The sequence below is a fragment of the Poecilia reticulata genome, unplaced genomic scaffold (assembly GCF_904066995.2).
Source record: "Poecilia reticulata unplaced genomic scaffold, P_reticulata-male-v2 Scaffold_78, whole genome shotgun sequence".
In the NCBI taxonomy this organism is placed as follows: Eukaryota; Metazoa; Chordata; class Actinopteri; order Cyprinodontiformes; family Poeciliidae; genus Poecilia; species Poecilia reticulata.
This window is the reverse complement of record NW_027675176.1, coordinates 1-65,090: the sequence shown is the minus strand read 5'-3', so window position 1 is coordinate 65,090 and position 65,090 is coordinate 1. Positions and strand designations below refer to the sequence as shown.

General features: G+C 37.3%; 1 protein-coding gene and 2 long non-coding RNA genes across 3 annotated transcripts; all 3 read left to right on the top strand.

The window, feature by feature from the left end:
• Window positions 1–14,104: 14,104 nt before the first annotated feature.
• Window positions 14,105–19,505, top strand: LOC145550541 (uncharacterized). Its single transcript, XR_014086429.1, has 3 exons — window positions 14,105–14,753; window positions 17,430–17,655; window positions 18,965–19,505. It is a non-coding gene; the product is annotated as an uncharacterized LOC145550541 (long non-coding RNA).
• Window positions 19,506–23,023: 3,518 nt separating this feature from the next.
• On the top strand, window positions 23,024–25,641 carry LOC145550539 (uncharacterized). Its single transcript, XM_081604433.1, has 9 exons — window positions 23,024–23,776; window positions 23,896–23,999; window positions 24,077–24,349; window positions 24,542–24,635; window positions 24,746–24,813; window positions 24,902–25,123; window positions 25,219–25,281; window positions 25,360–25,491; window positions 25,576–25,641. The coding sequence occupies exons 1-9, from the start codon at window positions 23,665–23,667 to the stop codon at window positions 25,639–25,641; spliced, it is 1,134 nt and encodes a 377-aa protein (XP_081460559.1). The 5' UTR covers window positions 23,024–23,664.
• Window positions 25,642–25,808: 167 nt separating this feature from the next.
• Window positions 25,809–41,650, top strand: LOC145550540 (uncharacterized). The gene is made up of 3 exons (XR_014086428.1): window positions 25,809–25,908; window positions 26,994–27,039; window positions 41,611–41,650. It is a non-coding gene; the product is annotated as an uncharacterized LOC145550540 (long non-coding RNA).
• The last annotated feature ends 23,440 nt before the right edge of the window (window positions 41,651–65,090 follow it).

Genomic DNA, 65,090 nt, shown 5'->3' with positions numbered 1-65,090 from the left:
TGCAACATCTTCATGCAGATTGGCAATGTATAGAGGAGATACAGCTATTTCATTAACCAAAAGGTGCAGTGGAGTCAGTTATAATCTAATCTTTAGAGGTCCACCAAAGTCAATCATAAAAATCTGGTGGAAATCACATGAAGCCTGGTTGATTTAGAGACGATTGTAGACATGGCTGGCATTGCCATTTGCTAATAAGGCACGCCCACATGCTTCAGCTAGCAGCCAACATACACAGAGTTCATCATCATGTCATTTTATATCAATTTGCACAGCATAGAACCCATTTGAGTCAGAGTAAAAGAAAGACTTCCGGCAGACAAAAACAGGTGACTTCCTGTTGGAGGGGGGCGTGGCTAAGGTGATGTCATCATTTGACCTTGTGAATGTGATCAAGGCTGTCCAATAATGAGACATGGAAAGTCTGATGAAGTTGTCACTTTTCCTGTAGAAGTTATTGCATTTTAGTATTTCATGGCACAAAGCCAAAGTTTGACACTTAGCCACGCCCACATGCTTTGATGTACGAGAATTCTTTGATAACTTTTCATCTTCAATGTCTTAAGTGTGGCTGAGCGAGTTTGAAGTCTGTATCTCCAAAGCTGTAGGAGGAGTTCGATCAGATGCGACGTCTATGAAAAACCGGAAATGGCGGCTTTGATCCAAAATGGCCGACCACCTGTTGGGTTTGGACCATGGCTCCAAGAGACTTTTTTGTACATCCTGACATGATACACATGTGTACCAAGTTTCATAATTCTAGGTTAAAGCATGGCTTGGGGCTGATGATTTAAACTCTTCTAGGGGGCGCTGTTGAGACATTAGGCCACGCCCACCAAATATTGCACTGGATTACTGTCCGGTGTTGGATAAAGATCGATCTCAGCGAGTTTGGTGCAGCTGGACTCACAATTGTGGAATTAACAGCCAAACATATGGACACGGCGTTACAGGTACACTTGCCACGCCGCCACGCCCACTTGCTTCCTCCAAAACAAACAGCGTTGGAAACCATAAGACACCAACCTGTCTTCTGTCTGTGGACACAGTTTCATGTTGATTAGGTTAAAGAGGTCAGGTAGGGACCGATCACAATAAAACATGAAACTTCCTGTTCTAAGGGGCGTGGCTTATGTGATCTCAAAATTTCACAATTGGGTCTTGTAGGGCATGCAAAGGTGATCACACACAGAAAGTTTGGTGGCTCTGTGAGTTTCTTTGTAGGAGATATAATTGTTTATTATTTATGGTGAGTCAGTGAACTTTGACCCCTGGTATCACCCCTTCAGCATGCACGAAAACTCACCGTTTTGATAACTTTTAATCGGGCATGCCTTCTGAACCAACTGACCAAGTTTGAAGCAATCCATCAAAAGCCCTAGGAGGAGTTCGATCAAATGCGACGTGTGTAAACAGCCAAAATGGGGTCAAAATCGGAACTTCAATCCAAAATGGCCGACTTCCTGTTTGACATGCACTATAAGAACAATAATAAATTCTGAGTGCCTTGGGGAGTTCTACAAGTGTACCAAATTTCACGTCTCTAAATAAAGTAAGTGAATAGGAAAGGGTCTTTTGAAATTTTCTAGGGGGCGCCGTTGAGCCATTTTTTTTGCGATTTTTGCGCGGACCTTAAATACGTAAATTTTTCACAGTCTCTATGGGCCTACCAATTTTGGTGAGTTTTTGAATATGTTAAAGCCCCCAAAAAGGCAATTCATTTGACAGAAGAAAAATAAAAAAAAAAAAAATAAACATTCGAAAAACAATAGGCCTTCGCAGCGCTTAGCTGCTCGGGCCTAATTAAAGCTCCGCGGAGCATCGAGCGGCCCGAGCAGCCAAGCGCCGCTCGGCCTATAGCCACCGCGTGGTCCCAGCACCGCCTTCCCAGAGCCACCGCTGATGCTCTGACGGAGCAGCCGAACCGACCCTCCTTGAATTACTCAGTGTGTCATGTTTGGCATTGCTCACAGACAATGCACAAAAATATGTTGCAGATTGGCTGCAGCAAGTAGATCAGGGGTCACCAACCTTTTTGAAACTGAGAGCTACTTCATGGGTACTGAGTCATATAAAGACTACCAGTTTGCCACTCTCTTCTGAAATAACAAATTTACTCAGTTTGCCGTTAGTTATATATTATCAATAATGATTAATGATACTTATCCATGAGAATACTCATCCATGAGAAGACACTGATCACGTTAATTATCTCACAATAATTAGCAATGAAAACAAGGTGGGAAACAAATATCAATATTCAGCACTTTATCTCTTTTAATCTCAGTAATTGGGTGATTCTTTTTTTGCGGCAAAATTTCGGCCTCAGTATTTTTGAAAAAAAAAGTATTTTAAGTTGTGAATATTTTGTTACAACACTGACATGTTTAACAATAAGAAATTAATAATGGGCAAGCACAGGATTGGATAAATTAATTATTACATGTGGGGTTTTTTCACCATTGTCTCTGAATGTGTTCCACCCTTTTATGAACATTTACATATGGACCACAAATAGTTAAACATTTAAATTGAAAAAATAATGAATTTTTCTTAGAAAGAGTGTGTCCCTTTTACTATATAATATGTTTTTTTATTGAAATTGTCACACATCATGAAGTTACAAATCATTTATGACTGTATTGTAAAGAAAACCCTGTTTTTTTACTCATTATTACTGACATCATAGAATATATTGGTAATTTCAAAAACTTAGACCAATATTTGCAATTATTGGTCTTCAACTCCCAACATGGCTCAGAAAAATCCACAGTACTTTATGTTTCTGTAACAATATTTAATAAAAACATGTGTGGAATGGAACATAACATGGTGGATTGTCCCATAACAGGGTGGAAAATAAAAGTATTTGATTCTAAAATCTGATGATTTTCATTATTAGTTGAAGGATTCCTAACAGGGTGGAACTTTAAGCTTTACATATACAGGTTTAACATATTTAAGATAAGAAAAAGTACAGAGACGGTGATTGTTGAAGCTCACTTTGTTTTCCATGGTTGAACTCATCAAAACCAATTGATGTCACTTACATTAAATGGTTTTTAAGGAATTTTAGACTTTTTGAATGCAGAAATGAAACATCCTAACAGGGTGGAAAGTTAGTACTGGCACATGTATAAGATGAAGAAAATATCAAATGAGAAAATGGTTTCAGTAGATTAAATTGCATATTAAAATAAGGTGTACTCCAGTCAATCAACTTATTGAAGAAAAACATAAATATAAAAATATATTTTATAGTTTAAATGTCATGAGGAAGTCTATTACGCTGCACTGGTCAAACATGAAATTGAACATGTTCGTCAACAAAAGGTGTGTAAAGAACAAAATATTTGAAAGGCATTTCGTTTATATTTGAATAATGACAAACATCTAAATGTATAATTAAAATACTTTGTTGTAAATATTTGGCACATTTTACAAAAATTAATAGTAAGCAAAACATGGGGACATGGAATGTTGCCGCAAAACAATCACCCAACTGTTACATTTTTAGATAACCACTTACATCTCTACATTTCATAGGAAAAATATCCAATTTTCACTAGCCACTCAAACAATTTTTTCAACAAATCATGAACTATGTTGCACCATGCTTCAAAAAGTTATCAATTATGTAATGTTAAAGAAAAATCAACTTACATATTTAAAAAAAAATCTTGTCACATTTTGAACTCATGACCAAATCTGCTGCATTTTTAATAAAATTGTAACTGTTATATGTCATGAACGCACTTTTAAATTGAACACAAGCTAGCTAACCTTCACAAGAATAACAAACCTTTAATGACTAAATCTAACATTATGCTTTTTAAATTTTACTGAATAAACATTTTTCACAATCTTTCCTAACAATCTTTCCACTGTCCAACGGCGCAACAAGTAACCAAGCAGAAGGAGCATCGTGACTGTTTTTATCCTCCCTCCCACTGCAATGTTTGCCATTATATAGGAGACGAAATCAATTAGCAATGAGCATGCTATGTGTTCATACGTTCAACTTTTACTTATTCAGCGATTAAATAAATGTGTGTGTATATATATATATATATATATACACACACACACACATTTATTTAATATCTGATATATATATCAGATATTATATATCAGATATTATATATCTGATATATATATATATATATATATATATATATATATATATATATATATATATATATATATAAACAAATAAGGGCTCTAAGTGAGGCTTCAGTCCTTAGGAATTAGTAAAGATCCGTCCAGAAGAATCAGATCGTTCCTGAATGTTATATCACTATATTGCAGACTTTGGTCACAGCGTTGTCCCATATATGCGACACCTCAGTCAACACCGTATAATTCAGCGCATAGTGACAACTTTTTTTCATCAGATGCAACATTTGTCTCTGTACAGCTAGCTTAGCTAGCATCACGTCCACAGATATTACCTTTCTTTAAGCTATCCTTCCAAGTGACGCTAAAAGTTGGACGAAGTCCCCGCCGTCTGTGAAAGCGAAGCGCTGCTGATTTTACATGTCGCCATATATTTTGATTTATGCAGCGCATTTATATTACTGATGATTAGGCAGCTTCACCCGCTCAGAGGAAACCACTGCGCATGTCTTGGAGCTCCGCGTGCGAGTAAAGGTGGAGCCGATGGGTGACAACAGACACTACGTCACGTTATTGCTGGGATTTTACGGCGCCACCTTAAATCCCTGAACTTCACATTTTAACGGAAGAAAAGAGCAACGCGACTTGGATGTAACAGTAACGCTGCAGTTTTGTAGAAATGTAGTGAAGTAGAAAGTACAGATACTTACTGTAAAATGTAGTGGAGTAAAAGTAGAAAGAACCCATTATTAAATCTGCTTAAGTACAGAAACACGAAAACTACTTAAGTACAGTACTTCCCACCACTGTTTACAGCAGCGCTCCCTGCTGCAGCCCGCAACATCTCATGCAGATTAGCCAATGTAGAGAGGAGATATAGCTATTTGATTAACCGAAGGGGGGAAGTGGAGTCAAGTTCTAATCTAATGCTGGGGTCTTTAGAGGTTCACTGAAGTCAGCCATAAATATCTGGTGGAAATCACATGAAGTCTGGTTGATTTAGAGACGATCATTGACATGGCTGGTATTGCTATTTGCTAATAAGGCACGCCCACATGCTTCAGCTAGCAGCCGAAGCATGTGGCTTCGGCTGCTAGCTGAAGCCACATGCTTCAGCTGAAGCACACTTGAAATCAGCAGTTGGAAACGGGGGGGTGACATCACCATTAGAGATGGGGTTTTTTTTTTACTGAGTAAAAAACTCAGTAAAAAACTGAGTTTTTTACTCAGTTTTTTACTCAATAAAAAACTGAGTCTTTTACACAGACTCAGTTTGTGTTTTACACAAAATGAGTCTGTGTAAAACACAGACTCAAAACTGTGTCTGTGTAAAACTCAGTTATACACAGAGTTGATCATCATGTCATTTTATATCAATTAGCACAGCATTGAACCCATTTGAGTCAGAGTAAATGTAAGACTACAGAGATGGTGACAGTTGAAGCTCACTTTGTTTTCCATGGTTGAATTCACATCAAAACCAATTGATGTCACTTACATTAAATGGTTTTTGTGGAATTTTAGACTTTTTGAAGGCAGAAATGAAACATCATAACAGGGTTTAAAGTTAGTACTGGGACATGTATAATATGAAGAAAATATCAAATGTGAAAATGGTTTCAGTAGATTAAATTACATATTAAAATAAGGTGTAGTCCAGTCAATCAACTTATTGAAGAAAAACATATATATATATATATATATATATATATATATATAATATATATATATATATATATATATATATAGTTTAAAAGTGATTAAAAAGTCTATTACACTGCACTGGGGACACATGAAAATGAACATGTCAGTCAACAAAAAGATGTGTAAAGAACAAAATAATATTTAAAAGGCATTGTGTTTATATTTGAATAATGGTAAACATCTAATTCCATCCATTTTCCTGCACCCTTGTCCCTTAGTGGGGTTGGGAGGGCTGCTGGTGCCCATCTCCAGCTAAATGTGTAATTAAAATACTTTGTTGTTCAGTTGTTTCAGTGGCTACCTGTATTAGCTGTTTGCAAGTTTTCCTGCCGGGGTTGCCCGTACTGGACTGTGTTTGAGCTTCTCTTTATTAATTTATAATAAACATCATCATCATCACCTGGGTCTCAGTGTTCATTCTCACCACCAACAACCACAAATCATGACAGTTTAAGTTTTGGGAGAATGTATGTGCATCTGAACAGCTTCATTGATACTTTATCTTGTCACTTGTGTTGACATTAGCTACATTGTGTTTACAGCAGCGCTCTCTGGTGCAGCCCACAACATCTCATGCAGTTTGGCCAATGTAGAGAGGAGATACAGCTGTTTGATTAACCTAGGGAGTGCAGTGGAGTCAAGTTATAATCTAATGCTATTGGATCCTTTAGAGAATCACTGAAGTCAGCCATAAATATCTGGTGGAAATCACATGAAGCCTGGTTGATTTAGAGACGATTGTAGACATGGCTGGCATTGCTATTTGCTAATAAGGCATGCCCACATGCTTCAGCTAGCAGCCAACATACACAGAGTTCATCATCAAGTCATTTTATATCAATTTGCACAGCATTGAACCCATTTGAGTCAGAGTAAAAGAAAGACTTCCAGCAGACAAAAACAGGTGACTTCCTGTTGGAGGGGGCGTGGCTAAGGTGATGTCATCATATGACCTTGTGAATGTGATCAAGGCTGGCCAATAATGAGACATGGAAAGTCTGATGAAGTTGTCACTTTTCCTGTAGAAGTTATTGCATTTTAGTATTTCATGGCACAAAGCCAAAGTTTGACACTTAGCCACGCCCACATGCTTTGATGTACGAGAATTCTTTTGATAACTTTTCACCTTCAATGTCTTAAGTGTGTGCTGAGCGAGTTTGAAGTCTGTATCTCAAAAGCTGTAGGAGGAGTTCGATCAGATGCGACGTCTATAAAAAACCGGAAATGGCGGCTTTGATCCAAAATGGCCGACTTCCTGTTGGGTTTGGACCATGGCTCCAAGAGACTTTTTTGTACATCCTGACAACGTACACATGTGTAACAAGTTTCATAATTCTAGGTTAAAGCATGGCTTGGGGCTGATGATTTAAACTCTTCTAGGGGCGCTGTTTAGACATTAGGCCACGCCCACCAAATATTGCACTGGATTACTGTCCGGAGTTGGATAAGGATCCATCTCAGTGAGTTTGGTGCAGCTGGACTCAAAATTGTGGAATACAGAGCCAAACGTATGGACACGTTGTTACAGGTATATTCGCCACGCCGCCACGCCCACCTGCTGCCTCCAAAACAAACAGCGTTGGAAACCATAACACACCAACATGTCTTCTGTTTGTGGACACAGTTTCATGTTGATTAGGTTAAAGAGGTCAGGTAGGGACCGATCACAATAAAACATGACACTTCCTGTTCTAAGGGGGCGTGGCTTATGTGATCTCAAGATTTCACAATTGGGTCTTGTAGGGCATCCAAAGGTGATCACACACAGAAAGTTTGGTGGCTCTGTGACCTTTTTAGGAGATATAACTGTTTATTATTTTATGGTGAGTCAGTGAACTTTGACCCCTAGTATCACCCCTTCAGCATGCACGAAAACTCACCGTTTTGATAACTTTTAATCGGGCATGCCTTCTGAACCAACTGACCAAGTTTGAAGCCGATCCATCGAAAGCCCTAGGAGGAGTTCGATCAAATGCGAAGGCTATAAACGGCCAAAATGGGGTGAAATTTGCAAATTCAATCCAAAATGGCCGACTTCCTGTTTGACATACACTATGAGAACAATTATAAATTCTAAGAGGCTTGGGGAGTTCTACAAGTGTACCAAATTTCAAGTCTCTACAATAAAGTAAGTGAATAGGAAAGGGTCTTTTGAAATTTTCTAGGGGGCGCCGTTGAGCCATTTTTTTTGCGATTTTTGCGCGGACCTTAAAATACGTAAATTTTTCACAGTCTCTATGGGCCTACCAATTTTGGTGAGTTTTTGAATATGTTAAAGCCCCCAAAAAGGCAATTCATTTGACAGAAGAAAAATAAAAAAAAAAAAAAAAAAAAAAAAATAATAAACATTTGAAAAACAATAGGCCTTCGCAGCGCTTAGCTGCTCGGGCCTAATAAAATAAACATTTGAAAAACAATAGGCCTTCGCAGCGCTTAGCTGCTCGGGCCTAATAATAAACATTTGAAAAACAATAGGCCTTCGCAGCGCTTAGCTGCTCGGGCCTAATAAACATTTGAAAAACAATAGGCCTTCGCAGCGCTTAGCTGCTCGGGCCTAATAATAATTACAGCACGAAAACAATAGGCCTTCGCAGCGCTTAGCTGCTCGGGCCTAATAAACAGCACGATTACAATAGGCCTTCGCAGCGCTTAGCTGCTCGGGCCTAATAATTAAAGCTCCGCGGAGCATCGAGCGGCCCGAGCAGCCAAGCGCCGCTCGGCCTATAGCCACCGCGTGGTCCCAGCACCGCCTTCCCCCAGCCACCGCTGATGCTCTGACGGAGCAGCCAACCCCGCCCTCCTTGAATTACTCAGTGTGTCATGTTTGGCTTTGCTCACAGAAAAAGTACAAAAATCTGTTAAGGATTGGCTGCAGCATGTAGATCAGGGGTCACCAACCTTTTTGAAACTGAGAGCTACTTCGAGGCTACCGAGTCATATAAAGACTACCAGTTTTACACGCTCTTCTGAAATAACAAATTAACTCAGTTTACCTTAGACATTATCATTAATGATTAATGATTCTCATCTATGGGTAGAAACCAATCACGTTAATGATTTCTCACAATAATTAGCATTGAAAACTCGGTGGGAAACAGATATCAATATTCAGCACTTTATCTCTTAATCTCAGTAATTGGGTGATTCTATTTTTGCGGCAACATTTCGGCCTCAGGATTTTTGAAAAAAAAGTATTCTTTTAAGTTTTGAATATTTTGTTACAACACTGACATGTTTAACAATAAGAAATTAATAATGGGCAAGCTCAGGATTGGATAAATTAATAATTACATGTGTTTTTTTTCACCATTGTCTCTCAATGTGTTCCATCCTGTTATGAACATTTACATATGGACCACAAATAGTTAAACATTTAAATTGAAAAAATAATGACTTTTTCTTAGAATGAGTGTGTCCCTTTTACTATATATGTTTTATTCTTGAAATTGTAACACATCATGAAGTTACGAATTATTTATGACTGTATTTTTTAGAAAACCCTGTTTTTTTATTCATTATTACCTACAGCATTGAAAATATTGGAAATTTTAAAAACGTATACCAATATTTGCATTTATTGGTCTTCAACTCGGGCTGAAAAGTGGCGCAGTTTGTAGAGTTGTTTCCTTGCAGCAAGAAGGTTCTGGGTTCGAGTCCCGGCCCCGATCTCTCTGCATGGAATTTGCATGTTCTCCCTGTACATGCGTTGGTTTTCTCCGGGTATTCTGGTTTCCTCCGACAGTATAAAAACATGACTGTCAGGTTAATTGTTCTGTCTAAATTGCCCCTAGGTGTGAGTGTGTGTGTGCATGCATGGTTGTTTTTCCTGTGTTAACCTGTGACAGACTGGCGACCTGTCCAGGGTGTACCCCGCCTCTTGCCCGGCACACCAGCTGGAAATGGGCACCAGCAACCCTCCCGACCCACTGAGGGTCAAGGGTGAAAGGAGATAGATGGATGGTCTTCAACTCTCAACATTGCTCAGAAAAATCCACAGTACTTAATGTTTCTGTAACAATATTTAATAAAAACATGTGTGGAATGGAACATAACAATGTGGATTGTCTTATAACAGGGTGGAAAAATCAAAGTCTTTGATTCTAAAATCTGATGATTTTCATTATTAGTTGCAGGATTCGCTCTTTCAAGTCAAAGTATAGGTAGATTATTTTTCCTGGCTCTATTTGGCAAGAACACGTGATATCCCTGTAGTAGAATTTTCCAGGAGAGGTACTCATTTTTCCCTTCACAAGAGTCAATGGGGGGTAACTAGTGAAATGAAAACAGACAAATGGCAAAGACATCTGATAATACCTCAGACTATTCTGCAATTCTATTCCATCTTCTCAAAATTTTTTATTTGACTTAAAATTATTTCTTTTCACCCTAATTTCTACCTTATTTTGTTCATGAACATACCAGGGTGGAACATAAGAGGGTGGAACTTTTGTAACTAATTTACCTGTAGTTCTTTATGTGGTCAACATTTAGCTAGCTAACATTCAACCGAATAACAAACTTTTAGTGACTAAATCTAACATTATATTTTTTAAATTCTACTGAATAACCATTTTTCACAATCTTTCCTAACAGGGTGGAACATAACAGGGTGGAACTTTCTAACTAATCTACCTGTAGCTCTATATGTTGTTAACATTTAGCTAGCTAACCTGTAAAAGAATTACAAACCTTTAATGACTAAATCTAACATTATGTTTTTTAAATTCTACTGAATAAACATTTTTCACAATCTTTCCTAACATGGTGGAACATAACAGGGAGGAACAGGTGATCACACACAGAAAGTTTGGTGGCTCTGTGAGTTTCTTTGTAGGAGATATAACTTTACTATTTTATGGTAGTCAGTGAACTTTTACCCTTTGCATTACCCCTTCAGCTTCTATGAAAACTCACCAGGCCATATGCTTTGATGCGTTCGGCAGCCCTCCCAGGCGATGCCCCAAAAATCTGGAGCATATTGGGACATGTAGCAAAGATATCCAGCTGTTTTTTTAACGTAGGGGGTGCACTGGAGTCAAATTACAATTAAACCGTATTTGGATGTTGGGATTATGTATTTTTGAATAAGAGACGATCATAAGCATATGGCGAGGGATTTCCATTTTTCCACGTCCACATGGTCAGTAGTCATTCACTGAGAGTTCATCATCATGTCATTTTATCTCAGTTAGCAGAGGATTAAACACATATGAATTAGACAGTAAAAGTAAGGCATAAAGCAGAAAAAAACATGGGAATTCCTTTTGGAAGTTGGCAGGGCTAGGGTGATTTCAGAAGTGAGACATAGGAAGTCTGATGCAGCTGTGACCTTTTATGTGGAAGTTATTTCACTAATGTTTTATGGCGAATAGTCAAAGTTTGGGACACCTATATTTTTTGATATACCGACATTTCTGTTATAACTTTTTACCTTTAATGTTTCAACTTTCTGCTTACTGAGTTTGAAGGTTTTATTTCAAAAGCTGAAGGAGTTCGATCAGATGCGACACTGTTTGAGACACAATTTAACTGCTGACTAATTTTATCCCTCACCCAGCAGTGCATGAAGCCAGGTTTCTCAACAAACATCACAAAAGGCATTGCTCGTTGAACTTGCATTTTACTAATTTGCATCCAAATACACTCTATGTGTTACTGGGTGTGACTTTGTGTTGGGGGTGGGAGTTGCTTAATGTCCGGCCCCCTGCTAATTGGAACCTTTCAGACTTACATACAAACAGGCAGGTTTCCTCACTCAGAGGTCAAACATTCTTGGTGATATTTGGAAGGAGTTTTTCAGACAGAAAATCTTCTCAACAAGATGAGGTAAGTGTTCAATGTAAACACTTTTTATTGTATGAAAAGGTATATGCTGACAAAGTGTCCTACTTCCTAATTTTTTTATCTTTTTTTTAGCAAAGTCAAGTCAGTTGTTCATGTTGTAGTTCCTAAACAACAACAACAAGTACCATTTAGGAGAACATTCACACAGCTGAAGAAAGGTATGTTTTTGGACAATATTTTTAATAAGTTGCATACTGAAAAGAAAATAAGAGTTCCAGTAGTTTAAGAGTGGTTGCTAGTTTAAAATATAACATGCAGTTTCTTTTTTTAAGTTTAGTTTACATTTTTTTATGTATATTTTTTATGTATGATGATGAGAAATGAAACACTGGAACCATCACACATTAGTTTTCATATAAATTATACAAGTATTTATGTTACTTTCTTTTTTATCAACACCCAACTCAGTCTGGATTCTTGGTGACAGTTATATCCGACGAAGTAATCACCGTGCAAGGGATACTATTGGGAGCAACCTTGGACTAACCGCCCATGTTGAGTGGTTTGGTCGAGGGGGCATGTGTTGGAACTCCCTACTTGACGTTTTCCACCAGTGCCTTGAAGGAAGAACTGTTGCAGATGTACTGGTAATTCATTGTGGTGGCAATGACTTGGGCAAGGTGAAAAGTGTGCTGCTTGTCAAAGCAATGAAGAGGGATCTGGAGTACCTTCAGAAAAACTTTCCACAGATGAAGATTGTGTTTTCTTTAATAAACCAAAGACGTCATTGGAGATACGGACCTCCTGGGAAGATGGAAAAAGCAAGAAAATTTGTTAATAGTGTCATGCATGCTTTTGTTTTGGCTTCTAATGGAATATCTGTACGTCATTCAAATATAGTTTTTGACAAGCCAGGGCTATTTTTGGAAGACAATGTTCACTTAACTGATGAGGGGCATGATGTGTTTTTAAGTGGTATTGTTAAGGGTCTGAAAGACCATGGTCTTTGAAGTGTGTTAGATGTTATTTTGTATGCCTTTGGTTTTACAACAGACGTGTGACCTTTCCAGGGGCACCCCGCCTCTTGCCCGGAGTGTTAGTTGAAGATGGGCACTAGCACATCCCGACCCCAGTAAGGGACAAGGGTGTATAGAAAATGGATGGATGTACTTTTTTTCAGGTTTTTCAGATGTAATCTCAGCTGGAATAATTGTCTAGGTTTTTGTGATGTTTGTTAACATGTATTATAATTGATTTTGGATTACATGAAGCAATACTTTATTAAACAAAGCAAACTTCTCTAATTTTGTCTTTTCTGCACTCTAAAAAGAAAAAGTTGAACCAACTTAATGGAATTGTTTCTATGGGTAATAATCAATTGAATTAAGTTTATCCAACTTAATTTATTAAGTTTAACCAATTCAATATATTATAATCATCCAACTCAATTTGTTAATTTTAAAACAAATGTATTAAGATTGAAATAACTAATTTAAGGCAGTTACTTCACATTAGAGTCACATTCATACAGCAATATCCATATTGGCAGGAGGGAGCTGGAATTGAACCTAGAACCTTCTGATTATGAGACAACTGCTCTACCCACAGAGCCACAGTCACTGGGGAATGTTTCCTTTGTAAGTTTGAGTCATGGTCAGAGGTGGGATGCAAATATTTAACTTAAGTATTTAAAGTAAAGTCAAAGCAAAAAGGTCCTTTAAGGAAAAGATTTGTAACTTTTAAATGATTCTCTAAAAAGTGGTTTTTGAGCTGAAGTTCATCTTATGCACTTAATTACATTAATTTATCTTAATTCTTTTACTATGCTAACTAACTTTTTTCAGGTCATGTAACACAAAACTTACACTAAATAGTTGAACCAACTTAATAGAATTGCTTCGATAGGTAACAAGCAGTTGAATGAAGTTTATCAAACTTAATTTGTTAAGTTTAACCAATTCAATATATTCTAATTCTCCAAGTCAATTAGTTAATTTTATTTAACAAATTTATTAAGTATGTTTAAGATAACAGATTTAAGTCGCTCTTACTCAAATCATTTATTTTCTTCTAATAAACATTCAAAATATTTTTGTCTTGATTCTACAGAACGTCAACTCAAACTTTTAAGTAGTTCCAAACTAAATATTCTAAAAACTCATTTTACAGTTTCCTGTATTCTAATGTAAAAGTTACAAATCTTTTCCTTAACGGATGTTTTTATTTTTACTTTATTTGAAATACTGTCGTCTTGTAATGGAAAGGTTCTAGGTTCAATTCCAGCTCACTTCTGCCATGTATCGATATGGATAGTGGTGTGTGAATGTGCCTGTAATGTGAAGTGCTTTGAGTAGTCAAAGTTATTGGAAAAGTTTTGTGTAAGTTCAATGATTTGAGTAAGACTGAGTTTAATATTTTATCTTAAACATACTTAATACATTTTATTAAAATACTTAGTTGGATGATTAGAATATATTGAATTGGTTAAACTTAATAAATTAAGTAGGATAAACTTAATTGAATTGCTTGTTATCCATAGAAGTAATTCATTTAAGTTGGTTCAACTTTTTCTTTTTAGAGTGTGTTTTAGAAATGTGTTGCATTTAAGGAAATCGGAAAAATGGATTTCATATTTCATTCAAGCATTTACTGGTGACAAAACATTTACGGAATGAGCTGCAAATGCGCACAAACTTATAGCAAAACTCATGGGTTACATTTTGTGCTTTATATAGAAGTAAACCAATATGAAAATAGTGCTTTTATAAAGTTTTGAAGTCAGTGCTGTACAACAAAATTGAAGTGAACACTCGGCATGTTGTCAGTGTTTTCACAGAAGCCTTTTAAATGCATCACACGTTTCCCTGATCCACACCTGGACTACTTAGGGTAATCAGTACATGTGCCATCTAACATTTTTAGTTGGAGTTCCGTTGAGTTTAGTTGCAGAGGACACGTAGAGGTGAGCGTGTTTAATTATTTTTTTGTTATTTGAAAATAAGTGTTCAGTCTGTTCTTTTTTCTTTGTCACTTTTATTTACTTCTAATCTTTTCTTTTCTAGAAGATGGCTCACTGTTCCCCTGCAAAGTTTGCAGTGTTCTCCAATCCTGAACTTCACTGTTTGAAGCAAGAGGCTCAGGTCGCTTGCGTATGTATTTGAGATGTGCCAAGTATTTTTTCGAAAGGATTGTTATCAGGTCATGTATTTGATGCTCATTTTAGATGGAATTATCTTAGTAATTGTTGGACATAAATCATTTTTAAAATGTGTTTTCAAGAAAATAGGTGAGGGGTTCTGGTGAGGGGATAGAAGCTGTTATTGTTGAAATGTCTCCCAGTTTAGTTGGTGGGGAGGAGATTTTACCGTTTGAGTATTCCTGCTTAGATGGGTAAAATGTCATAGGTTTTTTAACAATACTTTAGATTTTCTATGTTTGTAATGTATATTTATTACATTAATTTTATGTTTTCTTATAATATAAAGATGTAAGAATAACATGTACATGATAGTTGTAGGAGTACAGGTGGTATCTAGATCTCTTTTATAAACTAAAATTACATTCATTATTAAAACAGTATTTATCTCTAAATATTTTATTTTAGGTAGAAGAGTAAGAAATGGTAATGGTTTTAATGGAATAAAATAGGTTTTAAAAGAATTAGTAAGTAGTATAATAATTTTTTGGAGAGGAATTAAGCATATAGACAAATAGTTAATGTTATTTGAAATATTTAATATAATTGTATTAGAGGTTTTATATATTTGTGTATTTAAGATTATATAGGTTGTTTTTAGAAGAATTGCTGGCAATCTTCAAATGGATAACCAAGCACTTATTTCTGTTTATTTGTACAGTCATGGCCAAAGGTTTTCAGAATGACAAATATTATATTTTCACATGATCTGCTGTCCTCTTGTTTTAATGTGTGTATTTAAGATGTTTTCATCACATACAGAAATACAATTGCACTCATGAGTAACAAAAGCTTTTATTGACAGGTAGAATGAGTTAATGCACCAAGTCAGTATTTGCAGTGTTGACCCCTCTTCTTCAGGACCTTTGCAATTCTCCCTGGCATGCTCTCAATCAACTTCTGGACCAAATCCTCACTGATGGCAGTCCATTCTTGCACAATCAATGCTTGCATTTTGTCAGAATTTCTAGGTTTTTGTTTGTCCACCCGTCTCTTGATGATTGACTACAAGTTTTCAATGGTATTAAGATCTGGGGGGTTTTTAGGCCATGGACCCAAAATTTCTGTTTTGTTCCCTGAGCCAGTTAGTTATCACCTTTGCTTTATGGCCAGGTGCTCCATCATGCTGGAAAAGGCTTTGCTCATCACCAAACTGCTCTTGGGCGGTTGGGAGAAGTTGCTCTCGGAGGACATTCTGGTACCATTTTTTATTCATGGCTGTGTTGTTAGGCAAGACTGTGAGAGAGCCGACTCCCTGGGCTGAGAAGCAACCCCACACATGAATGGTTTCAGGATGCTTTACAGTTGGCATGAGACAAGACTGGTTTTCTTCTCCCAACAAGCTTTTTTCCAGATGTCCCAAACAATCGGAAAGGGGATTCATCAGAGAAAATGACTTTCCCCCAGTCCTCAGCAGTCCACTCCCTGTACCTTTTGCAGAACATCAGTCTGTCCCTGATGTTTTTCTTGGAGAGAAGTGGCTTCTTTGCTGCCCTTCTTGAGACCAGGCCTTGCTCCAAGAGTCTCCGCCTCACAGTGCATGCAGATGCACTCACACCTGCCTGCTGCCATTCCTGAGCAAGCTCTGCACTGCTGGTAGTCCGATCCCGCAGTTGAAACAGTTTTAAGAGACGGTCCTGGCGCTTGCTGGTCTTTCTTGGGCGCCCTGGAGCCTTTTTGGCAACAATGGAACCTCTCTCCTTGAAGTTCTTGATGATGCGATAGATTGTTGACTGAGGTGCAATCTTTCTAGCTGTTGTACTCTTTCCTGTTCGGCTATTTTTCTGCAGTGCAATGATTACTGCACGTTTTACTTTAGAGATAACCATGGTTCACAGAAGAGAATTACCAGTCTCTTTTTAAAGTGTCCAGTTGTGTCATTCTTTCTTAATCGTGATAGATTGATTTCCATTTCTTTCCTCAAACACCACACCTTTGTTAATGGAGCGAAGACTGAAACAATGTTAGCTGGTGCTTTTTAGGGAGGGCTGCAATGAATTTTAAATGTGTTTTGGGGGATACAGTACATTTTCTAGGCAAATATTGACTTTACAATTAATTGCTGTTAAGCTGATCACTTTGTATAACATTCTGGAGTTTATGCAAAGTCTCGTTAGACTTTGTAAATATTAACTTGTGAATTGTTCTGAAAACTTTTGGCCATGACTATATTTATGCAATTCTTTAATTATCATTATTTAAATGTTTTAATCATGGAATAGATATTGGAGAGTACTTTATGCTTTTTTGATATATGTTCCTTGTTAATTCAAGTGGATTGCAGTGTTTCAATAGTACAGTGTCAATGTATTATCTGCAAGTCTAGTTGTGTGGAAGTTTTTCAGCTTCTGTTATGTTTATAAGTTTTCTTCAATAATTCATAATGACAGGTACACTTATTAGGTTTTTTTGCAAATGTTTATATTATTTGTTTATACTCTTGTATTTTCTTACTATTTTTCATAATCAATTTAAGTACATTTCATATACAGCCGTTAGAGTTATGGAGTATAGCCTATGCCAGTCATTTCATTTCTATATTTTTTATCATTGTGATGATTTGTTCAACATTAGTGTTTTAAAGTCGAAATATGTTAAATATTTACATATATATTGTTTTTATTTTCAGTATCTTGTGAATGATGGTGTCAGTACCAGAGAAGACGTCTTCAAAAATGTGTGTCATGTCTTTGACAAGACATTTACTGCCTTGTCTCAAAGGGAGAGGAAGTGCAAGGCGTTAGAAAAGAAGGTGGAATTTCTTAAGGAACAGTTGGAGAAAGCTGAAAGGCAATATTCAAATGCTCAAAAGGATTTGGACATTTTGCATGCGTGTGCGGCATTTTTTGATGACGGTAGGCATTTAAATAATTTTTAATGTTTATGAAAGGTATCATTTTAGCATGTAGAAGAAACAAATTTATTTATAAGATATCAATTTATAAGGGTCATTCACAGATTAGTTCTTTTTGTGAATGAAAAATTGGGTAATTGAATGGGATCTTTGGTATTTGCAGTGCTTATGAAAAATATTTTTCTTAGATTCTTTCTGTTTCTTCATGTAAAAAATAATTTCTTATGAAAGAGTTTAATCATAAGAATTATAAAAATTTGAAAATATAGAAGTGAAAGTTTATCTACAAAATAACAATTGCATATATTTAGTACTTTTATAATAATGATAGTGTAAGTCGGACAGTTTTGTCTTTATAGTAGACTAGGATTCTTTTCATATATCTTAATTAGATAGAGATTATTTTTCCAAAAGGTCAAATGCTTGAATATATTTAGGTGTATTATATGTTTTTGTGAAATGAATTAAAAAAATTAACATTTTGCAATGTTATTTGTGTTCACTTCACAAAAAAGTACTCAAGGATAAGGTGCATAACCTCCGAAGATCAGGAGAATTTCATGTTTAACTAAAATAATATGCGTAATTTCCAGGGATTAAAATATTGTAATTGCCTTACTTTATACCAAATTTTTTATTGTAAAAAATTTAGAAATACATGTGAGAAAGTTGCTGTTTGTACATATGAATTATTTATTTGTTTTGGATATTAATTTAGAAATAGTTGCGTTTGTTTGAAGATACAACATATTTGTAAGAAAGTAGTTCTTTAATTTTGGTCAATTGTTTTTGTATAGTTTGTGCTATATTTGATCCAATGTAGCCCATAATAATGTTATAGTTTATATAATATCTGTGTGAATTTTATTATTGTTATGAATATGTCTTTTAAAACAACAAGCAAATAGTCAAGTGTTAGTCATTTATGAAAGGTTTAAAAATTACAGCAGGTGCATTTTTACATAGGTCATAAAAAATCAACTGATCAGCAGGTTTAAAGCAACTTTGCTATGTTTTGGATGTGGTTTTTGTGAGTAGTAAATCATGTATTTTTTTTTTAGAATTCAAATTATTTTGGAAATATATGCATTAGTTTTCAAATAAATTAAACATTATGTAATACTTTTTGTAAAGTTAATGTTAGAAAGCAAGAACATTGTAAGACATGCACATATGTTGATAAGGAATAAATTTTTCTTGCTTAGTACTTCCTATTTTTTCATGTTGTTGAGTGTTGGAATATGTTTGTGTAGTATATTCAATACAGCATTTAATCTGTCTTTAATTTTTTTAATGTTAATATTTTGCAGAAAAAAAGGATTTCTTCACTCAGACTGAAGATTTTTCTGTGGATGATGTTGTTGAAGGCTTGATGGAAGCAGAGGCAACGTGTGATCAAGATAATTAACGTAGTGACATTTTTTTCTGTAAATAGTTTTGGTGTGAATTTGTTTTTTGGTGTGTTTTTACTATTATAACTTAAGTATTTATAATAAAAGTGGTTTGGTGTGGAGTTGTCTGTTTAGTAATTTTTGTTTTTAAAATATTTGTGTAATATTATAAAAGAACATCGTCTTTCAAGGTTGGAAACAACAGTTTTTAAGGCAAGCATTTTAGTTTCAGGGACGGATAAAGTGAGATATTTCTAGATTAGTGAGTTTTTCATAAATGGTGAGAGATTAACTGTTTGAAGAGTTTTTTTATGTAGGATTGGCCATTTTTTGTGAATGTTAAGTATGTAGTGCATATGAATAGCTGTTCATAATCTTGTGGATATTTCTAATTTCATTGTGGAACAGGATATAGTTCAGGACATTTTCTAGGTGGTTTCTTTGTTGACTGGGGATCTATTTTTTGAGTTGTGTAAAGAAGTTTTTACGAAGGATTAGTAGATCACAACAGGTAATGGAACAAATTCATTAGTAATTTTCACAATGTTTTACAATCCTTTCTAAAATAATTGTAATATTAGAAACATTATTCATAAACCATTTTTAAGAGGGTTAAAATCTAGCTGGTACATTCTTATTAGGTGGTAGGTTTTGTAATGCACTTTAAAGGTACCGTAATGTTTTATGGAAAATGGGTTAGATCAACCAACAAAGAAGAATACGTATTTTATTATCTTGCTATTTTTTTTGTCTTGATTTGTAATGTTCATTTTTGAATATTAAGTAATAGTTTGCATTGTTCAATATAATTAAGTTATTGGGTTAGATCAACAAAGAATACTTTAAATTGTTATAGTGTACAAGGTGTTTTTTTACACAATACAAAAATTATTTGTAAGGAGTAAATAGTTTTCATTTGCTAAGATAGTGAAGGATTTTGTTTGGTGAGTAATAAAATATCACACATTATTTGAGAATATTCTATAACACTTTCAAAATAAAACATTTCACTTTTTAAATATGGGCTCACTTCATAAAATCTGCTTTATTCATTCAATGTAAAATGTATAATAAGTTGAGGGTGAAGTACATGAATGTGATTAGGATACAGTGATACAATTAAAATGCAGTAATAAAACAATTTTGTTTTATTTTCTTCAAACGTCTTATGTCATATGTATTTATGCTAATTCTGATGTTTTATCCATCTTATTAGTTTCTCCTATGCTGCTTTACGTGAATGATGTGCGCGATTTATGTGTCAAGCCTGAACGCCTATTTTTTTTACGTTACCCTAACGCTGTTCCGATTTTGCCATCCCCAATCACTAGACTTTAAATCGTTTTGCAGAGCTCCCTGGCAATGCACAAAATATCTGGTGCAGATAGGGCCATGTACTGAGATACAGCTGTTTGATTAACCTAGTGGGTACAAGTGTGGACCCTTTTTTATAAGGCAAATTAAAGACAAAATGAATTCTGATAATCATAGATCGAGAAAAGTACATTATAGTGGATGTTAAGTAGTCATAGTTTAAAAAGTAGTCATTATTTCATATGCATGTCCAACAGGGACTGGTTTATATGCCATAATATATTTCACAAAGAAATTGTTATTCAGTAATGGAAACATGAGTCAAAGTTATTAGAGCCAAAAGATCACATAGAAACTCCCGGTTTACTTATTTTATAGCAGTCTTTCCTCCCGTTTTAAAAAAATCATCAATAATATTTCCACTAAAGTAACATACTCCTAAAGATCTATCATTTATAATATTATTATGGAAATTTAAAATACAAAGGTTGATATTTTTAATCGTCTGATTCATGAGATCATTTTCCTACTTTGATATTTAATTATCTAAATAAGCAATTCTCCATTATGAGATGCATAGTAAGGAGCCTAATGAAAGAAAATAAAGGTTAGATAAAACTTTGAGACCAAAGGTTGTAACAAGTTTTTAATGCATGTGATATTAAAAACATGCAGAATAATCTAACATATCAGATTATTCTGCATATAATCTGATATATTATTTTCCAGAAGCTCTTAGCATGACTGTTCCAGAAAGGAAGGTTAATAGCTGGAAAAATCACAGTATTACTAGATACATAATTTTATTAAACATGAAACAAACTTTTATTATTAGTATATAAAAATAGCTAGTTAATTTAATAAAACAAGTATGACTTGTATAAAATAAATGTACATAAATAATGAGGAAAAATAAAGGTAATTATTATCAGAATCATATAAATAATTTTTTAAATTGTTTAGAAGTTTTTTGTGTTTTTCATGATTCTATAAACAGAAATTTCTTTGGAGATTTCTGAAGTAGCATTGCAAAGCACAAACGCATTTCTTTACAATATATGGCATATTTCAAAGGCCTTTTTAGTCTTTTAAAGTTACTAACAATTTTGTGCATGTAATCTGTAATTCTTCAGGCAATTGAATGTTTTAATGATAGTCATATGAAATGGAATGTATGTTACAACAGCTTTCCAGAGAACCTAAAATTTTGCAGGTTACTCTTTATAGATTGCTTAATGGCATTATAGAGGCTCACAAGGAATTTAAGAGATATTGAATTCTTAGTCTTACTAGTCAACGCATATATCGTAAATGTTCATTCTAGATAGTCAAAATGTTGCTTTTTAAAGTGAAAATGCTTTGTAAGATACCTAGAATGTTACACATGAAACGAATGTATATAAAACTGCTTACCATAGCCGTTGCTATGCTGTTGCCTTCAAATATGGTTGCAGCGAATGAGGAACGTGTATAGTCCGGTGACGTCATGCACAGTTTGCTCTATTGGTTGAAGTAGAGTTATGCTGTTATGTCATTGGTTGTTTTTTTTAAACAATCGGTTGAGTGGCCATTTTTACGGTCTTCCTTGAGAAATGAGTCAGTCTTGTACAGACACGCTCTGAGTTAGCTTCGTGTGAGCTTCGAGTTAGCAAACTTTCAAACACCAGACGGAACTTTACTGAATAGCTTTAAGCATATTTTGTTGGTTCATCAATTCTTCGAGGATATTTTCGTCGAGGTAAGTCTTGCATGTGTTTGTTAAAGATGTTATGACTGACGTTTGTTTCGTTTGAAAATAAGTGTAGAGCTTTATTCATTTGCATTAACTTAAAGGCTGGTGGCGGCTAGCTACTTGAATGTAGTCGGCTCGTAGCCGCTAGTTACTTCGATGGAGTCGGCTTGTAGCGGCTAGCTACTTTGATGTAGTCGGCTTGTAGCCGCTAGTAGCCGCTAGTTACTTGGATGGAGTTGGCTTGTAGCGGCTAGCTACTTGGATGTTTTCGGCTTGTAGCCGCTAGTTACTTGGATGGCTTGTAGCGGCTAGCTACTTGGATGTTCGGCTTGTAGCGTGTTTGTGGGCTTGTAGCGGCTAGCTACTTGGATGGTTGGCTTGTAGCGGCTAGTACTTGGATGTTCGCTGTAGCGCTAGTACTTGGATGGATGGCTGTGCGCTATGTAGCGGCTAGTACTTGGATGAGTTGGCTCGTAGCCGTTAGCTACTTGGATGGAGTCGGCTTGTAGTGGCTAGCTACTTGGATGTAGTTGGTGTCCAGTGTAGTTGTATCTATTTCTACTATAATATAGAAGTTAATTCAGAATATTGTACACCAAGCACCTTTTGTAGTGTGGATTTCAGAGTACAGTAAATCTTTATCCTTATGCTTAGGGTTCGAGTGGATTAAATGGAAGAAAAGTTTCTTCAGAGCTACCGTAGACTTCCATATTACTGGGTTGCAGACAAGTGTTATTTACCAGGCGGAGAATTCAGATGTTGCTCAGGAAGAGGATTTATGCAGTTTAAAAAAATGTTTGCTAATAACATTAGCATTCTGGGATCATCCAAGTTGGGATGTATAATTGTTGGCATTCAGGCCATTGAAAATGTTCATTAGTCTTCTTGTATAAGATGAAGTTTGTAGCACAAATGGTTATTTATAATTTATTTAATGCTGGGTAAATCCCCAATATTATATCAAGTCATTTTTGCCAAAACAATATGGATCATATGTTAAATTGACATCTTTACTTTTGAAATTTTTTAACTACACCGACCCATTTAGGGCTTAAGCACATAGCTATGATGCATTTTGCTCCGTTTTTAACTGGAAAAAACCAGTTACTGATTACCATCTGCATTTTGTTTCATTCAGGTTGTGTATCTGTAGTCGATATTTTTAATTAGTATAATACGTGATATTCATGAGAAACATGGTAGTATCCTCATTCAAATTTGAGACTTGATGGGTATTTTTTGGATTTAATTCATTTTTAAGGAAAATTAGGGGTTTTAAGCTGTGAAAGCTGCATTTTGAGGTTGCTTTTTTGTTTGCTTTTTAGAATTAACTATTTTAGTTGGTACATTTTCTACTGCTGGATTTCTTTTAGTGATTTTCATTTTTACATAATGTAAATTATGAAAGCTATTATTTAAAAAAAAATAAATTTTATTTTTTATAAAAGCAATGGCAAAAATCTTTACATTTTTGTGCAGTGATGTTTAATATTTTTTGTTTTTAATACATTTTTCAATTATATTGCTGTAATCATCTATAAATCTGTATGCCACTGAATCCTTTAATGTTTAAATGCAGATGCCTAGAGGAAAATCTTATCGAAGATCTCTGGCTGCTCTCCGACGAATGGAAACAGCTCGAGTCCGAGTAGGAATCCCAGTGACTTCCAGTGATTTTGTTTCACGTTGGTGTTTATTTTAATTACATTTTTTAAATGTGATGTATTTGTATCATGAAATATTCAGAGTACCTATTTAACTTGTTTTAAAATACTTATTTCTATTTTTGCTTGTTCTTCAATAGGGAGTGGAACCGGCTGGCGACATCGAGTTAAAGACTGGCCCTCCAGTTCATTTACCAATCATTGTCACAAGCTTGTAATTCCGGAGGAGCGCTCTGATGGAAAAGTAAATGTAATTAGAATTCATTTCAAATGGAATGTTTACATATTTCTCATCTTTCTATGTTTTTCTCTGTTTTAAAGTTTGTGCTGCTGATTGGCGCGTCTCATCTGCGATCGTTTGCTGATGGGATTGTTAAGATTTCGGATGGGTGCATTGATTTTGGAGTGATGTGCACTCCTGGTGCGTCTGCAGCTGACTTGCGCATTGAGGCCTACCACGCTGTTGTTCCCCGTCAGCCTGATGCTGTCTGTGTAACGGCTCCTTCAAATAATCTTACTGCATCCCTTAATCCAGAGGAAGCGGGAGAGGAATTTGAAAAGTACCTTTTGACCGTCTTGTATCGTTGGCCTAAGGTATGTACTGTGTTTTCAGCAAGAATGTAAAGCAGTGTTCATTAATTTTAGTTTGCAGAGACCACTGTCTAGCATGTTTTAGGTATTTCCCTTTTGCTAGACATATGTAAAATGCAGAGCAATGGTCACTGAGGTGTGGAATTGAGAAACGGTGATATAAGCATAAATGTCTAAATGGGTTGTTTTTCTTAGGTTTTTTGTACTGGCTTCCCCCTGCGCTTGACTGAATCCCTAGAGAAGCAGAACTTGTTTCAGCAAGAATTTCATCGCAGGGCAGCAAAGCTTGGTAGGTATTTAATACGTTTCTCTTTGGTAAAATGTATTATAGGTCTTTGTATGTTGTGTTTGATGAACGGAATGTATGATTTTTTTTTATTTTTATTCTGGTCTTTTCAGGTATCCCCTATTTTCCTGTAGCTGACTACTTTCCTCTGAAGCGTCTCAATCTGTGGAGCCCTGATGGCGTGAGTACATAGTCATTTTCAAAATAGGAAGGTAAAATTGTGCATTTCTATGGAATGTTAATTTTATCTCTCATTGTAATGTGTGCAGATCCACCTCAGCGATGACCACGGCATGCCCATTCTCCAGAAACTCATGTGGATGTTTGCTTATCGATATCTCGAAATGTCAACTCCAAAGCCACCGGTACAGAGTCAGGCAGCTACTGGTTACAAGCCAAGATTTGTTCCTCGCATTGTCGTGAAAGGGGAGGAAAGAAGAGTCCCATCTTTGCCATCTTCAGAGTGGACTCTTGTGAGATCTGGCAGAAAGGTATCGATATATTTGCAGTTTCCTTGCAGTAGAAGAAAGATGTTTCTTTAACTGTTAAATATCTTAAACAACTCATATGTGCTCTATCTTTACAGAGGAACCACTCAGGGGAATTGGAATCTTCTGATTCACTGAAGACAAGGGTGGTTCATCACAAGGTATTTGAGGCTTGTAGCGATTTATAAGATCTAATTGTAAATGTTACTGGTATCTTAATTAAAATTTTTATTTTGCAGATTGATGGGACTCCAGTATCGTTAAGAAAGTGTTCCGTTCTGTTGAATCCTTCCCGTTTTTCACCTGATATCTTGGTTGCCATGGAAACGGTCTCTCCATCAGACCTTTCAGATGTTCACACAGGCAATGAGGTAATTTGCAGAAGACTGGAAGTACCATTTACCATCTTAGTATTTTCTTTTATAAAGAATCCAAACCTGAACTGTTTTTTACAGACAAAGTCTGTGGAACATCAAAAGAAGTCAGCTGGGAGACAGCAGGTTTGTGAAAGCATAAGTTAATAATTTGTTATTGTAGAATAAAAGTATTTTGCAAATTAAGGTTTAATGTATAACAAATATTGAGTTGTGTTTTAACTGAAAACACGTTATATTGAATCTTTGTTGACTTTTTGCAAAGCAAGTTTAATATTTTGCTTTGGTCTCATTTGGTTTTAGGTTGAGGCGAAAGCTAAAGCAGCCAAGATGTCTGTCTGCAATGTGCTGCCTTGTGAATCTCAAGAGATGTTGAACTGTCTTGGTCTGTCGGCGAGTCCTCCCAGCCAGTTGGTATGTATTGTGATGTTTATCGTTCTGTGTAATAAGAAAAATATTTTCTAATTGTCATAAAATCTAATTTATTTGGAATAATACAGTATAACTTATTTGTTTAATGTGTTATGCATAATGTTGGATATGTTTCATTCCATAAGATTGAAACGTTACATGTAAATATTTTGCAGGGACAGATTATCTGTACAAAAAGTAACAAAGTGTAAGCAATTAATCAGAATCCCCTCAATGAATTACTGAAATATCAATTAACTATTTAAGATAATGCAAAAGTTATTTCTTTGGATTGTAACAATGTTTCAGATGTAGTGTTAGCTTGAGTAGATGTAGAATTTCTAAAATAAAGAGGAAATCTTAGTATATATTTTAGGCCAAAAATGCTCAAGAGATCATGCTTATTTTGATTTGAACATAAATGCAGCAGAAAAGGGTGAGGTTTTCAATTGTGTTGGAAGTGCTTGTACATTTTTATTTTTTTGGATGTAGCAGTTGTGCATGTCTACTTTCTTAAATACGTTTGAAGGTAATATGCTAAATGATGTCATAGTTTACTGGAAATGCGTCATTTGTTTGGAGCTTAATGGTGACTGCTGTGTTGGCACAAATATTTATATAAAAAGTAATGGTACATGTGGTATACTATGTACAAAATGAAATATAGATGGGTATCATGTTTAATGTTATCTGATTTGTCTTTTGGAGAAAAAAGTAATGCAAGCTTGCTTTCTAACATATTTTAGATGAGAGTTAGACTGTAGGGAATGTTTTGTGTCCTCTGACATTTATAACCAATTAACAGAATGCAAAGAAAAACACTGATTGCAGGACCACTGTAATACATATTTTAGCTGGAACCTCTCTACAATAATCTTTAATTGCTTGTACATGTTAGTTATTTATGTTGTAAGAAATGCTAAAATGAAACATTCAAATTATGTGTATATATTTTACAATTATTTGAGATTATTGAATAACTTAAGTAATTGTTTTGTGCAGTTCCGCTAAGCATTTTTCATTTAAGGAAAAAGACTTAATAAAGTGAAAATATAGAAGTCTTAACGTTTTTAAAATTTCCATTCTAGACGCTTGAGAGGAATGATTGCCAGTGCACGCCGACGTCATCCAAAGGTAAGACTGATCTTTTATGTAGGTGTTCGGAGGGGTTGCAGTCGGCTCTTGTCCCAGGGACATTTTTGGTAGTAGGGTACATCTGGGACCCTCATGTCATGCAGTATTGTAGCCGCAATAAAACATCACATTTCTCCCATTTGTACCTGGAAGACGTCAGATGTAGATGAAGTCTCTGTGCAAGGTCGCAAGTTGGCGGAATATATTGCTCGAGAAAGACCCAGCATAGGCTCAAAGCCAGAGTTGTCCAAGTTGGTTCAAGATCAGACTATTTTCGGTGGAAAGTGGAATGTAGGAATTTGTGACATGGTGACATGTGATTTTGACCAGGAGGGGGAACTCTTTGAACTATTACAAATGTATTTGATGAGAAATGGAATGTGTATCTTTTCTCTTCATGATGCAACTACCTTGGTAATCCAGCATGGAGAGTACTTTGCTGTTGTAGACTTTGGAACACGGAATTCGGAGGGCTTAGCATCAGAATCTGGTACGCCTGTAGTGGTGTTTAACACATGCTTACTTGATTTAATGGTTCATTTGAACAAACTTGGGGAATCCTTATATGCAACCGAATATGCAATCTATGCCATTTCTGTAAAAGAGATGTGCAATAATATGGAAACATGCACAGCACTGACTGAAGACACACACTCTACAGATGCATGCCATGCTTCCAGTAGCCATGTTGCATCATTCAGTGGGTCATTTCATCAGGGTGATGATCGCTTTACATATGGTGGACTTCAGTGTGCAGCCATTAGTCTTGTTGCTTTAACAAAGCACACACTGACAAGCGTTTTTTCGTGGAATATTGAGATATTGGACGATGTACTGACTGTAGGTGATAAGCTGTACACAGCTTTGCATGACAGCCATTTAATCAGTGGTGGACATGAGCTTCTTGCTATTCCAGACTTGCCTGAAAATATTCATGTTGATGGACAGCATTTTGAATGTTTTTATCATGCAGATTATGCTTCTGGAGATGTGGATATACTGGGAGGACAGTTAATAGAGGAGGGTGTGCTTACTACTCTCTGGGATGGATTGAGTAAGATGTGTGGAAAGTATGAAACCTGCTTTATGACAGTATGTGGCAGTACTTGCGCTCTCATCAGTAATAGTGGGCGTTATGCTATTGTAGACTCCCATGCACGTAACAATGAGGGCATGGTAGATGCACATGGTAAGAGCGTTGTTCTTTACTTTAACTGTATAGATGATGTCTTTGCATATTTTACAAGGCTTTCTGCTGAACTGAATGTCACTCGGAGGTTTTTTGAGATCAGTGGAGTTGATATTGTTCAGATGGACTCAAGTAAAAGTGTATCTGAACATTCAGCTGCTGTTCCAAGTAGCACTAGTCTGTTTGAAGGGAGCAATGGTGATATACAGGAGGATTCTTATGGAGGACATTCATTACAACTGCAAACATCAAACAGGGATGATGGTGATGATGATGTGGTTGTTACTGATGTCCAAAATAAGGAATTGTATTTTAACCCCATCTCTGAAGACATTGCACGGTCATTGTGTGGCAAGTTGAATGTAGAGTTTGAACGGGCACATTCTGTATCTTCCGTGGTTGGTGAACTGGGTGTGCCATGTATGACAGAAAAAATAGTAGGTGATGGAAACTGCTTTTTTAGAGCACTTAGTCAAGCTGTCAGTGGCAATCAGAAATCTCATCGCAAAATTCGGCTTGCTGTCACAAACCAGTTAAAAAAGAATTTCCAAATGTATACAAGTATTCTCAGAAATGAGTATTGTTCCATGTCAGAATATATTAGGACTTCAAGGATGCAATATGTTGGCAGTTGGGCAACTGAAGTAGAGATTCAAGCAGCAGCTGACTTTTTTGACATAAATATCTTTACTTATTGTAGTGATAAATGGCTTAAATATACATCTACAAACAGTTTGTGCAATCATGGTCTCTATTTGCAAAATATTAATGGTAATCATTATGAGAATGTTCTTTGTGTAAAGCAGCCCAAGTCACAAATATGTTATGGTTATTGCACAAATCAAGATGTTTCTGGGAAATGTAAAACTCGGAAAGCTATTGCAAAACAAAAGATCGCTCTTGTAGAGATGGTCAAAACTGAGAGTTTTGTGCAAGAGGAGTGTGTGGGTATTTTGCAAGATGATCAAGAGACTTTGCTATTTACTCCCCTGTCTGAAGTTACTGCTAAAACTCTGTGCAACAAACTAAAAATAGACTTTGAAGAACACAATTTCCAACCAGTAAAATTGGGAGGGCCTTTAGGAAGTGTGTGTAAAACTAAAAATATTGTAAATGATGCCAACAGTTTTTTCAGAGCTATATCTCATGTACTCAGTGGTTCACAGAATAATCACCGTAAAATTAGACTTGCTGTAGTTTCATATATAACCAAGAATATAGAAGAATGTGAAGAGTTTCTGGGAAGAGATTATGCTTCTGTGTCAGAATATGTTAACCAGTCACAGATGAAGTACTTGGGTCACTGTGCTACCGAAATTGAGTTTAAATCTACTGCAATCATGTTGGGATTGGACATTTATGTATTTAATGGCACACAGTGGAGCAAATACAGTTCAAAAAACAGTAATTTTACTCATGAAGCTCTGTATCTTCAGAACTGTAATAATCATTTTGATGCTGTTATGTGTGTAAAGCAGGCTAATAAAGACTGTTGCTTTGAACTTTGTAATCCAAATGGTTCATTACAGACAAAATCCATTCAAACAAGATCTTCCCAAGTACAGAAAGATACAAAACAAACTGTAACGAGCAATAAAAGAAACTACAGTTTTTCTATGTATTTAAGACAAAAAAGGAATGGGAAGGAAATGATCAAATACAAAACTCAAATGACATATATGCAAAAAGTAAAATTTAAGCAGAATAACAAATACAAGACAAATTTTTTATACAAGGAAAAGAAGAAAAACTCGAGTAGAACAAAATATCATGATGATGAGACTTATCAAAAAAAGGTTCAGCTGAGGACTATTAATAAATATACTAAAGACGAATCTCATCGAGAGAAACTGAAGCAAATTGGCATTGCGAAATATAAGAAAGACGAATCTTATCGAGAAAAACTGAAGCAAATTGGCATTGCGAAATATAAGAAAGACGAATTTTATAGAGACAAACTGAAACAAATTGGCATTGCGAAATATAAGAAAGACGAATCTTATCGAGAAAAACTGAAGCAAATTGGCATTGCGAAATATAAGAAAGACAAATCTTATCGAGACAAACTGAAGCAAATGAGCATTAAAAAGTATAATGAAAATGAATCTCATAGACAAAAAGTAAAAGAATCAAGTAAAAAGCAATACCTTTATCCAGGACATAAGTTGCACATAATATCAGATGTAAAGCTAAAAAGACGGGAGATTAAAGAAAAGTCAAAGGAGTTTGATTTTGTTGTTGCACAATTTTTGGAGAAGGTAAAAGAGGGGCCAAATTTTGTTTGTTGCGTTTGCTTTCGTCTGTTGTTCAAGCATCAGATATTGAATTGTCACAAAGACCAGTACAGAAAAACTAAAGAAATGTCTTTAATTGCAGATAAATGTATAAGTAACGATTATGTGCATAGGTGTGATGATGTGTGTGCATCTCCATGCACTCTTAATACCTGTCGAAATAGGCTGTATATCTGTTATTCTTGCCATTATAAAATGAGCAAAGGTCAAATACCCCCAGAAAGTTCATGTAATAATTTATCTGTTGATCCCATCCCACCTCAATTGGCATGTTTGAATACTTTGGAGCAACACTTAATTGCTTTACATATACCATTTATGAAAATGCTGGCTTTGCCCAAAGGTGGACAAAATGGAGTGCATGGACCTGTTACATGTGTCCCTACAAATATAGTTGAAACTTGCAGCCTGTTGCCAAGAAGTAATATGGAAGGCTCTTTGTTACCTGTGAAGTTGAAGCGTAAATTGACATACAAAGGTCATTATGATTATCAGTATGTCGATTCAATGCATGTCCAGGAAGCTCTTCGGTACTTGAAACATTGTAATTCTCATTATAAAGATGTAGAGTTCAATGAATCTTGGATCAATGAGTTTTCTCCAGAAGAAAATAGTTCAGTTTTAATAAAGAATGAAAGTGTTAAAGAAGATGAGGACATGTCCATAGATGAAAATGATGATGACCTTTTACATGACAGACAGCAACACTGCATGTTCCAGGACACTTGTCTTATGCCAGTAGATATAGGACAAGAAGCTTTGGATCAATATGTTGATAATGTGTTGAATATTGCACCAAGTGAAAATAATAACCCGGTAAAATTGCTTTCTGATTGTACAAATGAAGCAAAATGTTTCCCTGTTTTGTTTCCTTTGGGGTATAATACATACCATGAAAAGCGGCAATATCGTTTGACTTTAAGCCGCTACTTTAATAACAGACTTCTTCATGCTGATGGTAGATTTGCACGTAATGTAGAATACATCTTCTTTGCTCAATACATGTCAGAACTGGAGCAAGTTGTCTCTAAAGTGTCTATAGCATTGCGTAAAGGCACAAGTCCTACATTTCAAAATATGACTGAGGTATTAAAAAATGAGGACTCTTTAAATAAGTTGTTACAGTTTGATGATGGGTATCGCTTCTTGAAACCCATTCGAGGCACACCTGCCTTCTGGCAGTCGGCTCAACGCGACTTGCTAGCTTGTGTTAGAATGTTGGGAAAACCCACATGGTTTGCCTCATTTTCTTCTGCTGATATGAGATGGAAAAATTTACTTTACAGCATTTTGAAGCAGGAAGGGCGAACGCAGACTTTGGAACAGTTGCAGTGGGCAGATAAGTGTGAATTGCTGCGTCAAAATCCTGTTACTGCTGCCAGAATGTTTGATTTTAGATGGCATGTTTTTGTTAAAGAAGTTTTAATGTCTCCTTCAAATCCAATTGGAAAAATTGAAGACTACTATTATCGTGTAGAATTCCAGCAGCGTGGTTCTCCCCATTGTCATTGCCTTTTTTGGATTTCGGGTGCTCCAATTCTCGACAAGAACACGGATGAAGAGGTTACTGCATTTATTGATAAGTATGTAACATGTGGGACTTCCGGTTGGAATGCGTGAGGAGTAGACGCACGCTTGGACTGCTGCTACATTTGTGCTTTCTATACCTTTTTAGAACCCCATCTCCTTTATAAAGATTACATTTTTTCTTTGTTGCTGTTGTTAATATTTCTTTCAAACTTACTTCGTCATGTCCAAGGCCAAAGGAAAATCCTCTGAACGAGAAAGAGATGCGCCGCCGGCTACTGCTAGCATAACAATCGCGGACATTAGCTCGCTCCTTGGCAGTCATAAAGAGGCCCTGTCTGCGGAGTTCAAGTTGTCTTTTGAGTCTCTGAACTCCACACTGGACAGCATCAACTCTACTATGACAGATCACGGTCAGCGTATTTGCTCATTGGAAGATAATGCAACTGCTAATGACGCGCGCTTGCTGCAGGTGGAGAAGGTGTGTGCTAATCTTCAAAAGAAAATGAGACGCTGAGAGCTAAAGTGGTGGATCTGGAGGGGCGCAGCAGGCGCCAAAACATTCGCATTGTCGGTTTACCAGAAGATATAGAAGGTCCCCGGCCATCCTCGTTTTTCTCAAAGCTTTTGACTGAAGTCTTCGGTAAAGACACGCTCCCTTCCCCTCCTGAAATAGATCGAGCGCACCGCACCCTCGCCCCCAAGCCCGCCCCGGGATCCCGTCCTCGCCCTGTCATCCTGCGCTTCCATAGATTCCAAGAGAAAGACCTGATTATCCGCGAAGCCCGCAAGAGGGGCGCACTGTCTTATCAGGGGCATAGGATCCGCTTCTATGATGACTACAGTCCAGAGGTTGTGAAACAGCGCGGCGAGTACAGTGGTGCCATGACTGAACTGTACAAGCGGGGATACAAGCCGGCGTTGCTATTTCCTGCGAAGTTGCGCATCACACTCCCGAACGGAGATAAGAAGTGGCTCCCGTCGGCCGCGGATGCGGCTAAATTCGTCCAGGATTTGGGTCAGGATTAAAAAAAAAAAGAAAAGAAAAGCGTAACATTCTGTTGCCTTGGAAATCTAACATTTTTTCCTTTCTTTTCTCAATTGCGTTTAATTATTTCCCTAATTCAGTGCGGCTTGTTTGGTCCATTTGTTAGTGAATAATACTGTATTTACATTACATATACACAGCTTGATCACTCTAAGATATAAGGAGTGGGGTTCTAATCTATCTGTTTTTCCATAATGCGGTTGCAAGGAGTTGGAATTTTGGAAAAAGGAAGTATTAAAATATGCTGATAGGTTTATCAGAGTTCTGGTGCCTGCCTTTTGCGACACCATTTTTTTCCCATTTTTATTTTTATTGTTTTTTCTTTCCTCTTTTTATATGTGTGTTTTGCGGGTCTTCCTTATCTGCATGTATTGGTGCTACTCATTACATATGTGCTACAGTTCATAGCTCTCTGTCTTTTTCGTATCTATCACACCTAGGGTGTTATGCCAAGTACTGACGCCCCATTGGCACCACCAGGGGATTCGTTAAGATTTGTTAGTTGGAATGTTAAAGGGTTGAACTCTCCTATAAAGCGTAAAAAAGTATTTAATCACCTAAAACACTTAAACACAACAATTGCTTTCTTACAGGAAACACATTTAAAACTGTCAGACCAGCTCAGGCTTCGCAGTGGGTGGGTTGGCCAGGTGCATCATTCATCATTTAATAGCAAGGCACGTGGGGTTGCGACTTTAATACATAAATCTGTTCCCTCTCTGTGACCAAAGTCATGTCCGACCCTAACGGCCGTTATATTATTGTCTTGGGAAGAATTAGCAGTAGCAATCTGGCATTAGTAAACATATATGGTCCGAATTGGGATGATGAGGACTTTTTCAAAAACATTTTCTTCTCACTTCCTGATCTGAATAATAGCCAGCTCATTCTCGGGGGTGACTTTAACTGCTGCCTTGACCCTTTGCTTGACCGTTCCTCAAGCAAGTCATATTCAGTCTCTAAGTCTTCCAAAGTTTTACATACATTTATGCAGCAATATGCAGTCTCAGACGTTTGGCGTTATTTCAACCCTAACACCAGAAAATTTTCCTTTTTCTCCCCAGTGCATTCTACTTTCTCTAGAATTGACTTCTTTCTCCTGGATAACAGACTGCTCTCCTCAGTTAGGTCATGTTGCTATAATCCATCGTAATCTCAGACCATTCTCCTGTCATCTTGGATCTCTCTCTCCCGGGTAGACCTGCTTCACGGCCTCCGTGGCGTTTTAATTCAGTCTTGCTCAGTGATTCTGTTTTTGTCAACACTATGAATGACCGTTTAGACTTGTTTGTCTCCTCTAATGTTACTCCAGATGTATCTGCAGCAACAGTTTGGGAGGCATGTAAGGCATATTTACGGGGGAGATAATAGCTTACTCGACATATCTTAGAAAAACAACCACACAAAACGGCTTATCCTATCTAGTGCTATATCTGACCTGCAAACAAAATGTGCAGAGTCCCCTGCTCCAGACCTTATAAAAAGTTTGTTGATAAAAAAGGCTGAATTTGACACACTAGCCTCTGACGCAGCTGCGGCACTATTATTAAAAAGCCGTTATAGTTATTATGAGTTTGGTGACAAGCCCAGCAAAATTCTTGCTCATCAGATTCGGCAGAGAGCTTCAAACCAGCACATCACTGAAATTAACATCTCCAATGGGACTTCTATTAATCCACAAACTATTAACAATCAGTTTAGAGACTACTATTCCACTTTATACAGTTCAGAGTGTTCACCCGATCAAGCTCACTATGAAAGTTTCTTTGATAATTTTTCTATCCCTACAATTGATCCAGAAACTGCCTCTGACTTAGATAAACCCTTTACGTTCGCTGAGATCAAGAGTGCTATATTATCATTGCAGAGTGGAAAATGCCCTGGACCTGATGGCTTTCCATCAGAATTCTATAAGGTCTTTTCAGACAAACTATCTCCCCTTCTGCTTAACATGCTTAAAGAAGCATATGAATTTGGTGTTCTCCCTCTCACAATGCGACAAGCTACTATCTCCCTTATCCTAAAGAAAGATAAAGATCCACGAGTCTGCAACAACTACCGGCCAATTTCATTGCTCTGTACAGATGTCAAGATTTTGGCAAAGATGTTGGCAAAACGTCTGGAGGTAATCATGACCCAAATCATCAACCCTGACCAGACAGGCTTTATTAAAAACAGACACTCCTATCATAATATTAGGCGGTTGCTAAATATAATATATTCAACTACATCAGCTGATACCCCAGAAGTAATTATCTCAATGGATGCCGAAAAGCTTTTGATCGAGTAGAGTGGTCCTATTTGTTTTACACCTTACGACGTTTTGGTTTTGGTTGTTCCTTTATTTCCTGGATCAAACTGTTATATACTTCTCCATTAGCCAGTGTCCGCACAAATAATGACCACTCAGAATATTTTCACCTAGGCCGTGGAACTCGCCAGGGCTGTCCACTCTCACCTCTTTTGTTTGCAATTGCTATAGAGCCTCTGGCTGCAGCCCTTAGATCCAGTCCCATGCACGGCATTACAAGAGGTGGTCTGGACCATAAAGTCTCTTTATATGCTGATGATCTGTTACTTTTTCTCTCAGACCCAGAGACCTCAATGCCTCCAGTATTAGACCTGCTTGAAATTGTAATGGCATACACCCTTTATCTAAGTCTTATAACAATTTTAGTAGCGCAGAATACATTAAGCCCTTTAAGTGCCCCGTTTTAGTTGTTTTCTGTTTAATTTATATTTTATTTTCTGTCTGTTACCTCTGCTTGTTTATTTTTTAGTTATCTACTTTGTATCCATGTACTTATGGAATTAATTGCTAGATTTTTGTTTGTATGTGTCTTGTTCTATTTTTGGTTCTTGTCATTTATTAGTTTATGTTTATTCTACAAAGTACTGTCTAAAGTATGACTTGAATGTCTATGTATGATGCTCATTGTTTTGTTAAAAATCAGAAATAAAAAAAAAAAAATCAAACAACAAAAAAAAGTATGTAACATGTGAAATTCCAACTGAAGAAGATCCATTGTTTGAAGTTGTTACATCTGTACAGCAGCATTCAAAACGACATTCAAAATCTTGTAAAAAGAAAAAAACGTTTGTCGTTTTAATTTCCCACGGCCTGCATCTTGCCGAACCTTTATTTGTCGTGGTGAATAATATCAAGATCCAGTGAAGACTTGCAAATGCAATTTGGATAAAACTGATGAGGCACATTGTGAATGTCTTAGCAAGGACAAGAAAAGTTGGGAACAAATTGAGAGAGATAGAGCAACTGATATTTTAACTAGTGTAAAGAATGCCATCTCGGATGAGAACTGTACATATAGTACTGTGGAAGAAATGTTTCAAGCTTTGGGGATAAGTCAAGGTTTATTTGAAACTGCATATAAGCGATCCAGTAGGAATACTCATGTAGTGTTGAAAAGACAAATTAATGAAATCTGGATTAATCAATATAGCAAGCCGCTGTTAAAAGCTTGGAATGCAAATATTGATATCCAGTACTGTGTTGATGCATATGCATGCTGTGTTTATATAGTATCTTACATGTCCAAAAGTGAGCGTGAAATTGGCCTTCTGTTGGGAAATGCGCAGAGAGAAGCAGCTAAAGATGGTAATGTTAGTGCTAAAGAGGCTTTAAAGACACTCGGTAGTGTCTATTTACATAACCGGGATGTTTGTGCTCAAGAAGCCGTGTACCGACTGACCAACATGCATTTAAAGGAGTGCTCTCGGAAAGTTGTTTTTATTCCAACAGGTGATAATATTGTGAAAATGAGTTTACCCATCTCTGTTTTGAGAGAAAAAGCTTCATCTCAGGATCTTACCTCAGAAGACATGTTTATGACCGGTATAGTTGACCGCTATAAGAATAGGCCGAATGAAGATGTGTTTTCTGATATGTGCCTGGCTACGTTTGCTTCAGAGTATCGTGTTTTGTCAAAAAATGAGAAATGTAGAAATTCAGTAAAGTTGAACAATGGCTTTGGGATTGTTGTAAAAAGAACTCGGACAAAACCAGCAGTTGTTCGATATGCACGTTTCTCTGAAACAAAACAACCAGAAAAGTTTTATCAAAGTATAATGCAGTTATTTCTGCCTTACCGCTCTGATAGTGAACTTAAACCTGCACATTGTGAAACCTATGGTGACTTTTACAGGACTGGTGTTATTGGATTTGTTGATGGAACAAAACATTCTGTAAAGTCTGTTGTAGATTTAAATAGGAGTGAATTTGAGGTGGAATCTGATCATTTTGAGGCTGTGGACAATGTTACTGGTGATGTAATGCTGGAGGATACATGGGCCGAGTTGTGTCCTGAGGTTGAATTGGAACGCTTGGAGTGTGTGGAATTACGAAAAGAGAAACCAATAGAAAATGATGCTCAGGAACATATTCCTGATTTAAGTTCTAACCCTAAAGACATTTCAGTATTTGAGAAAAAACAAATGAGTAGATCTGAAGGCCTTGCATTGATTAGATCTTTGAATGAAAAACAGTTTTCTGTTTTTTATCAAATCCGGCAGTGGTGTTTAAATAAGGTTAATGGAAAAAATCCAGAACCACTGCACATATTTATTACAGGGGGAGCCGGTACAGGAAAAAGTCATTTAATTAAGGCAATTGAATATGAATCAAAACGGTTATTGTCCACTGTGTGTAGGTTTCCTGATAATACATGCGTATTACTGACAGCTCCCACTGGCATTGCAGCGTATAATTTAGAAGCGACAACAATCCACACCACTTTTTCTATTGGAAAGGATGTACGCCTACCGTATACTCCTTTGGGCGAAGATAAACTAAATTCCTTGCGTGTCAAATATGGTGATCTTCAACTTCTTATTATAGATGAAATATCAATGGTTGATCACAATCTCTTATCATATGTTAACGGCCGATTGCGTCAGATTAAACAAACCACGAAAGTATATGGGGGTATCAGTATAATTACTGTCGGCGATGTCTATCAGCTCCCCCCTGTTCGAGGTAAGCCGATATACGCTGAGGGTGTTGCCACAAAAATATGGTCAGAGTTATTTCAAATTGTAGAATTAACTGAAATTGTGAGGCAAAAAGATGCTGTGTTTTCCCAACTGCTTAACAGGATGAGAACTCGTTCCAAAAGTACACCAATGCTGCCTGATGATATAAACATTTTAAAACATTGTGAAACGGGTGAGGTTAGCTCAGCCTTGCACATATTTGCGACTAATAAACAAGTGAGCGAGCACAATATTCATCAATTATATCAGACTTGTCCTGAATTTGTTAGAATTGGGGCACAGGATTATGTAAATGATAAAAAAAACGGAAAATTGAGGTTGCTAGAAGGGAGTCATGCAAAAGCTTCAAATACCTGCTTATCAGAAGTGTTGTTATTGGGCAAAGGAGCACGTGTTATGTTGTGTAAAAATGTGGATGTTAATGATGGTTTAGCTAATGGTGTTGTTGGTACTGTGACAGAAATATTAATACCTGAAAAGGACAAGTTTCCTAAAGTTGTCTATGTTAAATTTGATGATGATCGAGTAGGCATGAAGAAGAGGAAGAGCTGCCACTATGCATTATCAGATTTAGCAGGATCAACACCTATTGAACCTGAGGAGGACAGAGCCACTGTTAAAGGCGGCTTGCGGCGGCAATTTCCACTCAAGTTAGCATGGGCATGCACTGTACACAAAGTTCAAGGAATGACTGTTGAGGAAGCTGTTGTTTCTTTTAGTAAAATCTTTGCCCCGGGACAAGCTTATGTGGCCGTGAGTCGTGTTAAAAGTCTTTCAGGATTGACGATTCAAGATTTTGATGAAAAGAGGATATATTGTAAGGATGACATTGCTGTTGCTCTTGAGGATATGAGACCCCTTTTGAGTGGATCTTTTCAGTTGGACCGATTTAACAAATCTCCTTTTACTGTATTCCTGATGAACGTGCAAAGTTTATCTCGGCATGTAAAAGATTTGGCTTGTTTTACAGAGAAATGGAAACCTAAATGTGTTGCTGTTACAGAAACATGGTTGACTTCAACTCAAACGGATACAGTAAAAATTGATGGTTACAGTTTCTCCAACCGTCCACGACATTTATCTTATTCTAACAAGCATCCACAATTGAGTGTGTTGCAAGACCAACAACATGGTGGTGTTGGCATTTATTGTGCAAATGACATTGAATTTGAAGTTCTGCAGCAGCCAGAGCTGAATTTGGAGTGTTTGGTGTACCGGTTTAGTCATTTAAAAATGGTCCTTGGGGTAATTTATCGCCCACCATTATATCCTCTGTCACTATTTAAAATAAATTTACAAATTTTGTTTGATTGGCTTGAAAAACAAAGCGACACAATAGCACTGATTGGAGATTTTAATGATGATATTTTGAAGTCATCAACTATCTCAAAATTTATGTCTGATAAAGGATACCTACAAATGGTTGATCAGCCAACCACTGAAAAAGGTACATTAATAGATCACGTTTATGTTAAATCAGAGATGCATAAAGTTGAAGCCGTAGTTGTGCCTACATATTTTAGTGATCACGAGGGAGTAATGTGTGTTTTGAGCAGTTGTAATCATGTGATGTTTTGAAATATTTGGTTTTTCTTGATGAAAATGAATTAAAAATGTTTAAGACTGCAAGACATTGAGCTACATTTGAAAGAGTGATGGCACTTACAAAAATTGGGCACTTTAAACACAAGAAGCCACCACATTTTATTTGTTGCTCAAAACATTTTGATGGTTAGTCTGAAGCAGTTGTCCATATGCCGCACATAAACGGCAGTGGCTCTGTTTTCACATGGTGCCAAATGGTATCTTAGGCTGAAGTGAACAGTTGTTCCATATGCGCACATAAACGGGCAGTGGGATGCTGTTTTCACATGGATGGCCAAATAGGTATCCTTAGGCTTGAAAAGTGAAGCAGTTGTTCCATATGCGCACATAAACGGGCAGTGGGATGCTGTTTTCACATGGATAGTCAGGGAATAATTAGAAGATACCCACTCCAAGACGACTGCAGCTGTCTCCGAACTACTGCCTCCTCAATTAAATTTGGTTAAGCACATTAATAAGAGGGAAAGACAGGGAGCAAAAACAAGGGATGCCCACATCCCACTTACACACACCTGACATACAAAAGGAAATGGGGAAAGATAAACCAAACCAAGGGGTCTTTGAGCCCCGCTTGCACTCACAACACTTGCATATCTACACCACACAATCATATCAGATTGAGGTTCACTGATCAGAGGAGGACAGTTCCTACATAAATTGGAATTTAAAACCTCTCCTTAGAAAAAGGTTTCGTTTCTGCATTAAGTTATTTATTAAACTTTGACAGATGAACAATTGGATACACACCTAAAAGGAATAATGAAAAAGCAACATTTTAATAATGATATTTAATGTCCCTTTGGGATCAATAAAGGATTTTTGAATTTGAATAATGATTAATATGTACATGTGTTAAATCTTTGAAGCTGTTCTTAATGCAGGGTTTGCTTTACCTTGTCACATAGCACAAAAAAAGCAAAGGCAGTTTATTGGTACTTCCATTTGTGGAACTGGGTTCAATTCCCAGGACTGCCCGACTACATTTGTGCTGACGATTGAAGGTAAAAAAAAATTAAAGTATGAAACCTCATAAGCTTTAAATATTTAAAAAATTATATAAATGAACAGTTTAACATTTTTTCCTTAATCTAAAATTGGGAGTTAAATAGAAAAATATCTGCATTTGCTTTATGCAATGAGTCAGATAATTTGCAAATTATCATGTTTAAAATGCCTCATATTTAAATGTACAAAAATGAAATCCAGGTGTAACTAGAGCTTTTTAACAAACATTTTAGCATGTACTATTTGTTTGAAATCATAATTTATGGCTACATTCATTACAAAGCAAAAACAAATTTGAAGGAGCATTTTAGCAAGATTGTAATATAAAATCATACACAGGAAAGAGTTGAAATGTACAATTCCACAAATTGGTGATCCAATTCTAGCTTTCTCCTGTTATGTTTAACCTACTATTGTTCAATAATTGACAGGTAAAGAGTTTATCATTTAAAAAAATAGTTTGTATGATGTGAATTATTGTACAACCATGGAACACATTGAAAACAAGCAGAAATTTGAAACCTCTTCTTAATATATATATATTTTTTGCATTAAGAAAGTGTACCAGGAACAGTATTTCATTTTTGTTAGATTAACGTTAATTTAATTTTATTTAAAGATTTACTTGAGAATAGAATCTTTCTGTATTTTTAGCAAAAACAAATAAATCATTGTTTTGTTCTAATGTGGGTTGAGTTTCATCTGACCAACTGCACTAAAATGTCTTAATGGACATGGTTAGTACACAGTCCATTCTATGTTGAAATGTACGAGTATTCAAAAAGTTTAATTATAATATAAAGCATTTCACTAAAGTGAGGGGGAAAAATGTTTAAATTTAAGATTTATTTATTTTTATAACCTGGTTGATAAGGTCTGTTTTTTTTAAACAGGTCAGATTTCTCTTCGGAGTTCAGTTCCAGATTCTGTTTCAGGTCCAGGACTCTCTCTCTCTGCTGCAAAGTGGACCAGACTGATGAGCTGGACCCATACAGCGCATCAAAGGAAACATCATCTCATATCAACTAACAACCAATGAAGCAGTTAAACTGAAACTACTTGAATTGTAGAATACAGTCCATTCTATGTTGAAATGTATGAGTATTCACATGAGTTTCATTATAATATAAATGTATTCACTACAGTGAGGGGAAAATGTGTTGATGTAAGCTTTTTTCTTTTTATAGAGGACCCCAGGTTAAGGTCTGTTTTTAAACAGGGCAAGATTTCTGTTACAGATTCCGTTCCAGGTCCAGGACTCTTCTCTCTGTTGCCAAGTCGACTAGACTGATGAGCTAGACCCATAGTGCGCATAAAGGAAACATCACCTCCTGTCAACTTCAAACCTGATGGAAGACATTCAGGCAACTGTCAAAACATCTTCACTCTGGAGTGGACCATTGTGAATGCAACTGGATTATTTCTGTTTTTCATCATTTTCTCATAACTCCATCAATCAACTGATTAAATTCCTTCTACAAAAGGAAAAAACATATTGGATTTTCAGAACCGATTTAAAGAATTTCTCTTTACAAAATCTCTTTACCAATTGCATTATTAAAATTAGGTAAGTTTATTTCATTAAAAGTAAAATTTAAACAGTAATGATTTATTGGTTAATGTCAAGTTGTCATAAGGATATTTGAATGTCAACTTTGTATTAAAAGTGTCATAATTTACTGATCACACTTTAACAAGTCATAATATTCATGAAGGTTTATTTATGTTCATGACAGGTAATGTTTATGAAGTTTATGACAGTCTTATTCACCCCTTCAAATAAGTGTTACTAATCTTCATCCATCCTCCATCCATTTTTCTTCCGCTTATCCGGGGTCGGGTCGAGAGTCAGGGAGGCCAGACTTCCCTCTCCTCAGCCACTTCTTCCAGCTCCTCCGGGGAATCCAAGGCTTCCAGGCCAGCCGAGAGACGTAATCCCTCCAGCGTGTCCTGGGTCTTCCCTGAGGCCTCCTCCCGGTGGACGTGCCCGGAACCCTCACCAGGAGGCGTCAGGAGGCATCCGATGGCTCACACCTGTCGAGGGCAAAGGGGTCGGGTGCATTGTGCTATGGGCGGCGGCCAAGGGAGGGGACCCTGGCGGTCTGATCCTCGGCTGCAGAAGCTGGTTACTAATCTTATTTATCAATTCATTAGTTATTTTTAATATCACTAATATATGTTATATTAGTGATATTTATTGAACGGTAAGTGGAATCAGTTATAATGGGTACATTCAAAGTCTCTATTGTTTCAGTGTGACTGCTTAGATGTGTGCAGTTTCTGCGTGCTGCCCGTACTGGACTGTGTTTGAGTTCTCTTTAATGATTTATATACATCATATCGTTATTAACACCTGGTCTCAGTCCATCCTACCACCAAGACCACAAATCATAAAGTTTAATTTTGGAGAAGTATGTCATCTGAACACTTGATTGATGCTTTATTTCTTCTTCACTTGTGTTGAGATTAGCTGCATTGTGTTTACATCAGCGCTCCTCTGGTGTAGCACAGCATCCTCATCAGATTGGCCAAGTAGAAGAGGAGATACAAGCTATTTGACTAACCAGGGAGTGCAGTGGAGTCAAGTTATATCTAATCTTTGGGTCTTTATGAGGTTCACTGAAGTCAGCCAGAAAGTCTGTGAAATCACATGAATCCTGGCGGGATCTAGGTTTAATTGTATGTTTTAATTTTTTTATTGTTGTGTTTTAATTACAGAACTTTGCATCAGCTGTGGTTGTTTTAAAGTGCTATGTAAATAAAGTTGGTTTGGTTTGATTCCACTTAACTACAGGGCTAAGTGGAATCAAGTTATATGTAGCTGTCACATTCAGTCTTCAGTTGTTTTCAGTGGCTACCTGTATTAGATGTGTGCAAGATTTCCTGCTGTGTTGCCCGTACTGGACTGTGTTTGAGAGTCTTTATTAATTATAATAAAATCATCATCATCACCTGGGTCTCAGTGTTCATCCTCACAATCAACCACAAATCATGACAGTTTAAGTTTTGGGAGAATGTTGTGCATCTGAACAGCTTGATTGATGCTTTATCTTCTCACTTGTGTTGACATTAGCTGCATTGTGTTTACAGCAGCGCTCCCTGCTGCAGCCACAACATCTCATGCAGATTAGCCAATGTAGAGATAAGATACAGCTGTTTGATTAACCTAGGGATGAAGTGAAGTCAAGTTATAATCTAATCTTTAGGGATCACCACAGTCGATCAAGAAAATCTGGTGCAAATTGGATGAAGCCTGGTTGATTTAGAGATGATCGTAGACATGGCTAGCATTGCTATTTGCTAATAAGGACGTCCACATGCTTCAGCTAGCAGCCAACATACACAGAGTTCATCCTCATGTCATTTTATATCAATTTGCACAGCATGAACCCATTTGAGTCAGAGTAAAAGAAGACTTCCGGCAGACAAAACAGGTGTCTACCTGTTGGAGGGGGGCGTGGCTAAGGTGATGTCATCATATGACCTTGTGAATGTGATCAAGGCTGGCCAATAATCAGACATGGAAAGCTTGAAGTTGTGACTTTGCCTGTAGAAGTTATTGCAATCTTAATATTTCATAGTAAAAAGCCAAAGTTTGACACTTAGCCAAGCCCACATGATTTGATGTACAAGAATTCTTTTGATAACTTTTCAACTTCAGTGTCTCAAGAGTGTGCTGAGTGAGGTGGAAATCTGTATCTCAAAAACTGTTGGAGGAGTTCGATCAGATGCAACATCTATGAAAAAGAGGAAATGGCGGGTTGATCCAAAATGGTCGACTTTCTGTTGTGTTTGGACTATGCCTCCAAGAGGCTTTTTGGAGGACTTGTGAACATACACTTATCTACCAAGTTTCATAATTCTAGGTTAAAGCAAGGCTTGGGGCTGATTATTTAAAATATTATAGGGGGAGCTGTTGAACATTAGGCCACGCCCACCAAATATTGCACTGATTCTTTCCGGAGTTGGATCAGGATCCATCTCAGTGAGTTTGGTGCAACTGGACTCAAAATTGTGGAATACAGAGCCAAACGTAAGGACAGGTATATTCGCCACGCCGCCACGCCCACCTGCTGCATCCAAACCAAACGGGGTTGGACACCCTGACACACCAACATGTCTTCTGTTTGTGGACACAGTTCATGTTGATTATGTTAAAGAGGTCAGATAGGGACGATCACAATAAAACATGACACTTCCTGTTCTAAGGGGGCGTGGCTTAGGTAATCTCAAAATTCACAACTGGGTGTCGTAGGTCATCCAAAGGTGATCACACACAGAAGTTTGGTGGCTCTATGAGTTTCTTTGTAGGATATATAATTGTTATTATTTATGGTGAGTCAGTGAACTTTGACCCCTGGTATCACCCCTTCAGCATGCACAAAAACTCACCGTTTTGATAACTTTTAATCGGGCATGCCTTATGAACCAACTGACCAAGTTTGAAGCCGTTCCATCAAAAGCCCTAGGAGGAGTTCGATCAAATGCGACGTGTGTAAACGGCCAAAATGGGCTCAAAATCGGAACTTCAATCCAAAATGGCCGACTTCCTAGGATACTTGTACTATGATAGTAATTGTAAATTCTGAGTGTCTTGAGGAGCTCTACAACTGTACCAAATTTCAAGTCTCTACGATAAAGTAAGTGAATAGGAAAGGGTCTTTTGAAAATTTCTAGGGGCGCTGTTGAGCCATTTTTTTTGGGATTTTTGCGTAGACCTTAAAATAAGTAAATTTTTCACAGTCTCTATGGGCCCACCAATTTTGGTGAGTTTTTGAATATGTTAAAGCCCCCAAAAAGGCAATTCATTTGAGGCGAGAAAAAAAAAAAAAAAAAAAAAAAAATAATAAACATTCGAAAAACAATAGGCCTTCGCAGCGCTTAGCTGCTCGGGCCTAATAATAATAAACAGCACGATTACAATAGGCAGCACGATTACAATAGGCCTTCGCAGCGCTTAGCTGCTCGGGCCTAATGACTAAATCTAACATTATGTTTTTTTAAATTCTACTGAATAAACATTTCTCACAATCTTTCTTAAAAGGGAGGAACATAACAGGATGGAACTTTCTAACTAATCTACCTGTAGCTCTTTATGTGGTCAACATTTAGCTAGCTAACCATCAACAGAATTACAAACCATTAACCCATGGGATTCAGTGTTCTAAATGGCCGTTTTTTGTCAATTTTTGATTTTACCTTTATATTTCTAAATAAAAAACATGAATATTTCTTTATGTGCTATAATTTTTTTAGGACAACTTGAACTTTGTCAATTTACACATATTTTTGTCATTTGGACATACTTACATTGCATTTTGGGCCTAAAATCACACAAAAAAGAAAATTCGAGTAGAAAAAGTTTTTGTTTTTGTAACTGTGAAACCCACAAATATGTATAACACGTTTTACGTTTTATGGTTTAGAATTCTAAAGTATACTCTATATTTCAAAATTAATATGTACAAATATAGCAAGCAACTCATGTATATTAAATTATTATCAATAAAATGTAGGTAATCCATTCGTTCCTGTGCTACTATTTACAAAATATCAAATCAAGATTCCAAAAATGTATAACTTTCCTAAATATATTTAAATCCTGGTAATTACTTCTCCTGACAATTTTAACACACTATAAATTTCAAAATCAATATGTAAAATACAGGAAACAACTCATGTTTAGAATATTATTATCAAAAAATGTAGGTAATTCATTCATTTGTGCACAAACACATCACTGCATGGAAGGGGCACAGACAAAATATTGTTTTGCTTCCAATAGTCCTGAATACTGGGCAGTGAAACTAAATACATATATATCAATAGACCAAAAAAATTACAAATCTTCCATTTCAATGTCATTCCATTTGTACTTTTTCCCTAATGTTTTTTTGCTGCATTTTTGTTTGTGTTGAGGCAAATTGTTTTCACTGTGTCAGAGGCAAAATATAATAAAAAAGATCTTTTGGACTATGAGAAGACAGGTTGTTTATTTGGACACCGGGTGTTCGCCATGGCTGAAACCTGCTTACTCCCGGCACACTGTCAGGATCCTCCTCCGTCTTCCAGGGATCACTGTGGGGGAGTGGCTCAGCAGCGTTACCTCTCAGTGATCGAGACCGCGCAGTTGCACAGCACCGCCAACTTCTCAGTTTCAATCTTTGCTTAGCTACGTTTGTCCCTACCTCATCTTCTTTCTGATAGCCATGTTCTCTCTCTCTTCCTAATATGAATGACTGAATCGCTACATTGTCATCAGAATCCTCGCTGTCTGCTCAGACTCAGACTGCGAGTTTCCCTCATCTTCGAGCTCAAAAAAGAGCTTTGCTGCCTGCCCCACATTCATTCTTCTCATCATTCTTTACAGAAAAAAACAAAATACAATGTCCAAAATACAAATTACGAGGTAGATTTTACTGATCGTCTGATATCACAACTATCTGTTGACGTGCCTCTCTTTTTTCTGTTCTCTGTTCCCGCGGTATATTTTTTTCTCTATTTTCGCGCTGTTACTTGCATAACAGCGCAAGTAACAGCGCTGTTACGCTGCTACTTGCGCTTCGTTTATCTGCAACAAAATGTCAACTCTTATCAGTTTAATACGTGAGCTCGAGTGAGGGGATCTGTTATATTGTATTCTTTGTGTTGAGAGAGCGCTCCGTCTCACTGTGGAAAGGAGCGGGTTTTACAATTTCGCTAATTGAAACAAATATGGTTTACATATTTAAGCATAACTCCGGTTTTACTTGGCCTATTAACACAATTTAAAAACTGTTGTGTAGTTTAACATGTGCACTTTAAACACCAGTAGAAAGTGAGACTGGGGGAGGCGGAGTCTTGCTGCTACGACACGCCAAATCAGACATGTAAAAAAAACTCGGATACGCGTCAATTGTCTCCGAAGGGTTAACCCTTTAATGACTTAATCTAACATTATGTTTTTTAAATTATACTGAATAAACATTTTTCACAGTATTTCCTAACAGGGTGGAACTTTAAGCTTAACATATACAGGTTTAACATATTTAAGATAAGAAAAAGTACAGAGATGGTGACAGTTGAAGCTCGCTTTGTTTTCCATGTTTGAATTCACATCAGAACCAATTGATGTCACTTACATTAAATGGTTTTTGTGGAATTTCAGACATTTTGAAGGCAGAAATGAAACATAATAACATTGTGGAAAGTTAGTACTGGGACATGTATAATATTAAGAAAATATCAAATGTGAAAATAGTTCCAGTAGATTAATAAGGTGTAGTCCAGTCAATCAACTTATTGAAGAAAACATATATATATATATATATATATATATATATATATATATATATATATATATATATATATATATATATATATATATATATATATTACAGTTTAAATGTCATGAGGAAATCTATTACGCTGCACTGGGGACACATGAAATTGAACATGTCAGTCAACAAAAAGGTGTGTAAAAAACAAAATAATATTTAAAAGGCATTTTGTTTATATTTGAATAATGGCAAACATCTCAATTCATCCATCCATCCATTTATCTGCACCCTTGTCCCTTAGTGGGCAGGGGAGGGTTGCTGGTGTCCATCTCCAGCTGGCGTGAAAACATCTAAATGTATAATTAAAATACTTTGTTGTACATATTTGGCACATTTTACAAAAAATAATTGTAAGCAAAACATGGGGACATGGAATGTTGCCGCAAAAAAGAATCAGCTTACATTTTTTAAAATAAATCTTATCACATTTTGAACTGACAAAATCTGCTGCATTTTTCACAAAATTGTAACTGTTACATGTCATGAATACACTTTTAAATTGAACACAATTCCTCAATATTTTAATTAAACTTTGCCATAACACTGCCATGTTGCCACTGACATCTGGTATTGGTATCCTTATTAGTGAGAAGACTGGCATTGCATGCTGTTCACCAGTACTCCATAATCTGGTGTGTAACTTGAAACTGCAACCGTGAGTGCATCTTTCAGATGTGCATCAGTGAGACATGTTCTGTGTTTGTTCTTGATGAAGTTCATGTCAGAAAACACTGATTCACAGAGATCGGTTGAACCAAACAAGCTGGTAACCTTCATAGCTGCTGTGCATACACCACTGCACCATCAATTTTACTTGGCTTTCCACACCAGAGGGATCTATTTTTAAATTGTATGTTTTAATTTTTTTATTGTTGTGTTTTAATTTACAGAACTTTGCATCAGCTGTGGTTGTTTTAAAGTGCTATGTAAATAAAGTTGGTTTGGTTTGATTCCACTTAATTTACAGGGCTAAGTGGAATCAAGTTATAATGTAGCTGTCACATTCAGTCTTCAGTTGTTTCAGTGGCTACCTGTATTAGCTGTGTGCAAGATTTCCTGCTGTGTTGCCCGTACTGGACTGTGTTTGAGAAGTCTTTATTAAATTATAATAAAATCATCATCATCACCTGGGTCTCAGTGTTCAGCCTACCCACAATCAACCACAAATCATGACAGTTTAAGTTTTGGGAGAATGTATGTGCATCCGAACAGCTTGATTGATACTTTATCTTTTCACTTGTGTTGACATTAGCTGCATTGTGTTTACAGCAGCGCTCCCTGCTTCAGCCCACAACATCTCATGCAGATTAGCCAATGTAGAGATAAGATACAGCTGTTTGATTAACCTAGGGAATGAAGTGAAGTCAAGTTATAATCTAATCTTTAGGGGATCACCACAGTCGATCACAGAAAATCTGGTGCAAATTGGATGAAGCCTGGTTGATTTAGAGATGATCGTAGACATAGCTGGTATTGCTATTTGCTAATAAGGCACGCCCACATGCTTCAGCTAGCAGCCAACATACACATAGTTCATCATCATGTCATTTTATATCAATTTGCACAGCACTGAACCCATTTGAGTCAGAGTAAAAGAAAGACTTCCGGCAGACAAAAACAGGTGTCTACCTGTTGGAGGGGGGCGTGGCTAAGGTGATGTCATCATATGACCTTGTGAATGTGATCAAGGCTGGCCAATAATGAGACATGGAAAGTCTGATGAAGTTGTCACTTTTCCTGTAGTAGTTATTGCATTTTAGTATTTCATGGCACAAAGCCAAAGTTTGACACTTAGCCACGCCCACACGCTTTGATGTACGAGAATTCTTTTGATAACTTTTCACCTTCAATGTCTTAAGTGTGTGCTGAGCGAGTTTGAAGTCTGTATCTCAAAAGCTGTAGGAGGAGTTCGATCAGATGCGACGTCTATGAAAAACCGGAAATGGCGGGTTTGATCCAAAATGGCCGACTTCCTGTTGGGTTTGGACCATGGCTCCAAGAGACTTTTTTGTACATCCTTACAAGATACACATGTGTACCAAGTTTCATAATTCTAGGTTAAAGCATGGCTTGGGGCTGATGATTTAAAATATTCTAGAGGGCGCTGTTGAAACATTAGGCCACGCCCACCAAATATTGCACTAGATTCCTTTCCGGAGTTGGATCAGGATCCATCTCAGTGAGTTTGGTGCAACTGGACTCAAAATTGTGGAATACAGAGCCAAACGTAAGGACAGGTATATTCGCCACGCCGCCACGCCCACCTGCTGCATCCAAACCAAACGGGGTTGGACACCCTGACACACCAACATGTCTTCTGTTTGTGGACACAGTTTCATGTTGATTATGTTAAAGAGGTCAGATAGGGACCGATCACAATAAAACATGACACTTCCTGTTCTAAGGGGGCGTGGCTTAGGTAATCTCAAATTTCACAACTGGGTGTCGTAGGTCATCCAAAGGTGATCACACACAGAAAGTTTGGTGGCTCTATGAGTTTCTTTGTAGGATATATAATTGTTAATTATTTTATGGTGAGTCAGTGAACTTTGACCCCTGGTATCACCCCTTCAGCATGCACGAAAACTCACCGTTTTGATAACTTTTAATCGGGCATGCCTTATGAACCAACTGACCAAGTTTGAAGCCGTTCCATCAAAAGCCCTAGGAGGAGTTCGATCAAATGCGACGTGTGTAAACGGCCAAAATGGGGTCAAAATCGGAACTTCAATCCAAAATGGCCGACTTCCTAGGATACTTGCACTATGATATTAATTGTAAATTCTGAGTGTCTTGAGGAGCTCTACAACTGTACCAAATTTCAAGTCTCTACGATAAAGTAAGTGAATAGGAAAGGGTCTTTTGAAAATTTCTAGGGGGCGCTGTTGAGCCATTTTTTATGCGATTTTTGCGTCGACCTTAAAATACGTAAATTTTTCACAGTCTCTATGGGCCCACCAATTTTGGTGAGTTTTTGAATATGTTAAAGCCCCAAAAAGGCAATTCATTTGAGGCGAGAAAATAAAAAAAAAAAAAAAAAATAATAAACATTCGAAAACAATAGGCCTTCGCAGCGCTTAGCTGCTCGGGCCTAATTAAAGCTCCGCGGAGCCTCAAGCGGCCCGAGCAGCCAAGCGCCGCTCCGGCCTATAGCCACCGCGGGCACCCAGCACCGCCGCCCGCCTGCCACCGCGTACCCTTTCGCACTGTTGAGGCGTGCCTCCGCCAGGCAGTTCGCACCGTTCACTTCGGCATGGTTCCCTGAGGACACACCACAAATTTGGTGCAGATAGGTCGATGTAGAGAGGAGATATTGATGATGGATAGTCTAGGGGGCGCTGTAGAGTAAAATCACAATTCAAACCTTTTGGGCTCTTTAGCATTGAGCACAGGTCAAACGTATCCAGTTTGGTGCCAATCGGAAGATGCGTGTGTGATTCAGAGACAGTTGTATGCATATGGAAAAGGACAGACAGTTGGCCACGCCCCCATGAGTCAGAGTTCATCCTCACAGTTCATCATCAGCTCATATTATGTTTTGGTATCCTTATTAGTGAGAAGACTGGCATTGCATGCTGTTCACCAGTACTCCATAATGTGGTGTGTAACTTGAAACTGCAACTGTGAGTGCATCTTTCAGATGTGCATCAGTGAGGCATGTTCTGTGTTTGTTCTTGATGAAGTTCATGTCAGAAAATGCTGATTCACAGAGATAGGTTGAACCAAACAGGCTGGTAACCTTCATAGCTGCTGTGCATACACCACAGCACCATCAATTTTACTTGGCTTTCAACACCAGCGGGATCTAGTTTTAAATTGTATGTTTTTGGTTTTAAACTGTAAGTTTTAATTTTTTTATTATGTTGTGTTTTAATGTACAGCACTTTTTATCAGCTGTGGTTGTTTTAAAGTGCTTTGTAAATAAAGTTGGTTTGGTTTTGTTTGATTTCACTCAACCTACAGGGCTAAGTGGAATCAAGTTACGACAGTTTAAGTTTTGGGAGAATGTATGTGCATCTGAACAGCTTGATTGATACTTTATCTTGTCATTTGTGTTGACATTAGCTGCTTTGTGTTTAGTTATAATCCAATCTTTAGAGGATCACCACAGTCGATCATAGAAAATCTGGTGCAAATTGGATGAAGCCTGGTTGATTTAGAGATGATCGTAGACATGGCTAGCATTGCTATTTGCTAATAAAGCATGCCCACATGCTTCAGCTAGCAGTCAACATACACAGAGTTCATCATCATGTCATTTTATATTAATTTGCACAGCATTGAACCCATTTGAGTCAGAGTAAAAGCAAGACTTCCGGCAGACAAAAACAGGTGAATTCCTGTTGGAGGGGGCATGGCTAAGGTTATGTCATCATATGACCTTGTGAATGTGATCAAGGCTGGCCAATAATGAAACATGGAAAGTCTGATGAGGTGGTCACTTTTCCTGTAGAAGTTATTGCATTTTAGTATTTCATGGCACAAAGCCAAAGTTTGACAATTAGCCACGCCCACATGCTTTGATGTACGAGAATTCTTTTGATAACATTTCACCTTCAATGTCTTAAGTGTGTGCTGAGCGAGTTTGAAGTCTGTATCTCAAAAGCTGTAGGAGGAGTTCGATCAGATGCGACGTCTATGAAAAACCGGAAATGGCGGCTTTGATCCAAAATGGCCGACTTCCTGTTGGGTTTGGACGATGGCTCCAAGAGACTTTTTTGTACATCCTGACAAGATACACATGTGTATCAAGTTTCATAATTCTAGGTTAAAGCATGGCTTGGGGCTGATGATTTAAATATTCTAGAGGGCGCTGTTGAGACATTAGGCCACGCCCACCAAATATTGCACTGGATTACTGTCCGGAGATGGATCAGGATCCATCTCAGTGAGTTTGGTGCAGCTGGACTCAAAATTGTGGAATACAGAGCCAAACGTAAGGACAGGTATATTCGCCACGCCGCCACGCCCACCTGCTGCATCCAAACCAAACGGGGTTGGACACCCTGACACACCAACATGTCTTCTGTTTGTGGACACAGTTTCATGTTGATTATGTTAAAGAGGTCAGATAGGGACCGATCACAATAAAACATGACACTTCCTGTTCTAAGGGGGCGTGGCTTAGGTAATCTCAAAATTTCACAACTGGGTGTCGTAGGTCATCCAAAGGTGATCACACACAGAAAGTTTGGTGGCTCTATGAGTTTCTTTGTAGGATATATAACTGTTTATTATTTTATGGTGAGTCAGTGAACTTTGACCCCTGGTATCACCCCTTCAGCATGCACGAAAACTCACCGTTTTGATAACTTTTAATCGGGCATGCCTTATGAACCAACTGACCAAGTTTGAAGCCGTTCCATCAAAAGCCCTAGGAGGAGTTCGATCAAATGCGACGTGTGTAAACGGCCAAAATGGGGTCAAAATCGGAACTTCAATCCAAAATGGCCGACTTCCTGGGATACTTGCACTATGACATTAATTGTAAATTCTGAGTGTCTTGGGGAGCTCTACAACTGTAGCGAATTTCAAGTCTCTACGATAAAGTAAGTGAATAGGAAAGGGTCTTTTGAAAATTTCTAGGGGGCGCTGTTGAGCCATTTTTTATGCGATTTTTGCGTAGACCTTAAAATACGTAAATTTTTCACAGTCTCTATGGGCCCACCAATTTTGGTGAGTTTTTGAATATGTTAAAGCCCCCAAAAAGGCAATTCATTTGAGGCGAGAAAAATAAAAAAAAAAAAATAATAAACATTCGAAAAACAATAGGCCTTCGCAGCGCTTAGCTGCTCGGGCCTAATTAAAGCTCCGCGGAGCCTCAAGCGGCCCGAGCAGCCAAGCGCCGCTCCGGCCTATAGCCACCGCGGGGACCCAGCACCGCCGCCCGCCTGCCACCGCGTACCCTTTCGCACAGTTGAGGCGCGCCTCCGCCAGGCAGTTTGCACCGTTCACTTCGGCATGGTTCCCTGAGGACACACCACAAATTTGGTGCAGATCGGTCGATGTAGAGAGGAGATATTGATGATGGGATAATCTAGGGGGCGCTGTAGAGTAAAATCACAATTCAAACCCGTTGGGCTCTTTAGCATTTAGCACAGGTCAAACGTATCCAGATTGGTGCCAATCGGAAGATGCGTGTGTGATTCAGAGACAGTTGTATGCATATGGAGAAGGACAGACAGTTGGCCACGCCCCCATGAGTCAGAGTTCATCGTCACAGTTCATCATCAGGTCATATTATGTCAGGTGGTAGAAGATTAATTCCATATGTATTACTCAGTAAAAATAAGACATACAGTAGAAAAAACAGCTGAATTCCTGTTAAAAGTGGGCGGAGCTAAGGTTACGTCATCATCTGACCATGAGGGTTGGTCAGTAGTGAGACATAGGAAGTCTGAAGCAGCTGTGACCTTGTATGTGGAAGTTATGTCACTTTGATGTTTTATGGCGAATAGTCAAAGTTTGGCACTTAGCCACGCCCACATGCTTTGACATACAAAAATTCCTGTGATAACTTTAGACCTTTAATATCTGAACTCTCTGCTGACTGAGTTTGAAGTCTGTATGTCAAACGCTGTAGGAGGAGTTCGATCAAATACGACGTCTCTGAAAAACAGCAAATGGCGAATTTAATCCAAAATGGCCGACTTTCTGTTGGGTTTGGACCATGGCTCCAAGAGACTTTTTTGTAGGTCCTGACAAGATACACAAGTGTACCAAGTTTCATAATTCTAGGTTAAAGAATGGCTTGGGGCTGATTATTTAAAATCTTCAAGGGGGCGCTGTTGAGACATTAGGCCACGCCCACAAAAAATCACACTGGATTCCTGTCGAGGGGCCCACAAGGATCAAACCTAGTGAGTTTGGTGCAGCTGGGCTTTAAACTGTGGAATTCAAGGCCAAACGTAAGGAGACGGCGTTAAAGGTCACTTCGCCACGCCGCCACGCCCACCTGCTGCATCCAAACCAAACGGGGTTGGACACCCTGACACAACAACATGTCTTTTGTCTGTCGACAGTGTTTCATGTTGATTAGGTCAAAGGGGTCAGATAGTGAATGTTCGCAGTAAAACATGACACTTCCTGTTCTAAGGGGGCGTGGCTTAGGTAATCTCAAAATTTCACAACTGGGTGTCGTAGGTCATCCAAAGGTGATCACACACAGAAAGTTTGGTGGCTCTGTGAGTTTATTTGTAAGAGATATAACAGTTTATTACATTCTGGTGAGTCGGTGAACTTTGACCCCTGGAACGACCCCTTCAGCATGCTCGAAAACTCACGAATTTGATAACTTTGAATCGGCCATGCCTTATGAACAATCTGACCGAGTTTGAAGCCGATCGATCGAAATCCCTAGGAGGAGTTCGATCAAATGCGACGTCTGTAAACGGCCAAAATGGGGGCAAAATTGGAACTTCAATCCAAAATGGCCGACTTCCTGGGATACTTGCACTATGACATTAATTGTAAATTCAGAGTGTCTTGGGGAGCTCTACAACTGTACCAAATTTCAAGTCTCTACGATAAAGTAAGTGAATAGGAAAGGGTCTTTTGAAAGTTGCTAGGGGGCGCCATTGAGCCGTTTCTTGTGCGATTTTTGCGCGGACCTTAAAATACGTAAATTTTAAACGGGTTCTATGCGCCCGCCAAGTTTGGTGAGTTTTTGAATATGATAAAGCCCCCAAAAAGCCAATTCATTTGGGGGGCAGAATCGTAATAATAATTAAAGCTCCGCGGAGCATCGAGCGGCCCGAGCAGCCAAGCGCCGCTCGGCCTATAGCCACCGCGTGGTTCCAGCACCGCCTTCCCACAGCCACCGCCGATGCTCTGACGGAGCAGCCGAACCGACCCTCCTTGAATTACTCAGTGTGTCATGTTTGGCATTGCTCACAGACAATGCACAAAAATACGTTGCAGATTGGCTGCAGCAAGTAGATCAGGGGTCACCAACCTTTTTGAAACTGAGAGCTACTTCATGGGTACTGAGTCATACAATGGGCTACCAGTTTGCCACTCTCTTCTGAAATAACAAATTTACTCAGTTTGCCGTTAGTTATATTTTATCAATAATGATTAATGATACTTATCCATGAGAATACTCATCCATGAGAAGGCACTGATCACGTTAATTATCTCACAATAATTAGCAATGAAAACAAGGTGGGAAACAAATATCAATATTCAGCACTTTATCTCTTTTAATCTCAGTAATTGGGTGATTCTTTTTTGCGGCAAATTTCGGCCTCAGGATTTTTGAAAAAAAGTATTTTAAGTGTGAATATTTTGTTACAACGCTGACATGTTTAACAATAAGAAATTAATAATGGGCAAGCACAGGATTGGATAAATTAATTATTACATGTGGGGTTTTTCCACCATTGTCTCTGAATGTGTTCCACCCTTTTATGAACATTTACATATGGACCACAATAGTTAAACATTTAAATTGAAAAAATAATGAATTTTTCTTAGAAAGAGTGTGTCCCTTTTACTATATGTTTTTTTATTGAAATTGTCACACATCATGAAGTTACAAATCATTTATGACTGTATTGTAAAGAAAACCCTGTTTTTTTACTCATTATTACTGACATCATAGAATATATTGGTAATTTAAAAAACTTAGACCAATATTTGCAATTATTGGTCTTCAACTCCCAACATGGCTCAGAAAAATCCACAGTACTTAATGTTTCTGTAACAATATTTAATAAAAACATGTGTGGAATGGAACATAACATGGTGGATTGTCCCATAACAGGGTGGTAAATAAATGTATTTGATTCTAAAATCTGATGATTTTCATTATTAGTTGAAGGATTCCTAACAGGGTGGAACTTTAAGCTTTACATATACAGGTTTAACATATTTAAGATAAGAAAAAGTACAGAGACGGTGATTGTTGAAGCTCACTTTGTTTTCCATGGTTGAACTCACATCAAAACCAATTGATGTCACTTACATTAAATGGTTTTTAAGGAATTTTAGACTTTTTGAATGCAGAAATGAAACATCCTAACAGGGTGGAAAGTTAGTACTGGCACATGTATAAGATGAAGAAAATATCAAATGAGAAAATGGTTTCAGTAGATTAAATTGCATATTAAAATAAGGTGTACTCCAGTCAATCAACTTATTGAAGAAAAACATAAATATAAATATATTTTATAGTTTAAATGTAATGAGGAAGTCTATTACGCTGCACTGGTCAAACATGAAATTGAACATGTTCGTCAACAAAAGGTGTGTAAAGAACAACATATTTGAAAGGCATTTCGTTTATATTTGAATAATGACAAACATCTAAATGTATAATTAAAATACTTTGTTGTAAATATTTGGCACATTTTACAAAAATTAATAGTAAGCAAAACATGGGGACATGGAATGTTGCCACAAAACAATCACCCAACTGTTACATTTTTAGATAACCACTTACATCTCTACATTTCATAGGAAAAATATCCAATTTTCACTAGCCACTCAAACAATTTTTTCAACAAATCATGAACTATGTTGCACCATGCTTCAAAAAGTTATCAATTATGTAATGTTAAAGAAAAATCAACTTACATATTTTTTAAAAAATCTTGTCACATTTTGAACTCATGACCAAATCTGCTGCATTTTTAATAAAATTGTAACTGTTATATGTCATGAACACACTTTTAAATTGAACACAAGCTAGCTAACCTTCAACAGAATAACAAACCTTTAATGACTAAATCTAACATTATGCTTTTTAAATTTTACTGAATAAACATTTTTCACAATCTTTCCTAACAATCTTTCCACTGTCCAACGGCGCAACAAGTAACCAAGCAGGAGCATCGTGACTGTTTTTATCCTCCCTCCCACTGCAATGTTTGCCATTATATAGGAGACGAAATCAATTAGCAATGAGCATGCTATGTGTTCATACGTTCAACTTTTACTTATTCAGCGATTAAATAAATGTGTGTGTGTATATATATATATATATATATATATATATATATATATATATATATATATATATATACACACACACATTTATTTAATATCTGATATATATATCAGATATTATATATATATATATATATATATATATATATATATATATATATATATATATATATAAACAAATAAGGGCTCTAAGTGAGGCTTCAGTCCTTAGGAATTAGTAAAGATCCGTCCAGAAGAATCAGATCGTTCCTGAATGTTATATCACTATATTGCAGACTTTGGTCACAGCGTTGTCCCATATATGCGACACCTCAGTCAACACCGTATAATTCAGCGCATAGTGACAACTTTTTTTAATCAGATGCAACATGTGTGTCTGTACAGCTAGCTTAGCTAGCATCACGTCCACAGATATTACCTTTCTTTAAGCTTTCCTTCCAAGTGACGCTAAAAGTTGGACGAAGTCCCCGCCGTCTGTGAAAGCGAAGCGCTGCTGATTTTACATGTCGCCAGTTATTTTGATTTATGCAGCGCTTTTATATTACTGATGATTAGGCAGCTTCACCCGCTCAGAGGAAACCACTGCGCATGTCTTGGAGCTCCGCGTGCGAGTAAAGGTGGAGCTGATGGGTAACAACAGACACTACGTCACGTTATTGCTGGGATTTACGGCGCCACCTTAAATCCCTTAACTTCACATTTTAACGGAAGAAAAGAGCAACGCGACTTGGATTAACGAGTAACGAGACAGTTTTGTAGAAATGTAGTGAAGTAGAAAGTACAGATACTTACTGTAAAATGTAGTGGAGTAAAAGTAGAAAGAACCCATTATTAAATCTGCTTAAGTACAGAAACACGAAAACTCTACTTAAGTACAGTACTTCCCACCACTGTTTACAGCAGCGCTCCCTGCTGCAGTCTGCAACATCTCATGCAGATTAGCCAATGTAGAGAGGAGATATAGCTATTTGATTAACCGAAGGGGGGAAGTGGAGTCAAGTTATAATCTAATGCTATTGGGGTCTTTAGAGGTTCACTGAAGTCAGCCATAAATATCTGGTGGAAATCACATGAAGCCTGGTTGATTTAGAGACGATCGTAGACATGGCTGGTATTGCTATTTGCTAATAAGGCACGCCCACATGCTTCAGCTAGCAGCCGAACATGTGGCTTCGGCTGCTAGCTGAAGCCACATGTTTCAGCTAGCATGTGCTGAAGAATGCTAGCTAAGCCACATGCTTCAGCACGCTTCAGCTGAAGCACACTTGAAATCAGCAGTTGGAAACGGGGGGGGTGACATCACCATTAGAGATGGGGTTTTTTTTACTGAGTAAAAACTCAGTAAAAAACTGAGTTTTTACTCAGTTTTTTACTCAATAAAAAACTGAGTCTTTTACACAGACTCAGTTTGTGTTTTACACAAAATTAGTCTGTGTAAAACACAGACTCAAAACTGAGTCTGTGTAAACTGTTTTACACAGAGTTGATCATCATGTCATTTTATATCAATTTGCACAGCATTGAACCCATTTGAGTCAGATAAATGTAAGACTACAGAGATGGTGACAGTTGAAGCTCACTTTGCTTTCCATGGTTGAATTCACATAAAATCAATTGATGTCACATACATTAAATGGATTTTGTGGAATTTTAGACTTTTTGAAGGCAGAAATGAAACATAACAGGGTGGAAAGTTAGTACTGGGACATGTATAATATGAAGAAAATATCAAATGAGAAAATAGTTTCAGTAGATTAAATTACATATTAAAATAAGGTGTAGTCCAGTCAATCAGCTTGTTGAAGAAAAAAATAAATATAAATATATATTATAGTTTAAATGTCATGAGGAAGTCTATTACGCTGCACTGGGGACACGTGAAATTGAACATGTCCAGCAACAAAAAGGTGTGTAAAGATCAAAATAATATTTACAAGGCATTTTGTTTATATTTGAATAATGGTAAACATCTAAATCCATCCTTCCTTTTTCCTGCACCCTTGTCCCTTAGTGGGGTCGGGAGGGTTGCTGGTGCCCATCTCCAGCTGGCGTGCAAACATCTAAATGTATAATTAAAAACTTTGTTGTTCAGTTGTTTCAGTGGCTACCTGTATTAGCTGTGTGCAAGAATTCCTGCCGGTGTTGCCCGTACTGGATTGTGTTTGAGCTTCTCTTTATTAAATTATAATAAACATCATCATCGTCATCATCATCACCTGGGTTTCAGTGTTCATCCTCACAATCAACCACAAATCATGACAGTTTGAGTTTGGGGAGAATGTTTGTGCATCTGAACAGCTTGATTGATACTTTATCTGTCACTTGTGTTGAAATTAGCTACATTGTGTTTACAGCACGCTCCCTGCTGCAGCCCACAACATCTCATGCAGATTAGCCAATGTAGAGATAAGATACAGCTGTTTGATTAACCTATGGAGTGAAGTGGAGTCAAGTTATAATCTAATCTTTAGAGGATCACCACAGTCGATCATAGAAAATCTGGTCAAATTGGATGAAGCCTGGTTGATTTAGAGATGATCGTAGACATGGCTAGCATTGCTATTTGTAATAAGGAACGTCCACATGCTTCAGCTAGCAGTCAACATACACAGAGTTCATCATCATGTCATTTTATATCAATTTGCACAGCACTGAACCCATTTGAGTGAGAGTAAAAGAAAGACTTCTGCAGACAAAACAGGTGACTTCCTGTTGGAGGGGGGCGTGGCTAAGGTGATGTCATCATATGACCTTGTGAATGTGATCAAGGCTGGCCAATAATGAGACATGGAAAGTCTGATGAAGTTGTGACTTTTCCTGTAGAAGTTATTGCATTTTAGTATTTCATGGCACAAAGCCAAGTTTGACACTTAGCCACGCCCACATGCTTTGATTTACGAGAATTCTTTTGATAACTTTTCATCTTCAATGTCTTAAGTGTGTGCTGAGCGAGTTTGAAGTCTGTATCTCAAAAGCTGTAGGAGGAGTTCGATCAGATGCGACGTCTATGAAAAACCGGAAATGGCGGGTTGATCCAAAATGGCCGACTTCCTGTTGGGTTTGGACCATGGCTCCAAGAGACTTTTTTGTACATCCTTACAAGATACACATGTGTACCAAGTTTCATAATTCTAGGTTAAAGCATGGCTTGGGGCTGATGATTTAAACTCTTCTAGGGGGCGCTGTTGAGACATTAGGCCACGCCCACCAAATATTGCACTGGATTACTGTCCGGAGTCGGATAAGGATCGATCTCAGTGAGTTTGGTGCAGCTGGACTCACAATTGTGGAATTAACAGCCAAACGTATGGACACGGCGTTACAGGTATATTCGCCACGCCGCCACGCACACCTGCTGCATCCAAAACAAACAGCGTTGGAAACCATAACACACCAACATGTCTTCTGTTTGTGGACACAGTTTCATGTTGATTAGGTTAAAGAGGTCAGATAGGGACCGATCACAATAAAACATGACACTTCCTGTTCTAAGGGGGCGTGGCTTAGGTGATCTCAAAATTTCACAATTGGGTCTTGTAGGGCATCCAAAGGTGATCACACACAGAAAGGTTGGTGGCTCTGTGATTTTCTTTGTAGGAGATATAACTGTTTATTATTTTATGGTGAGTCAGTGAACTTTGACCCCTAGTATCACCCCTTCAGCATGCACGAAAACTCACCGTTTTGATAACTTTTAATCGGGCATGCCTTCTGAACCAACTGACCAAGTTTGAAGCCGATCCATCAAAAGCCCTAGGAGGAGTTCGATCAAATGCGAAGGCTATAAACGGCCAAAATGGGGTGAAATTTGCAAATTCAATCCAAAATGGCCGACTTCCTGTTTGACATACACTATGAGAACAATTATAAATTCTGAGTGGCTTGGGGAGTTCTACAAGTGTACCAAATTTCAAGTCTCTACAATAAAGTAAGTGAATAGGAAAGGGTCTTTTGAAATTTTCTAGGGGGCGCCGTTGAGCCATTTTTTTTGCGATTTTTGCGTAGACCTTAAAATACGTAAATTTTCACAGTCTCTATGGGCCTACCAATTTTGGTGAGTTTTGAATATGTAAAGCCCCCAAAAGGCAATTCATTTGACGAGAAAAATAAAAAAAAAATAATAAACATTCGAAAAACAATAGGCCTTCGCAGCGCTTAGCTGCTCGGCCTAATTAAAGCTCCGCGGAGCATCGAGCGGCCCCGACAGCCAAGCGCCGCTCGGCCTATAGCCACCGCGTGTGCCCAGCACCGCCTTCCCCCAGCCACCGCCGATGCTCTGACGGACAGCCGAACCCGCCCTCCTTGAATTTACTCAGTGTGTCATGTTGGCTTTGCTCACAGACAATGCACAAAATCTGTTGCTGATTGGCTGCAGCAAGTAAATCAGGGGTCACCAACCTTTTTGAAACTGAGAGCTACTTCATGGGTACCGAGTCATATAAAGGCTACCAGTTTGACACGCTCTTCTGAAATAACAAATTACTCAGTTTGCCTTATACATTATCAGTAATGATTAATGTTACTGATCCATGAGAATACTCATCCATGAGAAGGCACTGTTCACGTTAATGATTTCTCACATAATTAGCAACAAACAAGGTGGGAAACAGATATCAATATTCAGCACTTTATCTCTTTTAATCTCAGTAATTGTGTGATTCTTTTTTGCAGCAACATTTCGGCCTCAGGATTTTTGAAAAAAAGTATTGTTTTAAGTTTTAATATTTTGTTACAACACTGACATGTTTAACAATAAGAAATTAATAATGGGCAAGCTCAGGATTGGATAAATTAATTATTACATGTGGGTTTTTTCACCATTGTCTCTGAATGTGTTCCACCTTGTTATGAACATTTAGATATGGACCACAAATAGTTAAACATTTAAATAAAAAATAATGATTTTTTTCTTAGAAGAGTGTGTCCCTTTTACTATATAATATGTTTTTTCTTGAAATTGTAACACATCATGAAGTTACGAATAATTTATGACTGTATTGCAAAGAAAACACCTTTTTTTACTCATTATTACTGACAGCATTGAAAATATTGGTAATTTCAAAAACTTATACCAATATTTCATTTATTTGGTCTTTAACTCCCAACATGGCTCAGAAAATCCACAGTACTTAATGTTTCTGTAACAATATTTAATAAAAACATGTGTGGAATGGAACATAACATGGTGGATTGTACCATAACAGGGTGGAAAATCAAAGTATTTGATTCTAAATCAGATGATTTCATTATTAGTTGCAGGATTGCTCAGTCAAAGTACAGGTAGAGTTTTTCCTGGTCTGTTTCGCAAGATCATTTGATATCCCTGTAGTGATTTTCCCATGACATGTACTCATTGTTCCCCTCACATGAGTAATGGGGGTAACTAGTGAAATGAAAACAGACAAATGGCAAAGACATCTGATAATACCTCAGACTACTCTGCAACTCTATTCCATCACTCAAAATTTTTATTTGACTTAAAATTATTTCTTTTCACCCTAATTTCTACCTTATTTGGTCATGAACATAACAGGGTGGAAGATAACAGGGTGGAACCTTTCTAACTAATTACCTGTAGCTCTTTATGTGGTCAACATTTAGCTAGCTAACATTAAACCGAATAACAAACCCTTAGTGACTAAATCTAACATTATGTTTTTTAAATTCTACTGAATAACATTTTTCACAATCTTTCCTAACAGGTGGAACATAACAGGGTGGAACTTTCTAACTAATTCATCTTTAGCTCTTTATGTGGTAAACATTTAGCTAGCTAACCTTCAACAAAATCACAACCTTTAATGACTAAATCTAACATTATATTTTCTAAATTCTACTGAATAAACATTTTTCACAGTCTTTCCTAACAGGGTGGAACTTTAAGTTTTACATATACTTAATTCTGTTTTGCTTTCATCGCTGTGCTACAATCCGCAGAGGTCTCCTTCTATCCCTAGAAAAATACCACCCTGGTGGTTGCTCATATTGCCCATGTCAGAAACCACAACTGTTGTGACTTTTTTACACTCATATGTTGTTCAGTATAAAAGACTGATTTACAATTATATGTTAAGCATAGAATACATGATTATGTTATTATTAATTGAATTGAACATGATTGTATAAAATACAAGGATGAAGTTCAGTAAAAGACATACGAGCCTCCGTTTTGTTTGAAGAAGCTTCACTCCGTAAATATCGCAAGTAACGGTAAATAACGTTCAACTATGAACACTGTCCAATGGCGCAACAAGAAACCAAGCAGAAGGAGCACTGTAACTGTTTTCACCCTCCCTCCCACTGCAGTTTGCCACCATGATAGGAGATGAAATCAATTAGCAATGAGCAATGAGCATGCTCTGTGTTCATACGTTCAACTTTTACTTATTCAGTGATTAAATAAATGTGTGTATATATAATGTTCACAGCAGCGCTCCCTGCTGCAGCCCACAACATTTCATGCAGATTAGCCAATGTAGAGATAAGATACAGCTTTTTGATTAGCCTAGGGAGTGAAGTGAAGTCAAGTTATAATCCAATCTTTAGAGGATCACCACAGTCAATCATAGAAAATCTGGTGCAAATTGGATGAAGCCTGGTTGATTTAGAGACGATTGTAGACATGGCTGGCATTGCTATTTGCTAATAAGGCATGCCCACATGCTTCAGCTAGCAGTAAACATACACAGAGTTCATCATCATGTCATTTTATATTAATTTGCACAGCATTGAACCCATTTGAGTCAGAGTAAAAGCAAGACTTCCGGCAGACAAAAACAGGTGACTTCCTGTTGGAGAGGGGCGTGGCTAAGGTGATGTCATCATATGACCTTGTGAATGTGATCAAGGCTGGCCAATAATGAGAAATGGAAAGTCTGATGAAGTTGTCCCTTTTCTTGTAGAAGTTATTGCATTTTAGTATTTCATGGCACAAAGCCAAAGTTTGACACTTAGCCACGCCCACATGCTTTGATGTACGAGAATTCTTTTGATAACTTTTCACCTTCAATGTCTTAAGTGTGTGCTGAGCGAGTTTGAAGTCTGTATCTCAAAAGCTGTAGGAGGAGTTCGATCAGATGCGACGTCTATGAAAACCGGAAATGGCG

Bases quoted from the DNA above. Each gene is read 5' to 3' on its own strand.
- LOC145550539 (XM_081604433.1), top strand. From the start codon at position 23,665: ATGCAGATGCCTAGAGGAAAATCTTATCGAAGATCTCTGGCTGCTCTC. The intron at 24,000-24,076 runs GTAAATGTAATT...TCTGTTTTAAAG, and splicing joins AGGAGCGCTCTGATGGAAAA to TTTGTGCTGCTGATTGGCGC. The intron at 24,814-24,901 runs GTGAGTACATAG...TAATGTGTGCAG, and splicing joins ATCTGTGGAGCCCTGATGGC to ATCCACCTCAGCGATGACCA.